The following is a 72089-nucleotide window of genomic DNA, read 5'->3' as shown; positions in this document are numbered from 1 at the left end:
GCGTTAACCTCCTTCTTACACAGCAAGACTGTTAGTGACCTTACCTTCATGCTTGTTATTGCACTTATGGCAATTTTACTGTCCGTAAAGATGTTCACACTCAATGTCCTCGCGTTAGTACCACACCACCTCACGTATTATGGTCAGACAGTCTAAAACAAATCTCAGTCCCTGGGTTCTCAAAGTAGAGTCCCAGGCCTATTCTTTCCCTTAGCTTCGATCGATCCGTGTAACATGATCTTCCAGATGGCAATACTAGGGTTCCGTCAGTCCAGCAGCAGTGGCTCGCACTCGTCCTCTAGTTTCGACTCAGGTATCCGATCGGAAACCTCTTCCCTTCCTTCCAGGTTTCCTATCGTCGCCTCGATTATACCGCGACGGTATGAGCTGCTCCCATCCTCAATCCATTCTCCCATCGCCTTAAGTCTCATAGCCGCAGAGTGGCTGCCTCACACTTAATCTGTATATCAAAGGGTCGGATGTCTAGAATAGTCTCCAGTGCCTACGGCCCGTCTACATAGTGCCCAACATCTGTGAGTCTTCTCAGTACGCTCCTGAATATGACACTTCCAATTAAGTTTCCTATCCAAGATCACTCCTAAGTATATGACCTTTTCTGGAATCGAAATCGTTTTATTGAGGAAACGTGGCGCATCAAATTAGCTACCTTCGTCTTCCTCATGAACAGGCATATTTCTGTCTTCTCGGCGTTAACATTGAGACCCCTGGATCTAGCCCAGTCACGTGCCATATGTAAGACCTTTTCGGCCCTTCTGCATAGGTGGATCAGATCCTTACCCCTTAGAAGTCTTATAACATCGTCTGCATAGCAGATTTGTTCAAATCCCTCCTCAGTCAGCATCCGTAATAGGTTATTTAAGGTGGTCACCCAAAGGAATGGCGATAAAATGCCCCCTGTGGTGTGCTCACAGGGGGTATCTCTCCCTTATATTTATGTCATGGGACCCGCAATTTATCCACCTGTTCCTTGGCATATGGTTTATCCAGTCTCTAAGGACCTGGTCCACCCATTAATGTTCTAAGGATTGGATCAATGTGTCGGTCCGCACATTATTAAACGCCCCCTCGATATCAATGCAAACCACCAGTGTGTACGTCTTGTCATCGAAGGATTCTTCTATTTTATGCACAACCTCGTGCAGGGCAGTTTCCACTGACACTTCCCTTGACATAGGCATGCTGTTTGTATTTAAGTAGTTCGCTGGATGTCCTACTTTTTATCATGGTATCCACAATGCGTTCCATGGTTTTGAGTAGAAAGGATATAAGGTTTAGGCCTGTAGGCCTTTGGTGTCAGAGTATAGGCAAGTCCTAGGCACGCTGTGAAAATAGTTGCCAGGTGAGGCGCCACATAGTCGGCCTCCTTTTGTAGAAACGCCGGAAATATTAAATAGTTTGAACTTAAATGGTTTGAAGCTCCTCAAGGATTCCTTGACCATAAGCAACGTTTTGATAAACCTTCGATAAACCTCATTATTCCAAGATTCTGGTGTCTCCGTGAGTCCCGTCGTATCCTGTGGAAAATGCGTTTTCATCAGAAGCCTCAACATGTCCTCCGTTATTTCTGCTCTCACTCCCATGTCGTCTTCTAACGTTTCAGTTTTGACATGGGTTTTTGAGAGAAACTTTTTCATCTTGGTGGCGTCATTAGCGCTATCGACCAGGCCACAGAAAAGCTTCCAGGAGGCATGCTTTGCCGTAATCTTATTGTATTCTTTGAGCCGTGTGTAGGGCACATCCCAATATTCTTCCGCTTTTTTACGACGTGCTCTGTTAACAAGTCTGCGGACCTCTTTCCCAATGTTGCGAATCTCCCCGTTCACCTAGGGCTTTTCTTGGGTAGATTTCCTTTCTCAAAGAGGACAACTATCTTCGAAAGACTCCAATAGTACAGTCGTTATCTTGTTGACAATGTCGTCAATCTCTTCTATGCTTGGACAAACAAAATTATCTTGCTCAAGTCTTCTTCTGAGATGCCTTCCGAATTTTTTCCAGTTGGTTTTCAACTTATTCCGGAAGCTTGTCGGATTCGACGCTGGCCGTGCTATTCTAAACCTAATGTAGCGATGTTCTGAGAAGGAATGCTTCACGGAGACCCTCCAATCCTGAATCTCTTCGATTAGATTTTCCGGCCATATTGTCATATCTAAAACCTCCTCCCTCATCGTATTAACAAAGGAAGCGGTGTTACCAATATTATTAGTTGTAATTAGGTCGTTAATATTCAAGAATTCTTCAATGGCTTGGTCCCGCTTATTAATGTTGTACTTCCCCATGAAATATGGTGAGAGTTTGCATCGTATCCTATTATTATCTCATTTCCTGTCCGTTTTGCTTTCCCCAACAACCGTCAAAGTCAAAGAAATAAAGTCTGTTAGCAGCGTATGCCGGGCAATGAGGAAATGTTCCAACGTCTCATCATCTTCCCCCATGCTCTACACGCTGTCACTTGACGCACCGATTTGATATATTGAGCTTCTGCTTACTTCATTCCAGTAATAACCTCATCTTCTCGTGATCCGATATTTGTTAGTAAAAACAAAGAAATGTTTACTGTAACAACTGAAAGTAGGTTAAAAAAGAGACAGCAGTAATGTTTTGCTAAAACAGCAAATATTTTCTGCTGTCTTCATATTGTATGTAGCTTAATGTAAACATAAAATGTCAAAATTACTTCAAAAATTGGCAGGTTAGGTTAGGTTTAGTTTAAGTGGCAGTCTGCAGACCAACTAACTTAGACGTTTTCGTCCATTGTGATACCACAGGAACAGGAGAAGGAAGATGCCTTGTAGTTCCTACCGTTGAACCATCCAGATCGCTTTAAAAAACCCAACTACTTACAAACGTTCATATCCGCTGCATCAGACAAGCTCTTAAAGAAATAACAACCAAAAGTGGAACTCCTCCTAACTGCCAGTTCGGGATACACACTCAGCAGGTGTACTATAGACTCTTCTTCCTCGACGTCCTCACTGCTTCTTAGTTGTTACTGGCAACCTTCAGTCTGTCAGCATATTTTCCGTTCAGTGACCTGTCATGACGGACACAATGACTGAGACGTCTTTTCTAGCCAGCGACAGCAAAGTGGTAGAGCTCTTCAAGTCTAGATTGGGTCACATAAATCTTAAACCAATTATTGAAACACGAGTCCATCAGTGGTGCGATATGTGTCCAATCTTGTCTGAGAAACTGACAATTTATTTTCTTCAAAACTCATTCAAAAAACAATCTCACCTTTGTGGAGGGCGGACCCTCCCCCTTATGCCAAAAACATCACCCAAAATCAAAAGTGCACAAATAGGGACAGTATGGGTATCAAATGAAAGGTATTGGGGAGTAGAATACGAATATGGTAATAAAATTTGAGACTAAGTTCCCATCGGGCCGTCCTAAACCTAAAACTCACCCAAACAGACATATTAGACGTTCTTGTCAATATGGGGCTCAAATGAAAGGTATTGGGGAGTAGATTACACATCTAGCATATAAAACGCCCAAAATGGGATTAGGACCCCTTATGACTTGTTCCGTAGAATTAAAAACAGCTGCAACGATTTTTTTTAATTTTCACAGATCTTGTAGGTTTTTCTGGTAGGAAGCATAGGCTATATAATTTGTAGATATCGGATGGAAGCGACTCAAATGAAAGGTGTTTGAGAGTAGAAATCGAATTTGATACCCAATTTTGTTGCCAAGTGTTTGGGGGTACCCCCTTAAGCACCCCCTAAACTGAACTTCATTTCCGACTACGGCAATATGGAGCTCAAATCAACGTTATTTGGGAGTAAAGATCGAATTTGATATCTATTTTTAGGGCAAAGCGCCGGTGGCCGCCCAGTCTAAAAACACCCTCCAAACGGTTCATATTTATCTACTATAGCAATATGGGGCTCAAATCGAAGGTTTTTTGGAGTGGAAGGCGAATTGTATACCCATATTTGAGTCGAAATGTCTGAGGTGCCAAATGGTTCATATTTATCGACCATGGCAATATGGGGCTCAAATTAAAGCGATTTTGGAGTGGAAGACGAATTTTATATCCATATTTGAGTCGAAATGTCTGAGGTGCCATTCCTCACCTAAAAAGCTCTTCTTATTCCCCTAATTTTCATTCGTTCGAAATTTTTTTGGTTTCTATTGTTGGGGTCGGGTTCCTCGGGTGCCGTCCAAAACGCTCCAAATAATAAAGATCAATAACCTCGATCAATATAGAGCTTAAACGAAAGGTGCTTTAGAGAAAAAAAAGAATTTGATATTCATGTGTTTGGGAAGCCACAATATCTCTCTATTACATAAAAGCTATCTGGAGTGGAAATTGATTGATTTTCGGGAAATTGATACTCATTTTTGGGACAGAGACCCTGGGGTCCACTCCACCCTCAAACAGAATTTTTTTTACCGTTAATGCCAATATGGGGCTCATATAAAATGTATTTGAGAGTAGAGGACGAAGCTTATATTTACTTTAAGGGCCAAGTGTCTGGGTGGCCACACCATCCCCGAAATACCCCCTAAACCGGAAATATTTGCCTATACGGTAATATAGGACTCAAAACGAAGGCATTTGGGAGTAGAGCAAACTTCTCACACATCAATGAGTGCTTTCCGATTCAAGTTTAAACTCAATGATAGGGGATTTTTTTTTTATAGCAGAGTGCGAACGACGTGACGCCAGCATTAAATTTCGTCCGATGCTCTCGCCAGGATTCGAACGCAGGCGTTCATCATCATATGTGGACATAGACTACAATGACACGAATTCGATATCCCTACCCTAAAAAAGTATTAGAGAGTTAAAGAAGGCGCAGCGGAGCGGCCCGGTTCAGCTAGTTTACCTATACAATACAAGGCTAACAAAATATTTTAAACTTACTCATTCTTAGTTTCCCCTTCCATGAATCATGTATTTATAATTCCCTTTATTAAAGGTTATTGAACTTTGAGTTCAAGCAGCGCATTTACCCTAAGTCCTACACATACATATGTCTATCTGAAGTATTGCCATTTCTTTTTTCTGTATTATTTTTAAAGCAATATCCTTTTATCTGTGATTGATCATTTGTGTATCAAACAGCACCATCTAAGTAAGTTAAAAGGCAAACCCCCCTTAGACAGTTTGCCATTATGATATTACCGATGGTGTTTTAACGCCACTAGTAATGAAAACAAGAGAATGACTATGTTTTAAGAATCGAAGCAACCACAGACAGACAGACAACAGCAATCAATACCACTTTACAAACTTGCCGACCCTGCGTCATCAGATACCAAAATGAGTGGCTAAGGCGATTAGAAGAGATTTGTTTTCATGCATCAAGTATGGTATACCTTTACCATTGGCTATGTAATGTTTATGGGTCTCACTTGCATTTTGTGCTCACCGATACAGCGCATGATAACATATATATATCCTCTTTGCTTGAATCCTTTCGAGGGTTCGCATGATTGATTAAACCGCCAATGTGCAAGATTTAAATGCCACCAACTGATTAGACGATATCGGCATATGGGCAAATATGCCCACAAATCAACACACATGACTGTATGTATTGCAGATTGCAATGTTTGCAATAATTAAAAAAAAAAAATCTAATTGATCATATCTGGAAAACTTGAAATTTTCCGAAAGGAGACTATGGCTTGAAATAAATAAATTTCCCTTTTCGTGTTTTCAATCTGATAGGGAAATTCTCATAAGTAAGTTGAAATCCTAAATGTGTCATACAGACTTTTATGTGCTGCACTACGATTCAACGAGGTTGGTTTGATAATTTTCAATTTAAATAAAAAAAAACTGTGCAAGTAAGATGAGAGTTATACATGTCACTTACAAATGCAAATTTGCTTATGGAGGGGAAACCTTATTCATTATTCTTTGTTTGCCTAAAAAGAGATAGTGCGCAAAGAACTCGACAGATGCGATCAATCGTGTATACCCTCCACCATTCGTCCCGGCTGAACTTAGCACGCTTTTACTTGTTCCTTCTCATTTTCGTTTGAAAAATAGGTGATGGGAAATTAACGATAGTATCGATACTATCGATATATATTATTAAAACTATCGAAAATACCGAATGTTGCGATTATCGATAGTTTGCCAGCTCTACTACTGACTACGAAAGAAACGACTATAATGATCATCCCATGAGTAAGAAATGAATGAACAAATTTTACGCAACCTCTAGAATGGCACGAGAGTTCCAGCGTGCATTGCAGATGTTTGGGATCTGGTTAAACTTTGCAAATGGAAATTCACTTCTCTCAGTGAAGTTACGGAAGACACGAATGGGGGGGAAGAGAAGTTTAATGTCGATTCTCCAACAGCCTGTTTCCTTAATCTGAGTTTTATATTTCTGAAGGCTGATTTTAATTTATCATAATTGCCAATCGATTGCTGCACAAAGAAGTACTCGGTATTTGATGATCTAGTCGATTCATTGAGCTCATCGTCCATGACAATGCTACCCAGAACATGGTTCTGGCACTTGATGAACTTGGATGTGGGATGACCTTTCCCTTTGAACATATGCTGCAGTCGGCATGTCTTTTTGCCCCTATTCACGCTTGTAATATCGGCAACAATCATCAGAATTGATCCGCTCAGGTTGAAATCATCTAACATATTCTGAAGTCCTTCTGCGTTTGAGCTTTCCCATCTTTTAACTTGAGCGCAGTCAACTTAATTTCTTTAAATTTATTCTTGTAGACCACGGCCTGATATTCAACGCTCTTAAGAGGTTTGTCGTCAAAGTGCAAGCTCCACTTCTTCAGATAAAGGGGGCTTACCAAGTACTCCTTCACCCAGGAAGCTTTGTGGATTCCTGACTGACATGATGTTGGGATTGGGATTTCCCATAACCCAACAGGCGCTTTGCAAAGCCTGTTGGGTTATGCTTCCTTATTCTCGTTGATGTTGCATTGTAATCCTCACAAGGACTGTTGTCGAATGAGTCCGTCCTACTTTCCGAACAATCAAGTATCGCTGAGTTGGTAAATGTGGAAATAGTCGCTTCCATTGCCCTCTTTCGCTTGGATGATATTGGCACCAGTTGGTTTGCCGCTGGAACAGCCAACGCGACCTTTGCTCTCAACTTAGGTTAGATTAATTTTAAGTGGCAGTCTGCCATCAGACACACTTAGGCGTTTTCGTCCATTGTGATACCATAGGAACAGAAGAAGGAAGATGCCCTCTATTTCATACCGTTGAACCGTCCAAGTTATTGGGCTTTAAAAACCCCAATAAGCTAAATCAGACAGGTTCTCAAAGAAATGAGAACCTAAAGTAAAACTCCTTTTGATTCCTAGTGCGGGACACCCACACATCGAAGGTGTTCTATAGTCTCTTCTTCTTCGAAGTCCTCACAGCTTCTGCAAAAGTCGTTACTGGCAACCTTCAGTCTTTCAGCATATTTTCCGATTAGACAGTTATCTGTCATGACGGACATAATGATCGGGACGTTTGTTCTAGCTAGTGACAACAAAGCGGCAGACCTCTTGAAGTCTAGACTAGGCCACATAGTTTTGCAATGCTCAAAGCCCACCCTTTGCGATCATCTATCATTCGTTGTCCTTCGGGCCTGGTCCTGAAAACGTACATGTCGCTAGAGGCATACCCACAGATTCCTGTATCCCTGGAATGTGTAGGGTAGTTCCAAGTCTCTCAAGCTTGTCCGCTTTCTCCCAACTTGTAACTTATAGAAGTTCTCATCTTTTTTGCACAAATGATAATGGATAAGAATTGCTACGCTATTGGAGCTATACCAAATTATAAACCGATTGGGTCCATTATTGGTTTGGCTGTTGGCGACTAAACTGGAAGTCGTTGTACAAATTTTAAGCAAAATCGGAAAAGAATTGCGCCCTCTTTAAGCTAAAGAAGTATATTCGGCAGATCGGTTTATATGCAAAATTTCAGCCAAATCGGATAATAATTGCGCCCTCTAGAGGCTCAAAAAATCAAGATCCAAGATCGGTTTATATGGGAGCTATATCAGATTATGAACCGATTTGGACCATGACCATTTGGACTTTATGAACAATTTCAGCCAAATTGGATAATAATTGCGCCGTCTAGTGGCTCAAGAATTCAAGATCCGAGATCGGTTTATATGGCATATATATCAAAACATGGATTACAATCCCAACTGACATACACTAATGAGAAGTATGTGTGCAAAATTTCAAAGGCCTAGCTTTAGTCCTTCGAAAGTTAGCGTGCTTTTGACAGACAGACGAATGAACCGACGGACAACGCTAGATCGAGTTAGAATATATATACCTTATGGGATCTTAGATGAATATTTCGAGGTGTTACAAACGGAATGACAAAATTAGTATTCCCCTATACTATAGTGGAGGGTATAAAAATTGTATGTCGGCAGATCGCTTATTCAGCGAGTCCTGTGCAGGCAACGAATCTTTCAGAAGTTTTGTTAGTTGTACACAAATAGCTTGATCACGTATATATGTGGGAAGTTCAATGTTTGATGCGTAGGGACTTAACTCTATGGCAAATAGATCGATCCTCTCTCTACGTTCTTTGATGGTAGACTTAATTTGAAGCATCCAATTACGTTTACTTAATGATCCATCAACAATTGTTCGTTGCAACTTCATGATTGTGTTTGAAACTGGCCTAGTTTCTTTGTCCAGGTTTCCTTGTTTTTCTCCGTGTTTACAGAACTCTTCTTGAATGACATGTTGTATTATTCAACAACTTGAATGGAAAACGTCTTCCCGTTATTCAGTCTTAACTTGTTTAATGATTCGTTCATGAGCACCTATATATTCAACGTATTTTTCAATATTTTACTTACAGGTATTTATGATTGAACGCATCTCATTTTACGGTGGCTATTTACCTGTGTTAGCTCATGTACGTTGGAAATCTTTCAAAACTTCAAAATGAATTACCACTCATAAATGTGGTTTCTGTAACAAAATCATCCCCCAGTAGTAGCCAACGGAAAAATACTCATCATAAAATATGAACTTTCCTTTTACTGCCTAAATTGAATGTAAACGGAGTGGCTATAATTAAGAAAAAAAAACACAAAATGCAATTCAGCATTAATTTATTAGTTTTCTACCACAATCATACAAATCATAAAAAAGTCGCCAACGGTTTTTCCATAGATGATCACAAATTTGGTGTCTTCACTTAATTGTTAATAAAAATGAAGCATGTAAATCGATTTTTAATAATATCTCATATTGTTCATAGGTTATGTGGCATTTCGTGAAAATTATAAGACTTAACACATTTTTCAGTTTTCGATTTGTGTTATTTTAAAAAAAAAGAAATTAAAATTTTTTCATAATTTTTTTAAATGGTTTGTGGGTGACCTTTTATAATATTTAAATTGTATAAACCTTATTTTAGTCATAAAAGTAGGCAAAAGTTCATTCATTCGTGCAACAAGAAATAATTTTTAAGAAAAAGAGTCTGAAGGATCGAATTACGGTCAGTCATTTGGAAACAGATTTCACTCTCTGTCCCCTTTTTAGATTGACATCTGTAAAAAGAGTTTCGTTGATCCAAGACTGTGCCGCTGACAGCAGTGCCTCACACTAAACCTAAAGTGTGGTCTTAGGTATCCGACCGACCCGAAACCTATTCCATTCCTACCAGGTTTTCTTTCGGCACCTCGAATATACCATGATGGTGTGACTTTCTCCAATCCTCTGTCCGTTCTCCCATCGCTCTAAGTCTCATACCCGCAGTAGCTGCCTCACAGTTAACCTATATTTTCATGGGTCTGATATCTAGAATAGTTTCCATTGCCCTAGAGGGTGTGACACTCATCGCCCCGCCTTTGACTAGACGACATGTCCTCAGAACCTTTTGTATTTTCCTTATGTTTCACTTTGTCTCCATCGAAGTCCACCAAACTACTGAGGCGTAAGTAAGTATTGGTCTAACTACACTTCTATGGAACCAATGGACTATCCTTGGATTAAGAACCCATTTCGAGCCGCTAATAAAATGAAATTCTTTCTTTCCGTTTTGTGATAAATTTTAAGAGAAATACAGATTCATTTGGAAAATCAATTGTCAAAACGACGAATGATCGCCTCTTCTGGCAACACTGACTGGTCCTAATTCCTTTTTTTAACAGACAAAAACTTTGTCTGCAAATTTGAGGACATTTATTGACAAATCTATTGATATATGCCGTAAACGCAAGTCAAGTTGTAGCTTGTTTTTGGCCGTTGTATATCAATAACCCCTACAAGCATACCTGGAAACATGGCATCCACTTTGAATAAATAAAATAACGATATAGCAGTTTTGATGGATATATAAAAATAATAGTATTGCCAAATTGTTTCTAACACCCTCGCATATTTCTGCAGAAGACACAATAAAAATAGATTATAGCAGCTGTGGCAATTACTTTGCCAAATTGATTGCAAATTACGAGAAGCACGCACGTGAGCCAAAACAAAATGAAAGAGTGATAAATAACCTGACCAATGTAGAAGTACTGAAGAGATGTTTTCCGTTGATCCATTGAGCCCACAAAAATGCCAAAATTAGCTGCATCATAGGAATGAAGCTAAATCACATATTGTACATATCTTATATATTTTGGGAATTGCAGAACAGCGGAAGACGTCGCGACGTCCGCTTGTGATACCTAGTGCTTCTGCCCAGAGTATCACATTTACGCATAGAGTTTGTACCTACACATGCCGTTCATTATATTTTTTACACCGTAAATAATTGTCATTGTACGTATACCACCTATACGCCACACACTACACGTGTATGGTTGTTTGTTTTACAAGGTGCTGCAGATCCCTGGGGGAAGTACCACATACTAATCAAATTGAAAAAACTAGTAAAAATCCAAGAAGTAAAAAATATCATTAAAGTAGAGGCAAAAGTCAGACTTGCAGTGGGATGGACCGATAGCCATTACTAGATCGATGTAAACAATCAAGGATTTATTTTTTTTTGTAGGGTCGCAGATCAATATTTCGAGGTGTTAGGAATGGAATGATAAGACCCTGGCGACTGCGTGGGTCACCTCCCATTACATAAGGATGCGTACCCCATAGTAGAGAGTTAGGGTAATACTGGCTACATAAATTTCACAGCCAGTTAAACACTAGAGTAAGATCAACAAACACATTTTGTCTAAAGCAACATAGGTATTATACAAAAATGAAAGGACAATCAAATATATAGTCTTCTCTGGCAACTTCTACACTCATGGAAATTTGTTAGTAAAAACAGCAAAAACGTTTGCTGTAACAGCAGAAAGTCTGCTGTAAATGGGACATCAGTAATTATAACCTCCACCATAGGATGGGGGGTATACTTATTTCGTCATTCAGTTTGTAAATCCTCGAAATATGCGTCTGAGACCCCATAAAGTATATATATTCTTGATTGTCATGACATTTTAAGACGATCTAACCATATCCGTCCGTCTGCTTGTCGAAAGCACGCTAACTTTCGAAGGAGTAAAGCTATTCGCTTGAAATTTAGCACACATACTTTTTGTTAGTGAAGGTCGGTTGGGATTGTAAATGGGCCATATCGGTCCATTTTTTGGATATGCAAATGCAAATTATGCCCATGAACATTCCACTGGGGCAAACCTCTCACATATCAATGAGTGCAGCCCAAGTCAAGTTTTAAGCTCAATGATAAGGGGCCTCCTTTTTATAGCCGAATCCAAACGACGTGCCACAGTGCGATGCCTCTTTGGAGAGAAGTTTTACATATTATAGTACCTCACAAATGTTGCCAGCATTATGGAAAACCACCGCTGAAATTTTTTTCTGATGGTCTCACCGTGATTCGAACCCAGTCGTTCAGCGTCATAGGCGGACATGCTAACCTCTGCGCTACGGTGGTCTCCATATTTTGATATATTTGCAATATAAACCGATCTGGGATCTTAACTTCTTGAGTCACTAGAGGACGCAATTCTCATCCCATTTGGCTGAAGTATTTTGTTATGATTTCCAACAACTGTGCCAATTATGGTTCAAATTGGTCCATAACCTGATATGGCTGTTATATATACAGATCTCGGATATTGACTTCTTGAGCCTCTAGAGGGCGCAATTCTTATCCGATTTGGCTGAAATTTTGCATGAAGTGTTTCGTTATGACTTCCAACAACTGTGCCAAGTATGGCTTAAATCGAGCCATTAACTGATATAGCTGTCATATAAACCGATCTGGGATATTGACTCTTTGAGCCTCAAGTGGGAGTAGTTATTATCCGATTTGGCTGAAATTTTGTACAATAGCTTCTTCCATGACCTCCAACATACGCGTCAAATACGGTCTGAATCGGTAATTTTTCTGGGTGTACAACAAACTACAGACGAATGATAGTAGTTTTTTTTTTAATGAATAGGATCGGTGAAGGATATACTATTGTACAATTTGTTATACACATCACAGAAAAGCGAAGCGGATTATTTAAATCGTTATTAGATCTCACTTAAGTTAACCTAAGAAGTATGTAATTACAAGTATTTCGGAGAGGAATATTAAAATTTAATTCACCAGTTATGTGAGGTTGAAAAGATGGTGCAGATAATAATCCGCCCCATGGCACTATGGACATACACCAGTTAAGAATTGGGAATTAATCTGACCACGGAATAATTTCACCATAAATACGGCTTTAAGCATTAAGCGTCTCCTTTCGAGTGTTGGTAAATCAATAAGTCTCAAGCGTTTTTCGTAGGAGGGAAGAACTTCAACAGAATTCCATTGTAAGCCCCTATGCGTAAAAAGAAGAAATTGCACCTGGACTGATTCAATCCTATCTTAATAGCACTTATAGAATGTGTTCCAACCCACACAACCGTATTCCAATGCAGTCCGGACTAAGCTTGTAAACAAACACATGGTCACATAAGGATCATCAAACTCCTTGGACCACCGTTTTATAAAACTCAACAAAGAATTTGCCTTATTGATGCACGAGTCAATGTGCAATTCAAAATAACACCATGATCGGTAAAGGAATCTACGTTATCCAATTTATAAGAACCTATATAATAGTCACCTAGAACAGGTCTAGCCCAGAAAATAGATAACTTCTTGGACTTCTTAAGATTAGGCGCCAAGCCTTTAATACTGCACCAGTCCACCAAAGAGTGTAGATCGCTCTCCAAGCACAGTGACCGATCAGGAGGCTCAAAATTACAAAACAGATTCACATTATATGCGAGCATTAAAATCCTTGAAGACTGAATAACTGATGGAAGATCATTCAAATAAAGAACGAACAGCAATGGCTCCTCTGTTTAACATCAGAATACGCAGCTATCTCCTTGGTAGGAACATTGTTAAAGTTAACGCTTCTGTGTACGGTCTTGTAAATAAGAAGCTAACCAATTCAAAAGAACTAATGGGAAAACCATCATGTGAAGTTGAAACAGTAATAAATCATGCACCACAATATCGAAATCCTTACTTAAATCAGTGTAAGTTACATCTGTTTGAAATCTGCTTACAAAACCATCATATGCATGACACATCAGTTCCAAAAGATGGGTCAAAGTCGTCCTCCCCTTAACGAAGCCGTATTGGTGGGTTGCAATAATTGGTGTGACAAAATGGGATATCCTCTCCTTCGAGAAACCAGCCGCTCAAACAGCTTTGATATTACACTTAATTTCTCAATGCCCCTATAATTTTCAATAATACATCTGCTACCATTTTTATGTAAAGGAATTATATAACTTGACCTCCAGGATTGAGGAAAATATCTTGAAGATAGTGAATCATTGAGTATGGCCCTATATGACCTATATAAGTGGTAGTCACAAGATTTAAGAATATTCGCCGGTACACTATCCGGCTTTTGTGTATTGGAACTCTTCAATGACTTTAAGCCATTCAGCACCTAATCCTCAGTAAGAATAATACATTGAAAATAATTCAACCTTTAAATGTTATAAAAATAGTTGGAACTGGAGGACAATTTGGAATAAATCTGAAACCATATCGTATATCTCCGAATCGTCAGACGGTTCCCTACAATCAAGCTTCATGCAACTAAAGAATTCCCGAACCTTCCTCTTAGTATTCACAAACTTATAAAAGCTACTGGGATTACTGTAAAAACAATTCCTCATCTTGACTAGATAATCAGAATAACATCTCATATTCTCAGTGTTGTACGGAGTCTTCGATGAAGTATTACATTTCCTAAATTACATAAAAGTATACTTTTAGCATTACGCAAGCGTCTCAGATACGGTAGACCATGCCGGTTCCCTTTCAGAGTTAGGCCACACAGTGGGAACAGATATTTTAAAAGCATCATTCAACACATTATAAAAGCCAAACTAATGCCGAATAAAGCCGATCTCAGCAGATGAAAGTCGACATTGCAAAAATTTAAATCAGGAAACCGTGTATATCTATTTAACAACCTATGGAGCAGGATTTGTTGTGGGGTTCAGTCATATCGAAAAAAATTGAGAAGTCAAATCGAAAGATCACTTCATATGGGAGTTATATAAAAATTTCAACAGATATGGTTGCATTTCGAGCCCGGAAGTATCGAATTGAGTCCAACCTTTATGAAGTAAGTGTAACAAACTTATGTTATTCTCGTAATGGATTTAATAAAAAACTCATGTCCAAACTGAAAATTTAGTAGACGACAAGCGTGTGAGAGCAGAGACAACTGATAAAAACTAATTTTTCACAGGATACGACGAAACTTACGAGACCCCGAAATCATGGAATAATGAGGTTTATCGAAGGCTTGCCAATACAAATTTTGTTGGAAAAGATAGCTTGAGAGCTGAGCTTCCAACCATTTAAAGCTCCAGAACCTGATACAATATTTTCGGCGTTACTGAAGGTTTTTCCAACAGGAACTTGACTGCATTGAATTTAAATTGTGAACGCACTCTTACTAACCACCAAACTGTCACTGTTAATTTATTCAGTAAACTCAACATTTTCATCGTGGTAAAAACACGAATGAAACAAAAATTTCATAAAAATTTACTGTCGAAACTCGAAGTCGGTGACCGGTACATTAAGAGCAAAATCATCTTCGGTGATGAAACTCCTATTGGCTTAATGGTGCTTCACAAATCAATACATCATTCACAAAAATTACAGTTTCGTGCAGTTTGCATGCCGGCGGCGTCTTTAGGCCATACTTCTTCGTCAAAGATGCCAATAGTCACGTTATCGCGAATGGACAAAGCTACCGCACCTTGACCATGAGATAATTTTTGGCCTGAATTGGAAGATGTGGGCCTGGACGACTTGTGGCAAGCCACACAGTTCACTTCACAATCGATTTATAGAAGAGTTAGTTTGATGAGTGTTAACTCAAATGGTCCAGTCGATTGGCAGCCTCGTATTTGATGCCAACAAGCCGACAACATTAGTAAAGCTCAAAGCTAAAATTAAAGGGGAAATAGCGACCGTTTCGGCTGAAATGTGTGGGCAGGTAATCGAAAATTTAGTCCATCGAATTGACTGATGCAAACATGCCCGAGATAGCCAATGAACAAAGTCGAGTTCCATAAAAGTTTTGATTGTATTTGAAGTCGATAATAATAAAGTTATTGAAATTATTGAAATGCTTTGCATTTTATTTTAAAAAAAAAGTAGTATAGTCCGAATTGGGACCGAATTCCATACAAAAGCGGATGATTTTGCCGACGAATCGGTCTTACAACTGATCAAACAAAATCGGAATTCCAAGGCAACAGTTTACGGCATCACATCCAATTCCAAAAAACCATAAACACCTCTTGTGTACATTTCACTCATGTGGTAACGAAATGGAACAAAGTCAGTTCATATTGTCAACCTCGCTAGGGATGACATCGAGGTGGCATTTAACAGTGTGTGGACAGACACACTGATACAATACTTAGACCAGTACCGGGTGCACTGGATCGTTAAAGATTGGATAAACCATATGCCAAGGAACAGGTGGAAAAATGTTGGGTCCCGTGGCATAGAAATAAGGGACAAAGTGGCACAGGGCACGCCACAGGGGTCATTTTATTGTCACTATTAATGGTGGCCACCATATATAAGCTATTATGGATGCTGACTGAGGAGGGTTTTGAACCCGTCTGCTAAGCAGACGATATTATAATGCTTCCAAGGAGTAAGAATCCGAACCAGCTATGCAAAAAGGCCGAAAGGGTCTTGGAGATGGCATACGACTGGGTCTGAATCAGGGGTCTCAAACTGTTCACGAGGAAATCGAAGGTGTGCCAATTTGATGCACCATGTTACTTCAACAGAACGACTTCGATATCCGATAATGGGAAATACTTAGGAGTGATCTTCGACAGAATACTGAATTGGAAGTGTCACATTCAGGAGCGTACCGAGAAGGCTCACTGATGTTAGACAATATTAACACGGGCCGAAGGCTAGAAATGGGACCTTAGTCCAAGTATAGTCCCATGGCTCTACAGGAGCATGATTTGACCAATACTTATTCACGCCTCAGTAGTTTGGTGGACAGCAATGGAGAAAAAGTGCAAACGTAAGGATAACAAAACAGGTTCAAAGAACATGTTGTCTCGGCAGTGCGATGTTCTCTACACAAACCTGGGCACTGAAGACTATTCTAGATATCCGACCCATTGACATACAGATTAAGTGTGAGGCAGCCACTGCGGCTATGAGACTTAAAGCAATGGGAGAATGAGAATAGTTGCAGGTCATGAGGTGGTTTTCGTTCGGAGATCTGAGATGACACTTTAGGTCGAGTGCAAAAAACTGCTGTCAGAGGCACAGTCTTGTATTGACGGAACTCTGTTATTGCCATCTGGGAGATCATGATAGATAGATGGATCAAATCTAGAGGAAGAGTGGGCCTGGGGGTCTATATTGAGGACCCAGGACTGAGATCTGTTTAAGACTGCCTGAACAGTAATACGATCCTCCAGTCAGAGATCTGGGCGATCACGGAATGCGTGAGTTGGTGTGGTACTAACGCGAGGACGTCGAGTGTGAACATCTTTACGGACAGTAAACTGGCCTTCAGGGCAATAACAATCAGGACGGTAAGGTCACGAACAGTCTTGGAGTGGAGGATAGCATAATCCACATCGTTTGGTTGCCGGGTCATAGCGGAGTGAGGAGGAATGAAAGAGCAGACTATTTGGCAGTGAATGCCAGAGGACTGGCGTTAACTTGGTTAACCTTAAGCGTTTCGTGTCGACGCAGTCTGAGTTAAGGGCGTGGGCGACGAATGCGCATGTAACACTGTGGATCATTGAAACGGTCGGTAGAACGGCGAAAATCCTATGGGGATCCGGTGTGAAGACGGAACTATTACTGAAAAGAATTACAAAGGAGGTCAGTATAGCTTTCGGATACAGCTACGAGCTCACTTATGAAAAAAGCGGGGAAGATAATGAGACGTTCGAGCATTTCCTAGATCATTGCCCAGCATAGGTGGGAACACAATACCAGATATGAACCAACTTCGGAGCGTAGTATGGAAAACAATTAAGTATTTTGTAAGTAGTACGAAATTCCTAACTTAGATTTTGTTTTTCGAGGTTACTATGTATGCCCATAGTGGCATGGGATGAATTAATATCCTCAACCTCTTTTCAACCTAACCTAATTAATACATAGCATCTTGGATTTAATGACCTCCTAATATTTTATTTAGCCAAGTACTAATGACTGTTTGAATAATGCTGGGGAATACTTCCCAGAAGCACACCAGCGAATACAGTTACAGAACATGAGGAATTCTTTGATAGAAAACAAGCATTTTGCGGTGATAAGTGACAATACAAACATGGAAAACTAATTTATTTTTTGCAGGAGTTCACCTTGCCGTTGTCTCAGATTCCATGCGTTGTCTGACTGTGCACATGCCAGTCCAACTACCCCACAATAAACGGACTGTGTCTACGCCGGCGTCTGCCGCTCGATGGACGTGGACTATGCCTAGCAGGCACCATCGGCAAGCGATAGGTAATAGAACAGGAAGTGCTATTAAAGCAAATACTGGAACATCTTTGGGACAACAGCATATGAATTCCTAATGAAAGTGCTTCACCTTTTCGCCATTGCCATCCCCGCCAACGGACAAACAAACCAGCAAAAGTCAGCCTTAAAAAACCGCCCAAACTCAAAACCAGTGAAGCAAGCCACAGCAGCCGGGCCGGCCTCATCATCGCTTACTTAAAGCATCTCGTTTTCCCAGAACAAACTAAACAAAACAGAGCAGATAGAGCGCAAGATAGAGGACCGAAACCGGAGTAAGTAAAAATACTTGCCAGGTGGTTTTAACCTGTTGATCCAAATGTTTCTGGAAATTAGCATGCAATGTTTAAGCTGGCGGACGGCATTCTACCTATCGGAGCAGCAAGCACAACAAATTGTGGAATTTGCAATTGATTTTTTGGAAATTCATATTCCAGCCATGATTTATCAGTTTGTTTTTCCACTGAAAAGTGCCATCATTTTGGGCTAATTTTTTTCTTTTCTTTAGCTATTGCTGTACGTCTGGCGGTGGCTTAGTGCTGAGGAGCATTATCCTCCATGCATTCCCGCGAATGAAAGGCCTAAAGATCATCACATTTGCCTGTTTTTCACACCTCGAAGGCCATGAGACTTTTTCTTGGCAATGCGTTTGTAGTTCAATGTTGTTGCCAGCTAAAGATGATACATGACTGTTTTTGTTGTTGTGTAGCTTTATAAATCTCTCTTTTTTTTCTTGTTATTGCTTGGATCGTTTGGAGCCATCATAAACAATATTGGCGTAACATCTATCAGAACATCTAATGGGTAGGTTTAAAGATCACATCTCCCATAACCCAACAAACAATTTGGTTAAGGAACCATTGAAATAAAGAAGTCAACAATATCAAAATTAAATGCAAAAGAAACATTAAGGACAGAAGTTGCACAACAAAACGCTACAGCGCACAAAATGCAGCATAATGGAAAATATGTTACACTTCAGATGCCACTCCCTTCTGAACTCCTTAGTAGGTTCTATCGAATACCCTGTTACGGAATTAAAGTTTAGCTAAACAATAAGTATGGCTTGTGTTGCAGAAAACTCTTCAATGCGGCAAAGCTCTTTGAATGGGCCAATTACAACACCAGAATGCCACTCATGCTATTCAGGTCAGTTTAATGCATGAACATGTATTAATTAATTTCATGAAATGATATCTCTGTCAATTCCTTGAAAATAAATTGTTGTTGCAGTGTGTTGTGTTCTATCTTTAGTCTGCTTGATTCTGTGGGTCCAAAGGGATCTGGGTCTGGCTGGGCAGCTAAACAGGTGACGTGTGACATACATCCTGCACGTTGGCATCAATCCTTGCTCTGTAGGAATTGAGGCGGCTACATCTGCAAATTTTGGCCATGAACATTCCACTAGAGTGCAGTCCGATTCAAGTTTAAGCTCAATGATAAGGGGCCTCCTCTTTATAGCCGAGTCCGAACGGCGTGCCGCAGTGCGATACCTCTTTGGAGAGAAGTTTTACATGGCATAGTACCTTCCAAATGTTGCCAGCATTAGGAGGGGAAAACCACCGCTGAAAATTTTTTCTGATGGTCTCGACAGGATACGAACCCAGGCTTTCAGCATCATATGCGGACATACTAACCCCTGCACTACGGTGGCCGGCTAAATCTACCGGATCGTAATCGACCCAGAACTACTATAGTTTGCCGAGGTAGGTCAATTTCTTCAGGTGCAATGGGGCGGTCAATCTGTTAGGACTACATTCACCCGGAGCTATTTACCGCAGCTGCTACCAAGTCTGCATTAATGTTGTCTAGGCCTGCTTGATACACCGCTTGATCTAAAAGTTCTCTCATGTAGCGCTGGACCTCACGCTCTAGTTTATGCAGATCTACCTTAAGGCTCCTGGACAGTCTTTGCAATAACACCCCAGAAGGTTTTGCCTTAATAATATGCAGCAATGTCTTCGCACGGGTGGAATCTTCGTATTCTGATGGAGTTGGTCCACGTGGAAACTAAGGAGGCAGCCCGTCATCGTCGAAGGAATATGTGTATGCCTGCGCCTGGCGCTGGTGACACCAACATGGAGTGCATAGGAATAGATCAGTCAGATCCGGTGCTGCCGACATAGATTATGTGCTCGAGACCCATTAGAGGGGGTATATTCAGAAGTCAGAGAATGTATGGACAATGTCTAGTGAGGAAATGCTAGAACTACTCGTTGATACACATTTGGTCAATCGAAGGTCATTTTCATTTCGAAAGCAGGAAAACCCTTGAATAATGTAAAATCGACGTCAATCACGAATGAGTTGGAGTTTCTAGGCATCAACTCTGCCGTAAGAAAGTTTATTAATAACTTACTTACTAAAAGATGCATTACGGCAAGATTGGGATCTGTGGATCTAAAAAGATGGGTCAGCAGAGGAACGTCTCAAGGAGGCGTAATGTCTCCTCTACTTTCGTATATAGCCATTAACAATTATTATTATTATATTATATTTTTGTCTCTGGAAGAAAAGGCGTAAAAGTGGTCGCGTATGCTGATGATGTGGCTATTGCGGTTAGGGGAACGTTTCCCAGCACTCTTAGAGATATTCTTCAGGAAGCTCTACGTGCAAGAGCCAAGTGAGCTACCGAAAGTCGTCTAGGCGTAAATCCGTGCAAGACAGAAGTAGTTCTTTTCAACAGGAGGATCAAGTTACCCATGGTTGCACCCAAAATACCTGCTTGTTTTGCTGGATAGGAAATTAGACTTCAAAACAAACATTTTGGAAATGACAAGAAATTCAACTCTTGCCATATACACCTGCAAGAGAGCCATTGACATTGGGGTTTTAAACCGAGTATCATCCACTTAGTATATACTGAAGACCTACAATGCTATATGGTGTTGTGGTCTGGTGGACGGCGCTTCAAAAGTCCACCTACTGTTCAATACTCATCCGGATGCAAAGGATGACTTGTTTGTGAGTCACATACGCACTGAGGACGACACTATCTGACGCACTGAATTTAAAGCTATACCTACTGCCTGTGGGCATCGTGGGTAGATTAATTGTTGCGGCCACTGTCGTAAGGTAGAGGGAGCTTTCTCATTGGTCATGAGGGGGCTACCAACACTATGTTATCCTTGATACATTACACATTGCCTGAGCCGCTTTTTTAATAAAAAAGTACTGTACCACTATTCTTGATAGAACCGATTGGAACTGCGATATCCCTGGTAATAGAAGTTACCAGGATTTCTAAAGGACCAGGTGGGCTTCTAGCTTTGCTGTCGCTGGCTAGAACTGATGTCTCAGCCATTGTGTCCGTCATGACAGGTCACTGTCTGATCGGAAAATATGCTGACGGACCGAAGGTTACAAAGTCGAGGAAGAAGAGACTATAGAACAACTGCTGTTTGTGTGTCCCGCTCTGGCAGTCAGAAGGAGCTTCACTTTAGCTTCTCATTTCTTTGAGAACTTGTCTTATTTAGCGGCTATGAACATTCGCAAGTTGTTGGGCTTTTTAAAGCGATCTGAGTTGATCAACGGTAGGAATTAAAAGGCATCCTCCTTCTCCTGTTCCTGTGGTGTCATAGTGAACGAAAACATCTATATGAGTCTGATGGCAGACTCCAACGTCCCTGTCCAGTCCTGCGCTGCACCTCCTTCAATCAGATGAAGAGCCCCCGCAATGACTTTACATGGGGTTATAGTGACAAATATAGTAAAGCCAATTACGACCATATATAGGGCGCAATTTTAAACCATTATGGCTAACATTTTGTACAATTATTTCTATTAACCACCATAGGATGAAGAGTATACTTATTTCGTCATTCCGTTTGTAACACCTAGAATTATGCATTTAAGACCCCATAAATTATATATATTCTTGATCGTCATACATTTTAAGTCGATCTAGGCATGTCCGTCCGTCTGTAGAAAGCACGGTAACTTTCGAAGGAGTACAGTTAGACGCTTGAAATTTTGCATAAATATATCCTATTAGTGTAGGTCGTTTGGGATTGTAAATGGGCATATAAACCGATCTTGGGTCTTGACTTCTTGAGCATCTAAAGGGCGCAATTCTTATCCGATAACCTGATATAGCTGCCATATAAACCGATCTTGGATCTCGACTTCTTGTGCCACTAGAGGGGGCAATTCTTATCCGATTTTACTGAAATTTTCTACAACGGCTTTCCCCATGACCTTCAACATACATGTCCAATATGGTCTTAATCGCTCTATAGCCTGATACAGCTCCCATATAAACTGATCTCCCGATTATGCTAAGAGATACCGCTCAAAGAACTCGACAAATACGATCCATGGTGGAGGGTATATAAGATTCGGCCCGGCCGAACTTAGCACACTCTAACTTGTTTTTAAATATCTCCATTTTTATTGCGACTTGTTAAATTTTGGTGGGTTTTTTCGCTGGTCTTTTCCTGCAATCCCACATAATCATAATTGTGAATAAAATGTTCAAGCTCCCATCTCTCTATCAACATGGTAGGTTTATCGATGGCGTTGGTGCAACCTCACCTTTTAAGTGATTATTTTCAAGGAATTAATATGTTTACCTTTTGGCCCTGTTCGAAAACACAAGCGTGCAATGAATTTCCAATCGCTGCAACCACTTAGATTTTTGTGAAAAATATGTTCATGCACTTTTTTACAACTGCACAGCTCGACTTAATACATAAGCCGCCTTCCTAAAAGCTATCGGGCAGTATAAATACTCAAAAACTTTGTTGCTTTCAGTAAATCTCTGCCTTCTTTGGCAATGCTGCGCCCATAAATAATAAAGAAATTCACAGCTTGCAAATGACTTGCTGGTCGGATTTTTTTAACTTGTAGAGGAACACGTTAATTTCATTAAACTTCTTCTCCAAAGTTCTAATACAAATATGGCCCTTTTTTGACAAGGTGTTATAAAGTTGTTACAATATTTTAAGACTTGTTCCTTCACTAACTATTGTCCGCACCACACCGGCTATTGTATATTGGCGGAAAATGAATATCTTGTGTTTTAGATTTATGTCCTCGTTTAACAGATATTGTGGTTGCGCCAGTTGTTCATCTTAAAATGCGTATCACGATTTTCTGATCATGCAACACTTTTCATTTCTTTTATTTTGTGGACAATGCATGTTTTGCATTTGCGTGGAGAGTGGTATGATAAGAACACAGAATATGCTAAAGTCAATCAAAAACTCTTCAAATTTCTTAATTTTATATAGACAAGCTGGTAAGATAAGAGTTGTCATGCTCACCTAAGTATATAAAGTATATATATATTCTTAGTCATCTTCCAAAAATAAGTTTCGGCGCGACAAAATTTAATGAGCTTGATTGTTTTGATAGCAATTAATCTCTTATTTAGAATAACGAAGGTATATTGCGTTTTGCAATTGGGTCTTAAATTTGTTATAACAATGAAAAGTCAATTAATAAAATAGTTGGCTAGGTCTATGTGCAACTCTACATACATTGAGTACAAACAAGTACAAAGGCGTTAAGTTCGACCGAGCCGAACTTTGGATACCCATCACCTCGAGTATATATGTAAACCAACTTTTTTCATAATCCGGTGAAAAATGCTAAATTTATGCCCCCTTAGCAGCTTAATCGAAATATGGTGCGATTTGGACCATATTCCACACGGATATTGAGAGGTCTAATAAGTTCAAGTCATCCAAATCTAGACCGATCTGAAGCATATACGACACGGATGTCGAAAAGCCTAGCATAAGTCACTTATTCAAATTTCAGCCAAATCGGATTATAACTGTGCTTTTTATGGGGCCAAGACTTTAAATCGAGAGATCGGTCTAAATTGCAGCTATATATCTCAAGGGTCCTAACACAACTCACTGTCCCAAATTTTGGCGACGTAGGACAATTAATGCGCCTTTTAGGGGTCCAAAACCTTAAATCTAGAGATCGGTCTATACGGCAGCTATATCCAAATCTAGACCGATCTCAGCCAAATTGGAAAAAGATGTCAAGGGTCCTAACACAACTCACTGTCCCAAATTTCAGCAAAATCGGGCAATAAATGCGCCTTTTATGGTCCCAAGACCTTAAATCGAGAGATCGGTCTATATGGCAGCTATACCGATCTAATCTGAACCGATCTGGGCCAAATTGAAGAAGGATGTCGACTGGCCTTACACAACTCACTTTCCCAAATTTCAGCTAAATCGGATAATAAATGGGGCTTTTATGGGCCATAGACCCTAAATCGGCGGATCGGTCTAAATAGGGGCTATATCAAGATATGGTCATATATAGCCCATTTTCGAACTTAACCTGCTTATGGAAAAAAGAATCTGTGCAAGGTTTCAGCTCAATATCTCTAAAGACTGTAGCGAACAGACGAACGGTCTGATCAAGAATATATATATTGGGTTGCCCAAAAAGTAATTGCGGATTTTTTTAAAGAAAGTAAATGCATTTTTAATAAAACTTAGAATGAACTTTAATCAAATATACTTTTTTTACACTTTTTTTCTAAAGCAAGCTAAAAGTAACAGCTGATAACTAAAAGAAGAAAGAATGCAATCACAGAGTGACAAGCTGTGAAAAAATTTATCAACGCCGACTATATGAAAAATCCGCAAATACTTTTTGGGCGACCCAATATTTTATTGGGTCGGAAATCGATATTTCGATGTGTTGCAAATGGAATGACAAAATGAATATACCCCCATCCTTTAATGATGGGTATAAAAAAGCATTCGTGGCTTTCCAAGTGACCCACAGTATTAAAAATAACGCCAGCTGCAACGTTAAATTTGACTCTCTGCGGCAATGTTCTTTGCATACTAGTCCTCGTAGTTATTTAAATTTGTTAATTCGTCCAACAGACTTATCACGCATGTGAGTAAAGCTTCCTGATTCTTATCCATTATTATCATATGCCGAAAAGATATTAAAATCTATTTCTAAAAATAAAAAAGTAATAAAAGATAGATCTTGCAATACATCCGAAATTGGCCAAGTAGGTAACTACTACACGCAAAAAAAATAACCTTTTGGAAAGTTCCTACGACAAACAAAACACTCTTATTATGAAGTTTTATATTAATTGTAATTGTGTAACATTTCGTTCCGGGATCGATCTAGGGTCGTTCCTGGCCAAGGACTGTTCCACCCCGCAAATCAGAGGCTACAACAACAGCGAGCGTCACCCATAAATTAAGTATTTTTGAACGAATGTAACTTTGTTTATTGTAAACCCATGACTAACTTCGTCTACAGTAAAGAAATCATTCTTTCATTAAAAACAAAATCTGTTTAATGGCAAAGTGTTTCGATAGCCACATATGATTATGGGTTTACCAGACCAAAACTTATATTCCTGTGTCTCTCTTACTAGACGGAGAGAGAGAGGGTGGATATTTGAGAGTATATATATAAAATCTCATGCACATACAATTGCTCGTTCTTTGATTGAGCGATCATTACTCTTTTAAGAGAGAATATGTTGAGCAGCTCGGCCGAGTGCGATGGTAAACTCTGAAAGCCAAAATTTTTAAAAGTTCGCCTTAGGAAGAACAACTAAAAATGTGTTAAATTGGGCCAGACCAAATCTTGGAAACCCCATGGATTCTGCTAAAATTTTAATCAAATGAATTTAGTTGGAGGGTATCCGTGCATTTAATGTACCCAACTTCTGCCAAATTGGGACCGTAATCACTTTGTAGACCGATTCGGACCTGACTTGGAACGGTTGTCGAAAGTCCAAACAGCACACTCTGTGCAAAATTTCCATCCAAATCGGATAACTATTGCAGATCCCAACATTATACTCCGTCCCAACTTTCAGCCAAATCGGATAACAAATTTAGGCTTTCAGCGACTCAAATTATGAGATCGGTTTTTCTGGAAGCTATATCAGGTTATTCGCTGATTTGGACCGTACTTGGCTCGTTTATTGGAAGCCATACCAAACCAAAAGTGCGAAAACAACAACTCCCATGTAATTTTTGTTTTACTTATAGCACAATGAATACCGCGGGTCATAATACAATGTCCGCAAAGATACTTACCTATTTGAAAAAACTCCCGAGCTGTGGTTTGGGCGGGGAGGGAGTCGATTGGAAGCGCATCTGGAGTAGGAAGTCCCCAAGTTTGCTTCTTTCTCCAGTTAGCTGCTCTGGTTTAGGGAGCAGAGAGCTTTCGCCTTCGAGAGCTTATTTTCTAACGCAACGCAACGTCCCTTCCGTGCTCGCTTTGAAATTCCTCCTCACAGACTTGTTCCTGCCGTAATTCCATTCTGTTTAAGGTCAACTTATTTCGGGAGAGTAAAAGTGCTAAACCCAGAAATGGACTTCAACAGACCATTAGAACACCGGAAAATATCGAAAGGTGAGGCAGTCAGTCGCGAATTCTCCCCGGAGTACGGCTCGCAAACACGCAGCTGTTATGGGAATTTCTGATACCACTGTTCTTCATCATGACATTAAATTTTATCCCTGTAAATTGGCAGTTTTGCAAGAATTAACTGAATACAATTTTGTCGATTTTGTTGCATTTCTCTCAGAGGCGATTTTCAATGGCCGGCACCTTCTCCAGATTTGGGTCCGTGAGATTTCATTCCATCGGGTTATTTAAAATTATTTAAAAATATTCGCGACGCCATTGCCAATATACCGATTGATATGCTGCAAAGAGTGGGCACGAATTTTAACAAGTAAAAGCGTGCTAAGTTCGGCCGGGCCGAATCTTATATATAGTTATACCCAAACGACATGTGCAAAATTCGAATTGAATAACTCTTGTGCCCTTAAGAAGTCTAATCGGGAGATCAGTTTCTATGGCCACTATATCAGAATATGGACTGATTTAGACCATACTTATCACAGTTATAGGAGGTCATAATAAAATGTCTCATGCAAACTTTCAGCCAAATTGGATAAGAATTGCGCCCTCTAGAAACTCAAGAATTCAAGACCCAAAATCGGTTTATATGGCAGCTATATCAAAACATGGAGCAATTTGGCCCACTTACAATCCCAACTGACCTGAACTTATAAGAAGTATTTGTGCAAAATGTAAAGCGTCTAGCTTTACTCCTTCGAAAATTAGCGTGCCTTCGACAGACAGACGGACATGGCTGGATCGACTGGAAATGTCATGACGATCAAGACTATATATGCTTTATGGGGTTCTAGACGAATATTTCGAGGTGTTACAAACAGAATGACGAAATTAGTATACCCCCATCCTATGGTGGAGGGTATAAAAATCGACTTTAACAGTTTATGTGCTATGGGGGTCGCCATTTACCCGATGACATTCTCAAGTCCGCATGAAAAAAAATTGGGATTTTGTATTATCAAATAAGGAAAGAATTAAAACAATAACAGAAGTACTTTTGTTTTCATTGACCTTTCAAACAAGTAAGTTTCTCTGACACACCCTGAACAAAGACATAATGGAGTTGTTCAAAAATAGATGGAAGGCTTAAATTTAATTATGTATCACAACATTGGAATAAAATCCAGGTAAATCAATTTTTGCCGATGAAGCTCCATCAAGGACCAGTGTTTATCGATGTTATGGTGAATTCAACCGAGGTCGTAGTTCACTCCAAGACGAATTTTTTCCAACCATTTATGCTGTGCGCAACTGATATTGCAGGATCGTTATGTGACCTATCGTGAGATTGAGACAACTTTAGGCATTGGTGGGACCAGCATACATTGAATACTGCATGAACATTTGACCGTCACAAAAATTTTTTTTTGCGTTTGTTTCCACACAATTTGTCAATCGCTCAAAAAAGGCTCCTGTCGATTGGTCGAAAGAAATGCGCCAAAAATACGAAACAACTGCATTTTTGAGCACTCGAAACATCGATTTGATGAGTCATCCGCCGTAAAGTCCTGACTTGGCCCCGAATGACTTCTTTTTATTCCCGTACGCAAAAAAAATAAAATGAGAGTTCAACGGTTTTCGACACCTGAACAAGCCGTTGATGGATTCAGAATGCATGTTTTGTAGAAATCTCAATCATGGTGGCAAAAGTGCTTCGACAATAGGTTCAAACGCATGCAAAGCTATTTTCGATAATTAATATTTGTTTTTGTGTTCTTTAATCCCGAAATAAAAAAGGTAACCCTCGTATATAAGGAAGCTGTTCGGTTGAAGGAGTACATGGTAAGCACGCTTTTTCGAAGAAGTGGAGCACGCACTTTGGCAGCAAACACATTGAGAGCGTTGAATATCAGACCATGGTCCTCAAGAGTGAATTCAAAGAAATTAAGTCGACTGTGGAGATCAATTGTGACTATTATTGCCGATAAAACAAGCGTGAATACCGGCAAAAAGACAGGCGTTTTAGTCCGACCGCAGCAAATATTCGTTGTCATGGACGATGAGCTCCATGGATTGACTGGATCACCAAACATCGAGTACTTCTTTGTGCAGGAATTGACGAGCAATTACGATGAATATAAAGTAGCCTTCAGAAATGGTAAAACTCATATTAAGGAAACAGGGAGCTGGAGAGATGACATGAACTTTCTCTTCCACCTCGCTCGTGTCTTCCGTCCCTCCTCTGAGAGAAGTGAATTTCTTTTTGTAAAGTTAAACCAGATCCAAATCTTCAATGCACGCTGGAACTCTCCTGCCAATCTAGCTCTTCTTGCGTTTTTTCCGATGACTGAAACCCGGAACAGGTTGCGTTAAATCTGTTCATTCATTTCCTACACATGTTCTGATCATTTGTTCAGTAGTAAATTTTTTCGCCCAGAAGATTCGGAAGAACTATCTGTAGCTTTGAATGACTACCCACGAGCTCTTAAATGCTTGAAGACACACTGGAAAAAAGACGAATCTCCAATCAACATTGTCCGGAGCCACCAGTGTTGTTAGTGTGAGATAAAAGTTCTGCAATACGTATATTACTCCTGCCCCAACATGGACAACCTCTCACTAAGATTCATACTCTTCAATGTACTCTCCGAAATACAAATACAAATTCCACTTCCTTGAGTGTTTTATGATGTTACTTATGTGTGGCTTAAGTGACTTCAAAAAGTTGGGCCAAATGCTACAATAAAAATTTTAAAATCACTTTGTGCGTGAGGTTTTTTTTTTATGAAATCACCTTAAATAAAACTCATCATCTTAAATAAAAACTCATCATCTTAAATAAAAACTCATCAAAATATGATACAGGGATACGACAATCAGTTGAACATATAAATGATTACTTTCTGATTATTTTGACAAGTTTTTGACCAGTACGGCTTGAGGTTTTACGCATCCTTCCTTTAGAATGAGCTGCCAAGCTGCCACCACTGAATCAGTTGAATAAATCGAATTTATATTTTATCATTTTTTGAAACATACTATTTTCGCGTTTGGTTAGAACACTTTTCAACCATATTAGGTGTGATGGCTTCAGGGGCCGGGCATTGGTATGTTGTATTTGAATCATATTTATTGCGAAAACGCCTCTATGACACTTTTACCACATTAACTACCCGCGACAACCTTGTCTATTAGCTGTAATTTTTCCCAATGCATGTGTTACATCGAATAATTTCGATTTTATCAGCTATTATATAAGCGTTCGGTTTCAATTGCTATAGTTTTGGCCACTAATGTACATTAGTTCGGAAAACCAATATCATCTTCTTTTTCATTTGAAATATAATTTGTCAATCACTCATCCCCTCTGCTAAAATTTGGATGCCACGATATGTGTCGTATGTTCACAAGGATTAACATGAATTTCGGTTAATGCCTCAGTGTCGATGTAAATTTGAAAAACAAATAATTTGGAGTAACACCTCAAATATGAAGGAACCGTAGAGTATGTTCCCAGATGATCCCTGCAACGACAACATATCACTAATCAAATAAGGCCAATAGTGTGTCACCATGAAAATCATTACGGCACATGCTCCCTCCAAAGGAATTCTAATAATAGGTGTGTTCCATAAAGGTTCAACGGTCTGTGTGTGACTGGGTGTTAGATGTCACTTGTTTGACAAGCATTAACAACAAAAACAATAGGAAATAATGTTTACAACAACTGTGCCTTCACCCATTTCGTATCTTCGCCTGAGCCTGAGCTAGGCTGCATCCTCTTTAGCAACTCAATGGAACTTCCACGTATCGGTGATCATTGTTCCTGCTTCGCTACTTGCATAACCACGTCAAAGATCCCTAACTCACTAGCAATTGCAGAAGAAAAATTAAGATGAACGACGACATGATTAGACTCTCATTCATAATCATCATCAACACCCTGGCTAGGGCTTCAAAAATGAATGCAATCGAGGATGTAATCCCATTCACACCGTAATCCTACTCCGTGTAAATATAAACAACTCGACTCGGCTTTGTGAGGCTGACGAGTGGCGACCACGGATGCCATGGAAGGTAGACAGAGGAGGTAAGTACGCTGTAATGAATGGCAATCGAGCATTTTCGAAAATCTTCACATAAATTTCAATGTAAAATTCTAAGTAATCGACAGGGCATGAATTTTTGTTTGCAATGCTTCAGATGTAAAAGCCGCATGCGCGCGACTTGTTTTGACACCTAACATCCGTCTGTTGTCGGCAGCATTCAGCAATCGTTCTCATAGTTACGTGGCCATCATTTGACTAGTCAATCGACAAGAATTTATTGGTTAAAATGGGGCACACGTACATATACATAAATATGTAAGAGTCCCTTTAACACCAAAAATTTGGACTATACTGTAGATACAAGAAACTTATACTTCGCCATGAGAGGAGTTGTCCTGTAAGAGCAATTGAAGAAGCAACGATGATCTTCTTATTCACACATGAAAGAGCCATCACATAAAAGGTTACAGATGGTTGCCTTTCTTGTGAGCATCGCCGAATGAATTATTACCTCTCGATTGTCTCGCATTAGTGGGAACGGGGCTGAGGATTAGACATTTCATAAATATAAAGTAATTGAAGCAGACTGTGATTTGTGTGCTCGCATTAAATGAATTTATCAAAGTGAGAAACGTTGGATTTAATTGGACTTCCAGTTTTGAACATACCTCGTTCAAATAGGACTATATTTTTGGAAGTGTAAAGAAAACTCATGGTGATCTATTCTCCCCCCAACATAGCAAAAACAAGTAAAAGCGTGCTAAGTTCGGCCGGGCCGAATCTTATATACCCTCCACAATGGATCGCATTTGTCGAGTTCTTTTCCCGGCATCTCTTCTTAGGCAAAAAAGGATATAAGAAAAGAGTTGCTCTGCTATTAAAGCGATATCAAGATATGGTCCGGTTCGGACCACAATTAAACTATATGTTGGAGACCTGTGTAAAATTTTAGCCAATTCGTATAAGAATTGCGCCCATTGGGGCTCACGAAGTAAAATAGAGAGAACGATTTATATGGGATCTGTATCGGACGAATAAACACGTTTGTTGATGGTCATGAGAGGATCCATCGTACAATTTCAGGCATATCGGATAATAATTGCGACCTCTAGGGGTCAAGAAGTCAAGACCCCGATCGGTTTATATGGCAGCTATATCAGGTTATGAACCGATTTGAACCTTATTTGACACAGTTGTTGAAAGTAAAAATAAAATACGTCATGCAAAATTTTAGCCAAATCGGATAGGAATTGCGCCCTCTAGAAGCTCAAGAAGTCAAATCCCCAGATCTGTTTATATGACAGCTATATCAGGTTATTGACCGATTTGAACCATACTTGGCAAAGTTGTTGGATATCATAACGAAATACTTCGTGCAAAAATTCATTCAAATCGGATAAGAATTGTGCCCTCTAGAGGCTCAAGAAATCAAGACCCAAGATCTGTTTATATGGCAGCTATATCAGGTTATAAACCGATTTGAACCATACTTGGCACAGTTGTTGGATATCATAACAAAACACGTCGTGCGAAATTCCATTTCAATCGGATAAGAATTGCGCCCTCTAGAGGCTCAAGAAGTCAAGACCCAAGATCGGTTTATATGGCAGCTATATCAGGTTATGGACCGATTTGGACCATACTTGGCACAGTTATTGGATATTATAAAAAAACACATCGTACAAAATTTCATTCCAATCGGATAAGAATTGCGCACTCTAGAGGCTCAAGAAGTCAAGACCCAAGATCGGTTTATATGGCAGCTATATGAAAACATGGACCGATATGGCCCATTTACAATACCAACCGACCTACACTAATAAGAAGTATTTGTGCAAAATTTCAAGCGGCTAGCTTTACTCCTTCGGAAGTTAGCGTGCTTTCGACAGACAGACGGACGGACGGACAGACGGACGGACATGGCTTGATCAACATAAAATGTCGCGACGATCAAGAATATATATACTTTATGGGGTCTCAGACGAATATTTCGAGTAGTTACAAACAGAATGACGAAATTAGTATACCCCCATCTTATGGTGGAGGGTATAAAAATTGTGGCAGTGTTTTACCAGTTAGATATGGGCATTGACGTAGCTAGATAATTTCCCTGGGGGGGCTAAAACCAGACAAAAAGCCAAGTAAGGAAACCCCACCCTTTGAGTACAAATTGAAGTGTAAATCGGGAGATATTCATTTTCATAAAGGGTGATTTTTTAGCTATTATCTTTTTGTGTGTTCTGTTAAGAAACTCATTTTTGGCTCAATGGGTATATAAAGAAGCAGAGTCGATTTTAGAGTAAAGATCAGCCAGGAGCATTGCAAGAGCTACCAATGCATCTAGAAAAAGTTACAGTTTGGTGCGGTTTATGGGCTGGTGGCATCATTGGAACGTACTTCTTCAAACTGTGAATGGTGAGAGCTACCGGGAGATGATATCCAACCTTTTTTTTCGCCCTAAATGCAGAACATGACTTGCATGACATGTAGTTTCAACAAGACTGTGTCACATGCCACACAGCACGCGTAACAATGGACTTATTAAGAGGCGAGTTCGGGTAACATTTTATTTTATGTTCGGGACCGGTCAATTGACCGCCTAGATCGTTTAATTTAACGCCTTTAGACAATTTTTTATGGGGCTAAGGTTAATGTCTATACAGACAAGACCGCTTCAATTGACGTATTGGGAGATAACATTGAAGCATTTATTTGTGAGATACCGGCCGAAACGTTGGAAAGATTATGCCAAAATTGAACTAAGCGGATGGACCATTTGAAGCGCAGTCATGGTCAACATTTGCATGAAATAATCTTCAAACATTAAATTATATGGACCGTACTATCGATACAAATATAGATATCATGCACTTTTCCGAATTTTATGTGTTTTTGCTTTTGGAAAACTTTCTTTAGCTCTAAAAAAAATCACCCTTTATTTTTTTACCAACAAAATTGGTGAAGCACGGAACTTAGAAAGCAGCAGTTAGTGAAGCATCTAAGGAGAAATCGTCCACAATGCAAGTGCCCAGAGTCCTGAGGAAGAGTGGTTCCACAGCTTTCTCACCTGCCCCTCGATGCGTACGAAAGCTCATCATAACAAGTGCTAACGAATCTTGTGAGGATGAAATCCTGGTGGAGTCAGAAGACGAGACTAACACTACAGTGGTGGAAGTTCTGAATCTCGACCATGATCCGATTTCTACAGATAAATCTCGACCATTGTAAGGCCGCTTCGGCGGTACTAAAGGTCCTCCTGATGGCAGGGCAATATGATATGGTTCTTATCCAGGAACCATGGGTGTGTGGAGGAATGGTTCGTGGACTAAGAATTCCGGGATTTAATCTTCTCAAGTGTACGGGAAATGGGAGACACAGAGCCTGTATTCTTGCAGAGGGTAGTCTAAATGTTTTTCTTCTTCCGCCGCTAAGCACTGAAGATTTAGTAGTAGCCAACCTTAAAATAAACAAGTCTCATTACAGGCTAGCTCCCCTATATATGGCACACGATTCAGAGATGCCGCCTTCAAACCTTAAGTCGCTGGTTGAAGCTGCCTCTGTAGGGAAGAAAAGCCTCATTGTAGGAAGTAATGCTAATGCACATCACCAGATATGGAGAAGTTCAGATGTCAACGAACGGGGTGAGCTGCTTATTGAATATATTGTAAGTTTCAATCTGGCGATTTGTAATAAAGGGGATAAACCGACCTTTACTATCAGAAACTGGCAGGAGGTACTAAATATTACCTTTGTGTCGGAAGATATAAGTAGAAGAATATACGACTGGGAAGTGATGGATGACCACAGCTACTCTGATCATCGTTATATTAGTTTCAGCCATGGAGAAAATACTGAAGTAATGCTCCCTCGTCTAAACAGAAGAAACGCGGATTGGGATACATTTCGGCACAAATTCTGCACGTCTATTCCTTCTAGACTAGAAAAGGAAGTGGAAACTACGGAGGATATAGACATAGTTGTGAAGCGGATCAAAAAGGCCCTGAATGACTCGCTTGTGCCAGCATGCCCTAGTGTCAAGCCAAGAGTCAAACAGCGACCGCCATGGTGGATCCCAGAGTTGGTTGGTCTAAGGAAGGACTGCAGAAAACACTGCAACAGAGCAAAGGCCACGAGAGCACCACACGATTGGGAGATCTATAAGGCTGAGCTAAGAAAATATAAGGGCGAGCTTAGAAAGGTTTAGAACAAATCCTGCGGCTCCGTGGAGGATACATCGGAGGCCTCTAGGCTTAGGAAGATTCTGTCCTCGAAACCTATTACGGTGGGATATATCAAGAAGTCAGAGAAAGTATGGACAATGTCTAGTGAGGAAACACTAGAATTACTCGTTGACACACATTTCCCGGGAAATTCTCCAACGGACATCGGGGCCCCAGAAGAGTTTGCCACTGATATGCATTCGTCGGAGGCCTTAGGAAAATTGTGTCTGAGCCGAAAATCCTTTGGGCGATAAATATAAATATAAATAAGAATATTTAAAATAAATATATTTTTTTTTTATACCCACCACCGAAGGATGGGGTTGTATGCATTTTGTCATTCCGCTTGCAACAAATCGAAATATCAATTTCCAACCCTATAAAGTATATAATTCTTGATGGGCGTAAAAATATAAGACCATCTAGCCATGTCCGTCCGTCTGTCTGTTGAAATCACGCTACAGACTTTAAAAACAGAGATATTGAACCGAAACTTTGCTCAGATTCTTTTTTTTCCATAAGCAGGTTAAGTTCAAAGATAGGCTACATCGGACTATATCTTGATATTGCCCCCATATCGGCCGATTTAGGGTCTTAGGCCCATAAAAGCGACATTTATTATCCGATTTTGCTGAAAATTGGGACAGTGAGTTGTGTTAAGCTAGTCGGCATCCTTCTTCAATTTGGCCCAGTTCGGTTTGGATTTGGATATAGCTGCCATATACAATAGACCGATCACTTGATTTAAGGTTTTGGGACCATAAAAGGCGCATTTATTGTCTGATATCGCCAAAACTTGGAACAGTGAGTTGTGCTAGGCCCCTCGATATATTGCTGTAATATGGCACAGATCGGTCCAGATTTGGATATAGCTGTCATATAAACCGATCTTTCGATTTAAAATCTTGACCCCATAAAAGGCACATTTATAATCCGATTTCGTTGAAATTTGACACAGTGACTTATGTTAGGCTTTACGACATACGTGTCGTATATGGTTCAGATCGGTCTATATTTGGAACAATGACTTGTACTTAATAGACCACTCAATATCCGTGTCGAATGTGGTCCAAATCGTACCATATTTAGATAAAGCTGCTATGGGGGCATAAATTATGCATTTTCACCGGATTATAATGAAAGGTGGTTTGCATTTATACCCGAGGTGGTGGGTATCCAAAGTTCGGCCCGGCCGAACTTAACGTATACTTGAATTATAATTTGCCAGCTCGTCCCACTTATGCCTCATGGCGCGGGTCTCTAATTTTGTATGAAATTAAATAAATTTGAAATAATCTGAATAAAAAACAAGTAAAAAGGCATTAAATTCGGCCGGGCCGAACTTTGGATACCCACCACCACGGGTATATATGGAAACCCCATTTTGTCATAATCCGGTGAAAATTGGATAACTTAAGCAACCAAATTCGATACGGACATTAAGTGATCTAAAATATATATGTCACTATTAAATTTTGCAGAACAAAATATTGGTCTTTTTGGCTGATATATCCAATTATAAACCGATCTGAACCATTAAGGTCGGATGTTGGGAGGTCTTAACTTACTCTCTGTTTCAAATTTCAGCGAAATCGGGTAATAACTAAAGCTTTTATGGGCTTCAGTCCCCTTATCGGGAGATCGATTTATATGGCAGCTATATCTAAACATAATCCGATCTGAAGCATATTTAGGTCGGGTATGAGGAGGCTAAAAATGACTCACTGTTTCAAAAATTAGCGAAATCGTTTAAGAAATAAAGCTTTTATGGGCTTCAGACCCTTTACCGGCAGATCGGTCTATATAACAGCTATATCTAATTATAGTCCCATATTTGGGTCCGATGTTGGGAGGCTTAAAACTGCGCACTGTTCTTAATTTCAGCGAAATGGGATAAAAAATAAAGCTTTTATGGCCTTCAGGCCCTTTATCGGATGATCGGTGGCTATATCTAAATATGTTAGCTTTATCTAAATAGACGGACAGACACACGGACATCGTTAAATCATCTTAGAATTCTACGACGATATATATATATTTACTTTGTATGGTCGGAAATTGATATTTCGATTTGTTGCAAACGGAATGACTATGCCCCCTATCCTACGGTGGTGGGTAAAACAAAAAAAAATTGACGGACATTTATTGCATAATGTACAGACATGCCCTTCAATTAAGTTCATTTGTTGAAAGTTTTGGCAGCATCCACTTTGATGGATTGTCAAGATTCCGCCCGGTCGAACTAAGCACATTTTACTTGTCAAATTTGAAGTTATGGACAAAGTCTTGGGAAGTTCTGCTAATTCGCATTGGCTATGCCCAAACAAATCCTACCACATGCTCTTCGAATGAATTTCCCCGAATTTGTTTAAAACATGCTGGGCGCGTTTGCTGTGCAATTAAAACTTACTACTTAATATGATTACAAGACATTGAACCCATTTCTTGTCAGCATACACATTCACCCCATAATCATTATGTACAAATGCCATTTTAGGTTTCAATCATTTGGTGACTGGTATCATTAATTTGTTGTTGGCCCACGATCCCTACTTGGGAGACACAAGCACCTTCATGTTCATGTCAATTGGGGTGATCATGAACTTGAACTTCGTTTACGTATTGAGCTGGGCGGGAAGAAAAATCCAAATCCTCTTAAGACTGCAACAGCATATGCAGAGACCCAAACTCATGTCAATGGTGATGGCTGTAATTCGATACCTATTGCAACCACTTAGGCGATCGGTGAGTTAGCGATCTTAATGTTAGCAACCATTAACCCCCTCATAGGCGGCTTGGAAAGATTGGTCCTAATTTGGATATGATTTGTGGCGCACACAGGCAAGCACTACTGTTTCTCATTTCCTTTTTAAACCTTTCAGCTTCACCCATGCATCCGTCCATCATTCAACCATCCAAGGGATGTGGGGTAAGTAGATTTTCATTAGTTGATCGATTTAAGATATAACCTCTTTGCCATACAAAGAGCAACAAAAATTTCACTTTCCATTAACTCATGCTAAGATTGCAGCCTTTCTAACCCATTAATTATGGGAACAATCTTTCATTCGTGAATATGTGCCGCCTTGTGATGTCATGTCAATCTCAATTGAACACAATGTCAGATTTGATGTTCTGTCTCCTGGCTTTGAAACTTGATACCATTTACTGCTACAAAAGTAAGGCTCCATTCAAATTGAATATAAATTGGCTTTTAATATTTTCAAGCGGATAATTAGTTTTTTGTGTAATTATAAAGTTCTACAAAAACAAAACGATGAAATATACTTTGAAGTGATGGCGATAAAAATCAATCATAAAAACATCCCCTGGAGTTGTAAGGCACAGTACGTTCTCGAAAGAATTTTTCATATGCAATGTCTCCTTTCTTATGTCCGGGACAAAGTATATTGAGGTTCCAATCATTTGGTGTGCATTAATTAGCCTCATCCTCCTGTCTTAATTGGCACAACCGTAACCCATCGGCTCCCCTTCAAGGATTGGTTCAGTGGTATCCTCGCCACTATCTGATATCAACAGCTGCGACAAATGTTCTTTACATATCCTAAGCACACTATCTGTATCAGCTACCAGATTTCCTGCTTTGTATCTACAGGAGGATGTGTTAGCAACAATTCTGTGGGTTTTTTGTTTCATTCTTTGGTGGGATTCACGAACTTTATTCTGAATTCTAAACGTCTAGATTCACTCACACTCACGTATTGCCGTTTTTATCTTCTTTCTGTGGTATAAAGTTTTCTTCCCCATCATTTAATTTCGACACCCTTTCTTCTTCTGGCGTGTGGTACTTATACCTGTTAAGCTTTTAAGGAGTGATTATCTGTGGAGACTATTAAAGTTGAATTTTTTATCAGTTAAGATTTTCGAGGTGGCGGCACTGGTACATAATTGTGTCCAAACATCATTTGTGAAAATAAAAATTGTTCAGTTTGCTCTGCAACTAGCAGAGAAACTCACAAACGAGCAACTTTTGCAAATCGTCAAAATGTATTATATTAACCTCTCCGGCTATACAAGAAAAATCCTGGACGACGGGGCGATTCGCAACTTTGAAAAAGAGGACCGTAGACTTTATAACAGACATCCCAAAAAACTGCCGTTTACACAAGTCTCACGGAATACTATAAAATGTGCCTACTGTTAGCTTTTCTGCGAACAGTTCTGAAGATTTAATGACGACGTCAAGATGAAAAAGTTTCTGCCAAAAACCCATGTCCAAACTGAAACTTTAGTTGACATTGGGGTAAAAGGAGCGATATCGGAGGATATGTTTAGGGTCTTGATGAAAGTTACTCTCCACAGGATACGATCGGACTCACGGAGATACTGGAACAATGAAGTTGATTGATGGCTTACCATTACAGAATTTAGAGAAAAGGAAGCCTGGTGCCCATCAAGCCGCTAATTTCACAGCGTGCCTAGGATTTGCATTAAATAGAAGAATCCTTCATTTTATTGCCACTCCTATCGGTGACCATCATAAATAACCTATCTGTTATAACCTATTAGTTATAATTCTTGTAAGACGTATGGATCCTAATCAGCTATACAGAAAGGCCGAAAGGGTCTTGGAGATAGCATAGAAAGGACTAGACCTAATGGTTAGAATGTTAACCCACACACACTCGGGAGTGTTCCGAGCAGGCTTACAGATTTTGTACAGATGAAAGAGCAGACAGAGGACTGCCGTCAATAAATTTAGTGTACAAATGCCGGTTATGGGAATATAGGATTTGGATTAAATAGAAGAATCCTTCGATTCCACGACGTACACATTGGCAGTATGCATTAACATCGAGAAGTCTTCGTATAACATGAGGAACGACATTCTAATTTAATCCTTAGACCAGTACCGGTTTGACCGGGTGCTTAGAGACTGGATAAACCATATGATCAAGAGCAAGTGGGTCCCATGCCATAATTAAAAGAGAAAAGAGGCACACGACACGCCACAGAGGGCATTTTATCGCGCTCCTATGGGTGACCACCATAAATAACCTGGATCCTAAACAGCTATGCTGATAAGCCGAAAGGTTCTTGGACATGGCATAGAAAGGACTCGACCTAATGGTTAGAATGTTAGCCCACACACACTCTGGAGCGTACAGAGCAGGCTTACAAATTTTATACACTATGTAGTCGAGCTGTAGGCGCGAAATGCTTCCTGAATGCAACGACAGTCCACTAGTTCTACAGGAGAGTGATTTGAACAATACTTACGTGTCCCTCACTAGTTTGGTGGACTACGAAGGAGAAAAATTGCAACATAAGGATAATACAACATATTTAAAGAATATGCTGTTTTGGTGGAGGCGGTGCGATGAGAACCACGCTTCCGAGGACATCGAGTTTGAACAACTTTACAGCCAGTCAACAGCAGGACTAACAATTAAGGCGGAAAGATCATGAACAGTCTTGAAGACTAACAGATACCGACACCGGGGAACAAAACCAGACTGGAATCGACTTAGGGACGTGGAATGGAGTACAATTATGGATTTTGTTAATGGCACGGAATTCCTGACATAGAGTATTTACCTTTTATACCCACCACCGAAGGATGGGGGTATATTCATGTTGTCATTCCGTTTGCAACATATCGAAATAATCATTTCCGACCCTATAAAGTATATATATTCTTGATCAGCGTAAAAATATTAAACGATCTATCCATGTCCGTCCGTCTGTCTGTTGAAATCACGCTACAGTATTTAAAAATAGAGATATTGAGCTGAAAATTGGATACACTTTGTTTTTTGTTCATAAGCAGGTTAAGTTAGAAGATCGGCTATATCTAACTATTTTTTTTTTTTTTTTTTGGTCTTAGGCCCAAAAAAGCCACATTTATCATCCGATTTTGCTGAAATTTAGAACAGTGAGTTGTGTTAGACCCTTCGACATCTTCCTTCAATTTGGCCTAGATCGGTCCAGATTTGGATATACCAGTCATATAGACCGATCCGCCGATTTAGGGTCTTAGGCCCATAAAATGCGCATTTATTGTAAGATTTTGCCAAAATTTGGGACAGTGAGTTTTGTTAGGTATGACGCATGCCGTACAAGAGTAAAAATACAGTTGGTGAGATTAATAAGCTGGTGGCTTCATCGGACCAATTTTTTTTTTTTTTTTTTCAAAGTCGACAGTGTAAGAAACGTTACAATCAACGACAATGATGCAAATTCGGACAATTTAAAACGGGGCCGTGAGCAACAATTACACAATTTTTTTTTAAATACAATTGAACCTCGTTTTTCCGCCACTAATAACGGTTTACATTTGTTAACTGACATGCTGTGCTTTTGATTTTGAACCTCTTTTAACCGTGTTATTACTCTATTATCCGTGCTTCAATAATGGTCCTTCTATTAATCGTGTTTTCCTCTATTATCCTTGCATCACACAAATGATTTGTATACCCTACACCACTACTGTGGTACAGGATTTGTTACACCCAGAAAGAAAAGAGATAGACCCATTGATAAGTATACCGATCGACTCAGAATCACTTTCTGATACAATTTACAATTTGTGTACAAACAATAGGTTGCAATTTTCAACCGATAGTTTTCAAATGTATATTCGAAAAAATCGGTTCAGATTTGAATATAGCTTCTATACACGCGGGACATAGTATGCTGAGGTTCCAATCTTCCGATATGCGCAGACGAGCAGACGCCTCCGGTTTTAAACAGTTCATCCGGCAACCCATCGGCTCCCGCTGCTTTATTATTTTTCAGCCGGCCTACTGCTACGTGGACCTCGTTTTGACTTGGCAGTTAACATTCTATGCCATCATCAGGGATGGGTTTAGCGGTATACACATGACCACCATCCACAGATACCAACAGCTAGAAAAAGTGTTCTTTACATATCCTCAGCACCCTATCTGTCATAGTTACCAATATTCCTTCTTTGTTTCTGCAGGAGGATGTGTCTGTACCAAAGCTATCGGTTTGATGTTTAATTCTATGGTACAATTTTCGGTCTTCATTTGGGCTCCTGATTATCTCGATTCGATCACACTCACGTATTTCCATTTTCTTCCTGCGGAAGAGACGTTTCTCCTCTCTCCTTTTTTGCTGATATCTCTCATCGCCTGGCGCCGTGCCATTGGCTGTAATGTTGCCCTGTATGCCACATTCTTGGCTTCAGTAGCTTTTTGGCACTCCTGGTCGTACCATGGGTTCCTTGGGGGAGGCTTTTGGCACCCAAATACGGTTATTAGGGCTTTTTTCATGGAGTAGGCAATGGTTAGCCATTACGCTGCTATACTATTGGGATAGGGAATGCCACCTCTTGTTTTCACAGCTATCGGGACACGTAGAGCTTTCTTCAAGCAATTGGGTCAGACGGCTTTCCGAGCGTACTGAAAAGGCTTACAGATATTAGGCACTATGTAGATTGGCCGTAGGCTGCAAATGGGGCCTGAATCCTAGGATAATCTACTGGCTCTACATTCTTACGCCACAGTAGTTTGGTGGACTGCTATGGAGAAAAAGTCCAACATAAGGACCATACAGCAGGTTCAGAGAACATGTTGGCTTGGCATAGGCGGAGCGATGAGGACCACGCCCTCTAGGGTACTGGAGACTATTCTAGATATCCGACCCATTGACATACAGATTAAGTGTGAGGCGGCCACTGCAGCTATGAGACTTAAGGCAATGAGAGAATGGATTGAGGATGGGAGCAGCTCATACCATTGCGGTATAATCAAGGCGAGGGAAGAGGAAGGGAAGAGGTTTCCGATCGGATACCTGAGATGAACCTTGAAGTCAAGTGCGAGGCCATAGCCGCAGTCTTGGATTGACGGAACCCTTGTATTGCCACCTGGAAGATCATGTTACACGGATCAAAGCTAGAGGACAGAGTTGGCCTGTGGGGTTTACATTGAGAACCCAGGGACTGAGATCTGTTTTAGACTGCCTGACCAAAATACGGTGCTGCAGGCGGAGATCCGGGCGATCACGGAATGCGTGAAGTGGTGTAGTGCAAACGTGAGGACGTCGAGTGTGAACATCTTTACCGACAGTAAAATTACCATAAGGGCAATTACAACCTGGAGGGTAAGGTCACGAACAGTCTTGCAGTGTAAGAAGGAGATTAACGCCTTCTCTAAGGATGACGAGACTATTACTGAAAGGAAGCAAGAAGGAGGTCAGTATAGCTATTGGTATCATAACGGGACACATAGAATTAAGAGCTCACTTATGTAAAATCGGTGCGGCAAGTGATAGCATGTGTAGGGCATGCAAGATGATGAGATGTTGGAGCATTTCTTATGAAAACAATTAAGGATTTTGTAAGTAGCACGGAATTTCTAATTTAAAATTTTCTTTTTAGAGGTTACTTTATAGTTTTGAGAGCGCACAACAAGCCGATTACTGGCTTAGGTGTATGTCCATAGTGGCATGGGGCGGATAATATATGCACCCTCTTTTCAACCTAACCTAACCTAACCTACAGCTTTCCGATGTCCAGCTTCCGTGCGGTGTCAGATCGAACATTTCTCGCTACACAAAGACAAGTGCGAACCTTTGCTGCATCATGGAAGTGGTCCAAACCAATGTTCGCCCCTCGGATTGATCATACATCTAACAAGGTAACAATCCTTCCATCTATCACAACATGATTTATTTGGTTTGATGTGGCCATGTGAATCCTTCGATGTTGAATTCTATTAACAACCATTTCCTTTGCCACCGCGAAGTCTATTAGCCTCAATGCATTATTCGAAGTTTCTTCGTGTAGGCTTAATTTTCCGACTGACTTGCCGAAGATATTTTCCTTCCCTACTTTCGCCTTAAAATCTCCCAGAACTATTTTAATATCATAGGCGGAATAGCGGTCATATTCTTTTTTTAGGCGCCCGTAGAAAATATTCTAGGTATTTTCGTCCTTGGCTTCCGTCGGGGCAAGGGCGTAAATAAGGCTGGCCTCGCATGAGTAAACCTAGAGACAAGGTGTTTCAGTCTCCGACTAAACACAAATCGACATCCAAATTCATGACAGCTATAGTAATGGGCGGCAACTCTCAGTGTCGTTGTGGAGCCCTTTCCGAGTCATCGCAGGTGCAAGTACGCAAGTCATGATCCTTAAAACGTTTTCGTGGGTCGTCAACATAGGGGGATCCCTTTTTAATCTTCTTCGTTTCTATACCCTCCACAATAGGATGGTGGTATACTAATTTCGTCATTCTGATTGTAACCCCTTGAAATATGCTTCTGAGACCCCATTAAGTATATATATTCTTGATCGTCATGACATTTTAAGTCGATCTAGCCATGTCCGTCCGTCTATCCCTCTGTCCGTCCGCCCGTCTGTTTGTCGAAAGCACGTTAGCTTTCGAAGGAGTAAAGCTTGCCCCTTGAAATTTTGCACAAATACTTCTTATTAGTGTAGGTCGGTTGTGATTGTAAATGGGCCAAATCGGTCCATGTTTTGATATAGCAGCCATATAAACAGATCTTGGGTCTTGACTTCTTGAGCCAATAAAGCGCGCAATTCTCATTCGATTTGGCTGAAATTTTGCATGAGGTGTTTTTGTGTGACTTCCAACAACTGTGCTAGGTATGGCGCAAATAGGTACATAACCTGATATAGCTGCCATATAAACCGGTCTGGGATCTTGACTTCTTGAGCCTCTAGAGGACGTAATTATCATCCGATTTGACAGAAATTTTGTACAACGGCTTCTCTCATGACCGTGAACATACGTGTCTTTTATGGTGTGAATCGGTCAATAGCTTGATACAGCTCCCATATAAACCGATCTCTTGATATTGCTTCTTGAGCCCCTACAAGGCGTGATTTCTATCCGAATGAACTGAAATATTACACAATGACTTCTACAATGTTCAGCATTAATTTATGGTCCGAATCGGACTATAACATGATATAGCTCCAATAGCAAAACAGTTCTTAATCAATATTCTTTGTTTGTCTAAAAAATCTTAGCACTTACTTGTTTCAAAGTAATCTCTTAAAGTTTTCCGGGTGGAGGGCTACAATCACCACCAACCCATATTTTTATTGTTCTTCAGGTGAACTTGTGGCACATTTTAGCTCACTAACTAGCTACCCTGGTGACATCGAGGTTAGGTTTGTGTACACATTTGAGATGAAGGAAGACCAAATAAGCCTGGATTTAGCCAAGTTAAAACCAATTAGAACCGTTGCTTTGTTTCCAACATCCCCAAATCATAAAGTGAGTCGATGTATGTTATGAAAAAAGCCAGAAATAAGACAACATCTACAAAACGTTAGTTTCGATAAGAAGTACAAAATACCTAGATAAGTGATAGCACATTCAGTTGTAAATGATCTGATGTCTGAAAAGTTGAAGTAACATTTCTTCCACCTAAATGGACATGCATAATTCAACCTTTGGATCAATAAGCAATCCGAAGCTTCAAATATCGTAAATGAATAGACCAAAAACTTTTGACTTCTGACAGCAGACATTATTGCGCAAAGACTTTGTGGACAACTTTTGACAATGTAACACCAAGAATTTTAATTTTAAATCATAGAAACTCTGACACTGATAGATATCAATAACAAGTAAGAGCGTTCTAAGTTCGGCCGGCCGAATATTATATACTCTCCACCATGGATCGCATTTGTCGAGTTCTATTCGCAGTATCTCTTTTTAGGCAAACAAAGAATATTGAATAAGAATATGCTATTGTCTAATATTTCAGTTCATTCGGATAAGAATTGCGACTTGTAGGGGCTCAGAAGAAAAATCGGGAGATCGGTTTATATTGGAGCTGCATTAAGCTATTGATCGATTCATGCCATATTAGACACGTATGTTGAAGGTCATCATAAAAGCCGTTGTACAAAATTTCTTCCATCGTATGAGAATTGCGTCCTCTAGAGGCTCAAGAAGTCAAGATCCCAAATCGGTTTATATGACAGCTATATCAGGTTATAAACCGATTTACGCCATAATTAGCACAGTTATCGGACGTTATAACAAAACACCTCAAGCAAAATTTCAGCCAAATCGGATGAGATTGCGCTCTCTATTGGCTCAAAAAGCCAAGATCCAAGATCGGTTTATATGACAGCTTTACCAGATTACTAACCGATTTGAATCATACTTAGCAAGTTATTGGAAAAGATAGCAAAACGCCACGTGCAAAATTTGAGTCAAATCGGACGCGAATCGCGCCCTCTAGATGCTCAAGAAGACAAGACCCAAGATCGGTTTATATAGCAGCTGCATCAAAACATGGACCGATTTGGCCCATTTATAATCCCAACTGACCTACACTAATAAGAAGTATTTGTGCAAAATTTCAAGCGGTTAGCTTTACTCCTTTGAAGGTTAGCGTGCTTTCGACAGACAGACGGACGTACAGACGGAAGGACATGCCTAGATCGACTAAAAATGTCATGACGATAAAAAATATATATACTTTATGGGGTCTTAGACGAATATTTCGAGGAGTTACAAACAAAATGTCGAACTTAGTATACCCTCATCCTATGGTGGAGGATATAAAAACTCTATTAACCGGTCGCGAGCGTACCGGGTAATCGAGGTTCAACTGTAAATGCATGATAAATAAATGATCAGAAAAGATTATCATTGTAAGTTTTGTTATTTTCATATTTATACGCGATAACTGAGTGAAACGAAATAATGAATTTTTCTTAACAAAAAGAGCTTCGATTATTCAAATCTTAAACGCAATGAATGCACACCAAAGTCAAACCTGCCAGATACAAGAGATTATCAATTCACTCTATGGGCTTGCATGACTTTGTGGCGCACCAATAAATGGACGGAAGGACAGACAGATGGAACAATTTTAATTGGCGCCAATAAAAAGTTAGTGCAGCTTGGTTTAACTTGTTAAAATTAAATAAAAATGACACATTAGCTTTTAAATGAACGAGAGTAGCTCTACCTAGCCAACAATGTGCGGAGATTTCTATTGGCGTTCCCAAGATTCAAAATCGTAGTCATCAAGTGTTTCGGGAGCACAATTGCTGCACGGCAGTGTGTCAGCGTCAGTTGGAGGACCACTTGCTGCGTAAGTCTGGTCTACGGCGTCGTACGATTGGCGCACTTTCAAGCGATGACAGTTTGCTCTGGTGTAATTTCAAATGTCAAAATGTCATTGTTTGGCGTCGGTGTCGATCTTGTATAAGTCTCTCTAGTTTTGTTTGTTTTTTAATTATTTATGTTACAGTTGTCAGTGCAGTTGTTATCGTTCATGTTTTCCGTGGACGCCATAATGTCAGTGTCTATGTCAGGGTTCCACTGGCCTCTTTGACTCCAGCATAGAGTGCAAAGTGGCATGAAAGGAAAATTTTAACTCAAAATATTATTTTAATGTTACACACAAATATCCAAACATAGCGAATTGTTGAATGGGACTGATTCTTGTTGCCAACTACACCCAATGCTTGAATTATTGGGTTGCCCAAAAAGTAATTGCGGATTTTTTAAAAGAAAGTAAATGCATTTTTAATAAAACTTAGAATGAACTTTAATCAAATATATAATTGCCATTTTGTTCGATAACCTTTTGCCATCTTCCTGGCAAATTTAGTATTCCACGCTCAGAAAACTTCTGGCCTTTATCTGCAAAAAACTGAACCAAGTGCGATTTTATAGCCTCATCATTGCCGAAAGTTTTACCATTTAAGGAGTTCTAAAAAGATCAAAATAAATGGTATTCTGATGGTGCAAGGTCAGGGCTATATGGTGGATGCATCAAAAGTTCCCAGCCAAGCTCACTCAGTTTTTGGCGAGTGACCAAAGATGTGTGCGGTCTAGCGTTGTCCTGGTGGAATATGACACCTTTACGATTGACCAATTCTGGTCGCTTCTCCTTGATGGCTGTATTCAATTTGTCCAATTGTTGACAGTAAACATCCGAATTAATCGTTTGGTTCCTTGGAAGCAGCTCAAAATATACCACACCCTTCCAATCCCACCAAACAGACAGCATAACCTTCTTTTGGTGGATATCAGCCTTTGAATTGGTTGGGGCTGGTTCACCATGCTTGGACCATGATCGTTTTCGACTAACGTTGTTGTAAACAATCCATTTTTCATCTCCAGTTATGATTCGTTTTAAAAACGGATCGAATTCATTGCGTTTAAGGTGCATATCACAAGCGTTGATTCGGTTTGTTAATTGAATTTCTTTCAATACATGTGGTACCCATATTAAAATTGACGCCAAACAAACAAATGTAAACAAAATTTCGCGCACTTTTTTTCTAAAGCAAGCTAAAAGTAACAGCTGATAACTGACAGAAGAAAGAATGCAATTACAGAGTCACAAGCCGTTGAAAAAATTTGTCAACGCCGACTATATTACTACTATATTACCGACAATAACTTTTTGGGCAACCCAATAGTTCGGGTTAGGTTAGGTTGAAAAGAGGGTCAGATATTAATCCGCCCCAAGCCACTATGGACATACACCTAAGCCAGTATCGGCTGGTTGTGCGCTCTAAAACTTACTTTATAATCTTTATTGCTTGAATTAATCTGAACCATATTATAGGGTGTATAGAAGATCTGATAGCAAAAGTCCTCGGATTGCAAACGGGCAACATCTTTTCGTATTTGGATACAGCTCAAGATGTATCCAAATACATAGCCATAAGCCAGAACTGACCGCACAACCGCCGAAAACAACCAATGCATGAGCCTGAGCCACAAAACCCCATTTGCACCCTAAGAGCTTTAGGCGCGAATACCGTAAGACTGGTGCACTAAAACAAAAACATATATAGGACGTATAGAGATGACATATTTGTAGCGAATTAAAGCAGATTTTTTTTTGGTGAAAACAATACCATATGTTATCGACAATGCTAGCATTGACCTTTTTCACACGATATTGCTATCACACCGCTAGGCTACCGCAGCACAGAGGTTAGCATGTCCGCCGAACGTCTGGTTTCAAATCCCAGCGTGAACATCAAAAAAAAATTTCAACGGTGGTTATCCCCTAATATTGCTGGTTACATTTGTAAGGTATGCTGCCATGTCAAAACTTCTCTACCAAGTGGTGGCACTATTCGGCACGCCGTTCGGACTCGGCATAAAAAAGAGGCCCCTTATCGTTGAGCTTAAAACTGTAATCGGACTGCAATCAAGTATTCTCTGTTGCGTAATGGAATGTTCATGGAAATTTTAGTATTGTTTTCACAAAAATCGGGTTTATTTCCTTATTAATACCTACGGTATCGATTTTTGTAGGTATTAGTTTACACCTGCAGAGTGTTTGGCATAAAATCCGTAATTTTCCGCCTATGAATGAACCGTGCTTAACTCACCGCTCATATAGCGCTGAAAACCAAACTTCGACAGTGGTCAATAATTTCCTAATTGCGAGAAAAACCACATCGTTCGCATACACAAAACCTGTTAGTATACCATATGTTAAGTATACCGTCTACAAAGTCGGAGGAGATATTGGTGGTTAAACCACCTTCGCAATTTTCCAGGTATCGAAGGCCGAAATGAGTTGGCGAAGTCCTCCGCGGACATTGGTAACAAGAACCCGTATTCCGTAGGGTTGAAATCTGGAAGAATGTAATAGGGTGTCCCTGGGTGTTCTGGGTGTAATAGGGTGTCCACTCTCCATTTCACCTCTGTAAGTTAGCCATTTATGGACTATCTCGCCATTAACATCTGCAATAACGAAGTAACCTTTATATTAGCAATTTCCTGAATCAGAGTGATACATTTTTTTCGTTTGGATTTCCTTAGCTCCTTCTTGTACGCACATAACCTTACCTTGCATATGACCCATAGTGTGATACATCCTGTACCCATAGCTCGATTAAATTTTCTACCTATCAAATCTTCTGTATCTTGAGATGACTATTCCTTCATCTGTTATCCTTTTCAACTTCTTCTCTCTTCCAACTGGATAATCCGACTCATATCGGCCTAAAACACTCTGAATAGCTATTAAAATAGCAAATTTTGTGGAAACCAATGAAATTTTTAAAATTCTCTGGGGGAGGGGCGATAATATTTCTTGGGGTGCTTAGCCCACCCACCAGAGGCCTATATACGATTTTAATCTACATGCACTACAAAATTTCAGCTGGATTATTAGTCTTATCAATTAAATTTCCCCCTCAATTTGGGTTCCTAACTTTTGGAGCTCTATGGAGTTCCACGCAAACTGTATTTAAATACCTGATTGGAAAATGTCACAATCAGGACGATATCGAGAAGTCTCACAGATATTGGGCGGAAATGGGGCCTGAATCCGAGGATAGTCCACTGGCTTTACAGGAGCGTGATTAGACCAATACTTACTTATGCCTCAGTACTTTCGTGGACTGCGATGGAGAAAAAGTGCAACGTTCGTATAATACAATAGGTTCAGAGAACATGTTGTCTTGGCATAGGCGAAGCGATGAGGATCACACTCACTAGCGTGCTGGAGACTATTCTAGATATTCGACTCATAGACATACCGATTAAGTGTGAGGCAGCCATTGCGGCTATGACACTTGAAGCGATGGGAGAATGGATAGAGGATAGGAGCAGGTCATACTTTCGCACAGACAGAAAATCGAAAAAAAAAAACTAGTAAAAAATATGAAATGATTAGAGCTGAGGTGTTAGGGGTATTGTGTGCAAAATTTCAAGGTCCTAGGTCTTGACATTTTTTTAATAACGACTAACCAATAAAAATACTTTTTTTGGCCAAAAAATTCACATTTTCACATTTTGGCTTCCAAGGTTAGGTTAGGTTGAATGGGTCGCCCACCAAAGGTAAGTTCACTCGGAGAGAAAGGGAAGCAAAAAGAAAATGTGTCACCTCGTGCTAGAGGTTATACACAAATAAAAGAAAAAGACAGGAGGAGTGGAGAAACCCGAGCGGGGGGTGAAAAACCGTCCATCCCTACGCAATCACGGATCTACCTATGCCGAAGCCTGTGACAACCCCCGTCGGAACCATCCTGTTCCCTCAACAAACCTCAGGAGAGATACCAGAGGTACGTTCGCAAGTTTACCCATATCACAGTAGAAACGGCTCTCCTAAAAGGAGAGCCTACTGCTCAATAGTCTCCTCCTCATCCTCATCGAGGCAACTCCTACTCCATAGCGTCTTCGCAGTCCGGCAACCATCTACCGTGTCCCACCTCGTCACCGACGCCGCCCTGGACATTCGATCTACTGTGTTCAGTAGCTCGACAAATGGCACGTAAATAAGACCAATAACTGGTCAGTCCGGCGCAGACGAACCCCTTCTGGCGCATTCGTCCGCCCTCTCATTTCCTGGAATCCCATCGTGACTAGGGGATTGGGCCCGGAGCCTATCCAGGGATTCAAAACAGTCCCCCACGTATCTTGACCTCACCATCCTCGACCCCAGGGCCTCGAGCGCCGCCATACTGTCCACATAAATTCGTTTCGAGCGCCCCTTGACAGAATTTCTCTCGCGGCTACTGCAATGACACAGACTTCTGCCTGAAAGACCGTACACTCGTCCGGCAATCTCGGAGACATACTGATATTAAGTGCATCAGAGTAGACCCCCAATCCAGTCCCTGACTCCATCTTGGAGCCATCTGTGTAGATCGAGGTCTCATCCTTCTCAAGTACACTATCCGCTCTCCATTCTACCCTCTCTGGAAAACGAATCACGAATGCCCTGACTCCAGTCGGCACTGGTGCCAGATAGTCGGAGTTGTTCCTCAGTCTACCCTCCGTATCCATAACACCCAGAATCGAAAAGTGGGCGCAACCATCCATCCTTCAGCATGCCAAGCTCCCTGAGCCTAAGCGCGACCCTGGCAGCGCAGTTCCAAATTTAGGCCCCAATGGGCTCTTGCGGTGCGGATCTCAGCGCCCCTGTGATCCCGACGCTGGCCAGTCTCTGGACCTTCTCGAGCTCCTTCTAAGGCGTCCTCTTCCCTACGGCGTGTCATAGGCCAGTATTGGTCTCACGATGGTCATATACATACAACAAATCATCATGGGAGTCACTTCCCACTTCGTAACGAACATCCTCCTGCAGGAGTAAAAAGCGAATAGTGTTAACGGCTTCTTTTCAGAGTTCCTGTTTCAGGACAGTTTCGAATCGAGGACTATGGCTGGGTACTTCGCCTCCTTCGACAGCCGTAGGGTGACCCCGTCCAAGGACGGGAATCTGAACTCCGGTATCTTATATCTACGCGTAAATAGCATCAGTTCCGTCTCCCCTGGGATGGTACTCAACCCATTTCTGGTAGCCCATCGCGACCACCTCTTCAGTGGCCCTTCCATGGTCTCGCTGATCGTCGACAGAAACTTGCTCGGACTAGCAGCATGACGTCGTCCGCATAAGCGATAGTCCTCGTGCCGTCCCCACCGAAATCCATCAGGATTTCATTAATCATGAGGTTCCACAGTATCGGTGAGAACACACCTCCTTGGGGCGTTCCTCTAGTCACCTGCCTTCTGACCACACAATCTTCCAGGATTACATTAACAATCCTGTCATAAAGCATATTATTTGTCCATTGGGAGATTAAGGAGTGGATCCCCGTGCCGTCCAATGCGGCGACTATTGCCCCAATCTCCACATTATTGAAAGCCCCCTCAATATCCACCAAGAACGTCGCCAAAATGTAATCCTTCTGTCGAAGAGACGTCTCGACCTCGTGAAGGGCCATCTCCACCGATCTGCCTTTGATGTATGCGTGTTGTGTCCCACTGAAGTTCTCCGGCGTTAGTCCCCCTCTCACCTTCAGTTCAATCAGTCTTTCCAGTGTTTTCAGCAATACGATGACAGACTAATAGGCCTATAATCCTTCGTCGTACAGTGGTTTATTCTTCCCGCCTTGGAGATAAAGACCACCTTGACTTCCCTCCAGGCCCTTGGTATGTTTGACCATGTCAGGCTCGCCCTGAAGATCTGCTCAAGCCATGGCAGGGTGACTACAAGGAACTCCTGCAGCAGTGCCGGGATAATTCCGTCAGGACCGGCCGACTTAAATGGCCGGAAAGTGCGGACCGCCCACGATATCTTTTCCTCGTCCACGATGTCCCTGATGACCCCATCCGTTAAGGTCAAATGTGTAAGTATTGCGACGTCCTGATTGCCGACCTCTTCCTGGCCACCTGGGATAGGAGCCTCCATCAGGAGTTCCACCGTTTACTGCTCACTCTCAGTGTAAGTCCCGTCTTCCGTCTTGACTTCAAAATGTATATATATATAACAGATGAGAACACTTTCTGCGGCAAAGTCGTTACAAATTTTGTCACGAATCCTAATCAAGCATAAAAATAACAAGTAAGAGCGTGCTAAGTTCGGCCGAGCCGAATCTTAGATACCCTCCACCATGGATCGCATTTGTCGACTTCTATGCGCGGTATCTCTTTTTAGGTAAACAAAGAATATTGAACAATAACTGTTATGCTATTGGAGCTATATCAAGTTATAGTCCGATTCGAACCATAAATTAATGCTGAACATTGTAGAAGTTATTGTGTAATATTTCAGTTCATTCGGATAAGAATTGCGCCTTGAAGGGGCTCAAGAAGCAAAATCGGGAGATAGGTTTATATGGGAGCTGTATGAAGCTATTGATCGATTCAGTCCATATTAAACAAGTATCTTGGAGGTCATGAAAGAAGCCGTTGTACAAAATTTCTTCCAAATCGGATGAGAATTTCGCCCCTTAGAGGCTTAAGAAGTCAAGATCCCAGATCGGTTTATATGGCAACTATATCAGGTTTTGTACCGATTTACGCCATTTAGCACAGTTATTGGAAGTCATAATAAAACACCTCATGCAAAATTTCAGTCAAACCGGATGAGAATTGTGCCCTCTAGCTGGTCAAGAAGTCGAAACCCAAGATCGATTTATATGGCAGCTATATCAAAACATGGACTGATTTGACCCATTTACAATCCCAACTGACCAACACTAATAAAAAATATTTGTGCAAAATTTCAAGCGGCTAGCCTTACTCCTTCGAAAGTTAACGTGCTTTCGACAGACGGACGCACGGACAGACGGACGGAAAGACAGATGGACGGACGGACGGACATGGCTAGATCGACTTAAAATGACATGATGATCAAGAATATATATACTTTATGGGGTCTCAGACGCATATTTGGAGGTGTTTCAAACAGAATGACGAAATTAGTATACCCCCATCCTATGGTGGAGGGTATAAAATTCGAGCCACAAATGCATTCGTAACATGTATAATACGAAAAATTTCAACAAATTAAAATTTAAACTCTTGTATCTCCAAAACTTATTTTTAGAATTTTTTAACACTATTCAGCAAAAGTATAATTTACAGCAAAAAGTTTTGAAAGTGTGACCACAAATGATGATCATCAGAATGTTTCAAAAATCACTTTCAAGAGCTTTTAAACCCTCAACAGAATGCATTGCAAATATCTTACGCCCTAAATTTTAACACTGATCTGATTTTAGATAGTGAAATCAGTTTGGTAGAGCTAAAAAGTGTTCTTAGAAAGTTGAAGATGAATAAAGCGCCAGGAGAGGATCGAATCCCATATGAACACATTGTATATGCAACAGAAGATTTCCATAAGCAATTAGTAGTTAGATACAACAAAATTCTAAATACTGGAGATATTGATAATGCATTTAATAAGACTATAATATTCCCGATACATAAAAAAGGAAATATGTCAGAACCTTCAAATTACAGAGGAATTGCGTTTATGAACTGCTTGGCAAAAATAATGATGGGTATCCTAAACGAAAGACTATGTAAATGGGTAAATCATCATCAGGTGTTATGTGAATATCAGGCCGGATTCAGAAAAGGTTATTCCACTGTTGATAACATCTATAATCTAGCATCTATTGTGAGCCTTAAAATCAAGGAAAATAAAAAAGTATACGCATTTTTTGTGGACTTCAAAGCGGCTTTTGATAATGTTCACAGAAAATCACTTTTATACAAACTGGCTCAACTTGGTGTATCAAACAAGTTCGTAAAACTGATTCAGAATATATATGACAACACAGAATATGCGGTTTGGACAGGAGAGGAACTTTCGGAATATTTTGGAACTGATTCGGGTGTTAAACAGGGATGCCTATTATCGCCAATGCTATTCTCTCTATATATAAATGATCTACATGAACACTTAGAAGGTGGAATATACATCAAAAATTTGAACATAAGACTTTTGCTATATGCAGACGACATTGTTATCCTAGCAGATGATATACATATACTGCAAACCATGATCTTAAACCTCGAAAACTACTGCAGAATGTGGAACTTACAAGTCAATATGAGCAAGTCTGAAATACTCATATTCAGAAAGGGAGGAAGGCTTAGCGCAAGAGAGAAATGGATGTATAATGGAAATGAGATTAGAATTGTAAACGAGTATAAATATCTAGGCGTCACATTTACACCAAAGCTATCATTTTTAAAGCATGTAGAAAATCGCACAAACCAGTCAAAGATGGCAATAAATACCACATGGACTAACTTTCTGGGAAAAAAAGATGTCAATATTCCCATGAAATGGAAAATCTACCAGGCCGTTTGCAGGGCAATACAAACATATTCTGCTCAAGTATGGGGATTTGCTCACTTTGACGAGGTTGATAAACTACAACGTTATTTTTTGAAGAAAATACTGAAGGTGCCCTGTTTTGCTCCTAACTACGCACTCATGCTCGAGACCGCGGTTGAAAGTTGCCATTTATATACACTAAATCTACATCTACAATACATACACCAAATAATGCACAAATATCAAGAAACTCGTTTACCAAGAAAGCTAACTAATTTATTACTGCAAGAAGAAGGATTTTGGGTATCAGATATTAAAAGAACTGCACAACGATTAAACGTACAATGGCCAAATACCACGAATGAATATGAGTGGAATTTATTCAGCACATGCTTGGTTAATAGTGATCGACATTATATCTTTTATGAAAACTTGAAGTTAAAATATCAAAGCCAATCTAGAATATACAAACATTTAGATTATAGAATGGGAGAAATGTACTTTACTGATTCTTACTCTAGCGATCAAATTTCCTGGGTCTTTAAGGCAAGATGTGGATTGATCAACCTGAATGCCAACAGATTTAATGCAGAAAACGAGGAAAGAAAATGTTCTATGTGCAACCTTAATCGAGATGAAACATTACTGCACTTTCTTGGAGAGTGTCCTGTTTTGAGAGAATTTAGAATTACAATATTCCAATCTGCTGTGCTATCTGAGGAAACCATGATCAACATCTTAGACGGCCGTGAACCTGACAATTGGCGACAGCTAATTTCATACTTAAAAACTTGTTTATCCTACAGGAAATTTCTAGTAAATGAGTACAACTCCGTATAGAAGGCATGAAAAGTTATATATATGACAGACGGCTTATAACAGAGCCATTGTCTATTAATACCTTACTTTCTTTTTTTACCAAACTGTAATTACAGATCAGCAATCTATTGTAATGTAAAGAAATATGTTGGTGAATAAAGAAATTATTATTATTAAATGATGATTTGGCAGCCCGAACAATTTTGCGAAATACCGAGGTGACCAACTTTAAGGGCCTGCTCCACCTGGACTTCTAACCTTAGCTCTAACCATTTCAAATTTCAGATATTTCAAAGAAATATCTCCACCTGCTCTCACACGGCATATTTTTGATTCGTTTTTTTTATTTTCCCCACAGTGCATCGTGGTATAATCGAGTCGAGGATAGGAAACCTGGAATGGAAGAGGTTTCCGATCGGATACCTGAGATGCCTATTGACGTCAATTGCGAAACACTGCTGCCAATGGCACACAGTATTGCCATCTGGAAGATCAAGTTGCACGTATGAATCAAAGCTAGAGGAGAGAGTGGTCCTGGGGCTCTACATTGGGAACCCAGGAACTGAGATTTGCATGACCGTAACACGGCCTGCAAGCAGTGATCTGGGCGTACTTCGAGTGTGAAGATCTTTACGGACAGTTAAAGAACCACTAGGGCAATAACAACCAAGACAGAAAGGCCACGAAAAGTCTTGCCCTGTAGGAAGGAAATCAATGGCTTCTCTAAGTATGGTACGATCCGCGTTGTTTGGTTGCCGTACCATAGCGTAGTAAATGTCCGAGTTAAGAGCGTGGGCGACGAACACTATGGAACAGGGAAGCATTAAATAGTACTACGAAAATCCTTTAGGGAGATCCGGATCATGAGAAAACGAAGCACTTTCTGGAAGGAAGTAAGAAGGAGTTCAGTATAGCTTTTGGTATCACAATGGGACACATAGGACTACGAGCTCACTTATGCTAAATCGGTGCGGCAAGTGATAGCATGTGTGGAAGATGGTGGAGCATTTCTTATGTCATTTCCCGGCATTTCGGTGGGGACACAATACCAGACATGAACCAATTAAGGATTTTTCAAGTAGCATGGAATTTCTAATTTGGTTTTCGAGGTTACTTCTTAGTATTTAGAGCTCACCACACGCCCATTACTGGCTAAGGTGTATGTCCATAGTGGCATGGGGCGGAATAATATCCGCACCCACTTTTCAACCTAACCTAAACACCTCGAGCCCCATTATTTTACTTCCGTTAATCCATGGTCCCTGAATCAACGCCGCGTCCATTTCGTTCCTACTCAAATGCAGAATAATAATTAGCGGCCGCTACACAGTGGTAAATACTAATTAAAAGTAACCTCGAAAACATCTTAGCCAGGAATTCCGTGCATCTCCCAAAATCCCCAATTGTTCTCCTTTCCATGTACCTTAGCCGGTTCAAGTCTGGTATTGTGTCCCCACCTAAGTGCCGGTGTCTTAAAGCGACGAAAGTCTTGGGAAATGCTCTTATCATCTTCCCCAAATGATCCACACATTATATAGCATGCCGCAACTTTTCTGCATAAGTACGCTCTTGTCCTATAATACCGAAAACTATACCGATCTTCCTCTTACTTCCTTTAAATAACAGCCTGGTCTTCTCGCTTTCCGGTTTTTCTCATAGAATTATCGTCGTCCTACCAACCATCTCACTGTTCCAAAGTTTGACATGCGCATTCGTCGCCCAAGAAGTATACTGACAATAGTCCTCTGGCCTACCGTAGCGCAGAGGTTAGCATGTTCGCCTATAATGCTAACCGCTTGAGTGCGAATCCTGGCGAGAACGTCAGAAAAAAACTTCGAGGGTGATTATCCCCTCCTCATGCTGGCGACACTTGTGAGGTATTTTCCATAGGTAACCAGCCTTGTAAACTTGTCCATTAAGTGGTGTCGCTCTGCGGCATACCGTTTGGATTCGTCAATAAAAACGAAGTCCCTTATCATTGAGCTTAAACTTGTACCGGACAGCTGTTCTTTAATGGAATGTCGATTGGCAAATTTGCAATTTGATTCGGATCCCCACCCCTCTTCAGTCAGAATCCATTTTAGATTATTTATGGCACTCACCTATAGTAGAGACGATAAAATACCCTCCTGTGGCGTATCCTGTGCCACTTTCTTCTTTATCTTTATATCATGGGATCCACAATATATCCACCTATTACTTAGGGTTTATCCAGTCTCTAAGGACCGCATGCTCGCCTATGGGTTGTATTGGTGTGTCGGTCCTAACAATGTTAAAGCCCAATCGATGATACCCCCAATGTGTACATCTTGGCACCGAGAGATACATCTATTTTAGGCACAACCTTGTGCAGGGCAGTCAACGCCGATCTTCCTTTGACATAAGCATGCTGTTTGTATTTGAGCATTTTGCTGAATCTTCTACTCTTTTTATACCCTCCACCATAGGATGTGGGTATACTAATTTCGTCATTTTGTTTGTAACACCTCGAAATATGCCTCTGAGACCCCATGAAGTATATATATTCTTGATCGTCATGTCGTTTTAAGTCGATCTAGCCATGTCCGTCCGTCTGTCCATCCGTCCGTCCGTCTGTCTGTCTAGCTAGCCGCTTGAAATTTTGCATTTTTTTGTAAATATAGCTGCCATATAAACCGCTATTGGGTCTTGACTTCTTGAGCCTCTAGAGGGCGCACTTATCGTCCGATTTGACTGGCAACAACTGTGTTAAGTATGATTCAAATCGGTTGATAATCTGGTATAGCTGTCACATAAACCGACAATGAATCTTGACTTCTTGAGCCAATATAGGGCGCAATTCTCATCCGATTTGGCTGAAATGTTGAATGAGGTATTTTGTTATGACTTCCAATAACTGTGTAAAGTATGATGCAAATCGGTAGATAACCTGATATAGCTGTCATATAAACCCATCTGGGATCTTGACTTCTTGAGCCTTTAGAGAGCGCAATTGTCATCCGATTTGGCAGAAATTTTGTACAACAGCTTCTCTCATGACCCTCAACATACGTGTCTAATATGGTCTGAATCGATCAATAGCTTGATACAGCTCCCATACAAACCTATCTCCCAATTTTGCTTCTTGAGCCCCTACAGGGCGCAATTCTTATCAGAATTAACTGAAATATTACAAAATATTACACAATGAACTGAAATATTCTACAATGTTGAGCATTCATTTATGGTCCGAATCGGACTATAACTTTATATAGCTCCAATAGCATAACAGTTCTTATTCAATATTTTTTGTTTGCCTAAAAAGAGATAACGCGCATAGAACTCGACAAATGCGATCCATGGTGGAGGGTATATAAGATAAGAACCTCCTTCTCAATCCTAATTTCAAATATATTACCAATATTGATTGATAAGAGTTCAATTTAAATCGACCTTTCAATTTGACTCCTTGAGCACCTGGAGAACACACTTCTTATCCAATTTAGCTAAATTGTGTCTGTAATATATGAATTTTATATATAGACTTCTCTTCCGACTTACCACCTAAATTTCAAATATATTTCTTATCGAAAGAAATCGTCCTCAGAACTTGCCAACTAAAATCCAAAACGGAAGAGGGTATATTAAACTCTCCCCGCTGAACTTCACCTTATGATATGAGTTGTTTCTAAAATGCATTAAACGATTTCCATGCGATTTCATAAACTGATTTATTTCTATTAATCATTGATTTATTAATGCAAATTTAATGACAACTTGTTTTTATATCACCCTCAACTACACCTTTGTTGATATTAAATGATAAATTTTTTTGACATTTATTATTTTTTCCTCATGCCAATTAATTCTTTTTTTTTTGCATTTGTTATCACTGTTGCATTAGCGGTCGGTCAATCAGTACCTCGTTCACCTGTAGCACTACTGCCACCGTGATCATGTTAAAGTCGCTGTTATCTTAGCTGGACCCTGGGTGTAACCATTTGTTCAGTCGAGTTGTATTGACTTGCTGTAAAGTTACCTGCTTGACCCATTAGCAATTAGTCAACTGCGTAACGTTCCTGGTATTGGCATATTTAATTTCCGCGCATTCTATGCCCCACTTTACCCGCCTTTATAGTTGGCTTAGTTTTATTAAATAATGATAAAGTGTTAATTAATTAGTATTGATTATAAATGGCATGCGCCTCGGATTGTGACGCTAGTACTTAAATACGTATTTGTTTTCTCCTAATGGAGTCGGGTATTAAGTAGGTATTAACCCAACCCCATTTTCTATCAGTGTCAGTCTCCATAAGGCCCCATGCGTTTGTTTACTTCAAAACAAGAAGATTATATTTGGCATATAATAGGGGTCCGTGTAAATTCCTCGGCTTAAGCCACCGCCGCCACGCCGCCATCGTAGCCAGTGCTCTAATAATTGCTAATTTATGATTATCTGTCTACAGGTTGTCAGCGTTTATTGCCATTTCCACCTTCCGAGACATATTAGCGAACAAATCCTGATAAGCTAGTGTGCTATGTAGCCGGGTACTGATCACCACTATGCTAATGCAAAATTAATCACTAAATCAATGAATAATTATCGCATTATGGTAGCAAGCAATTCATTAGTTGGGCGCCATTTAAATACGAAACTATTGCTGGTATCCCGCTGTCTGTCTGTATGTAAATGCAGCTAATTGCACCATGTTGTAGTTACACATTCCGCACTTTAAAACCCTGTCAAGGATTTTTCACCGCATTCCACACTGCGGTTGTTTCCTGCACCCCCATTGCGTTTATTTATTTGCATTAGTAGTAAACAAATAATAAGAGTAATAAATAACAAGTAAATAAAAAATGCGATAAGTAAGGACTGGATGTATCTTGCGCAAATGAACTGCATTGTGATACCACAGGAACAGGAACAGGAACTTCCTACAGTTAAGCCATAAATATCGTTTTTAAAAGTCCAACAACTTGCGAATGTTCACATCCGCTAAATCAGACAACTTCTCAAAGAAACGAGAACCAAAGTTTGAACTCCCTGACTGCCACTGCGGGACACACACACAAAAGATGTTCTATAGTCTCTTTTTCCTCGCAAGTCGACACCTGCAACTTTCTGTCTGTCATCATGTTTACCGATCAGACAGTGGCCTGTCATGACCGGCCGATACGCCTGTTCTAGCCAGCGACAGCAAAGCAGCAGACCCCCTTCAAGTATAGATTGAACCACATAAATTTGGAATGTTCACCAATCCCACCCTGTGACCAATTGTCATTCGTTGCCCTTCGGGCCTAGCAGGGCTGTGAAGTCGGGCAAGTCGGAGTCTAGAAAATTATCTCGACTCATACTCCGGACAAAGATAAAAAATTTTTCAACAAAAACAATTTACTTAAAATTTTTTTTAGAATAAAGAAATAAAATGTAGTTATTTTTATAGAAGACTGTTGTTGTTTTTATTTGAATTATCGATATTTCGTATATAACGAGTAAAAGCGTGCTAATTTCGGCCGGGCCAAATCTTATATACCATCCACTATGGATCGCATTTATTAAGTTCTTTGAATGACTTTTTTAAATAGAAAAACACCACCTCCAAAATTTCAGGTAAATTGAGTAATATTTACGCCCTACAGAGGCTCAAAAATTCAAACTGGGAGATCGATTTATATGGCAGCTATATCAGGTTATATACCGATTTAGACCATACTTGGAACAGTGGTTGGAAGTCATACCAGAACGACATGTGCAAAATTTCAACCACATGGGATAAGAATCGCGGCCTCTAGAAGCCCAAGAAGTCTAATCGGGAGATAGGTTTATATGGCGGCTATATCACGATATGGAGGATTTAGACCATACTACACAGTTGTTGGAAGGTAAAATAAAACACTTCATGCAAAATTTCGGCCAAATCGGATAAGAATTGAGCTCTCTTGAAGCTCAAGAACCAAGATCGATTTATATGACAGCTATATCAGATTATATACCGACTTCGATCATACCTGGAATAGTTGTCGGAAGGGATAACAAAACACCACGTGCAAAATTTCAGCCAAATCGGATAAGAATTGCGCCCCGTAGAAGCTCTAGAAGCTCTGTTGGGAGTCATAACAGAACACCATGTACAAAATTTCAGCCAAATCGGATGAAAATTGAGGCTTCCACGGGCTCAAGAGGTCAAATCGCGTGATCGGTAGGTATGACCTTAACATATGTGCAAAATTTTAATAAAATCGGTTCAGATTTAGATATAGCTTCCATATATATGTATCGCCCGATTTGCACTTAAATGGCCATAGCAGCTACAATTTTCAACCAATCTGAACAAAATTTGGCATATCTGCAAGATTTCATCAAAATCGGATGTAGCACCCATACATTTTTATCGCCGGATTTGCACTTATAAGGCCGTAGTAACAAAAATTTTCAAATGATCCGTTTGAAAGTCGGTTCATCAACATGTTAGCCGATCAGGGCAACATAGGACTCAAATGATCAGTCTTTAACAAAAGGGTATGGATCTGAATTTAATATTACGGAAAATAATCTGCAGGTAGGTCTACATGTAGGTCAAACGGGCATGTAAACTAATAATTGCAAAATAGGTCTCCTTATAACAAATAACACTGATAAAAAAATGTATACCAAACGTGCTTATTTCAATACCATACTATGTTGATGGTGAAGCAACTCCATATGGTATGAAAACGATTATTCGCTTCGTGGAAAAATATTTGTTTAACTATGACTCGTGAGTCGTAAGTGTTTCGTGAAACGTGATTTTCTCGTGAGTGCCTCGTGAGTCGTGATTGTTTTGTGAGTGCTCCGTGGGTCGTGGTTGTCTCGTGATTGTTTCGTGAGCGGTGATTTTCTAGTGAGTATTGCTTGAGCGTGCGTGAGTGAAAAATCACTCAGGAGCACATCTCTAATGGGGAGAAAAGGAGAGAGGAGAAACTTATCTTCCGCAAGAAGAAGAAGGAAATGGATAGACGTGAGTGTGGGCGAATCGAGCTGTTCAGGAGCCGTATAGGAATTTTACCAAAAACTTTTACATCAAACCGATGGCATTGGTACAAACACGTCCTCTGCAGAGACAAAGAAGGAAATTTGGTAACTGATGCAGATAGTGCTCTGAGGATGTGGAAAGAACACTTTCCCAGCTGATGGTATCCGATGATGGTGGCCAAGATTACACAAACAAACTAATACCTGATGATGGTATAGAATGTGTACAACCTAGTCAGAACGAGGTCCACGTAGCAATAACCCGGCTAAAAAACAATAAGGCAGAAGGAGCCGATGAATTGCCGGTTGAACTGTTTAAGATCGGAGGCGACAAGCTGATAAGTCGAATGCATCAGCTCGTCTGGGCAATTTGGCTGGAAGAACGCATATCCTCCCCATTGCATTTAAAATGCTATCAAATGCACTGAGTGAAATATTAAATTGCAGAGTCAACGGAATAGTTTGGCTCTATCAATGCGGTTATCGATATTTACACTACGCCAAATCCTGGAAAAGGCCCGGGAAGGACAAATCAACACCTATCAGCCAGCCCTACAAATGCAAATCTGCAAATGAACATTCCAGGAACAGGGGCAAACATCACAAATATCAATAAGTACTGTCCGATCATATAGCCCGAACCAATAACGAAACTGGGAACTACAACTTTGAAATAGTCAACAACTTCATCTACCTCGTCATCGCCATGAACGAAACAAATGACACCAGTTTTGAAATAAAACGAAGGATAATATTTGCTAACTGATGCTACTTTGGTTTGAGGAAGTAGTTTAGAAACAAAGCCACCTCTTAATAGACGAAAATCTCGTTATAAATCCAAGACAAACATACAACCCGTGCTGTTGTATGGCTCGGAGGCATGGATACTTGCGAAAGCAGATGAGATGACTTGGAGTGTTTGAGAGAAAGATCCTTCGTTAAATATATGGACCAGACTGCGTTAATGGAGAGTATCGGCATTGTAGTAACCACGAGTTGTATGAGCTGTAAGAGGAAATTAGCAAAGTTAAACGTATTAAAATACAACGGTTGTGTTGATGTCAAAATGAATGAAGAGGCTCCAGTGAAGAAGTCTTTTGAAGGCGACCAAAACAAAAAACGCTTAAGGGAAAGACCAAAACTCCCATGGAGTGACCAAGTGGAAAAGATACCACGAAACTGGGTGTCAGAAATTGGTGAAAGAGCGCAGAAGACCGAGGCACTTGGAAATCTATTCTACGTCCGGTTAGAGTAGTAAATGATCTAAAATGGCCAACTAAAGTAAAAGTAAATTTCCAAAACCTGAACCGATTTGGCTCATGAGATTGCATTATTATTACATCCGCCACCATAGAATTAGGGGTGTGCTAACATAGTCATTCTGCTTGTAACAATATATATTCTTGGTCGTCCTGAATTCTATGTTTATCTCTCCATACCTGTCTGCAACATCACGATTTCGGTCGAACTCGTTAAGTTAGGCGATGGAAATTGAATTTAATCGTTTTGAATTGCCAATGGGTCACATCGGTTAAGATTTGGATATAGCCCTCATATAAACCGATCCATTGATATGACTTCTTTATTCCCTACACTGGTAGAAAAATTACGGTACTTTGCCAATACCGCTTGGTACTATTTTACTCGCTTCATTGGCAAAGACTTTTAATACCATTTGGTATCAATTCAAGAATTGACGCCGTCACATTTGTAATCTTGTCACCGCTCCAGAAGTGTTGTTGAGCTTTGTACTTAAAATATTAATGTCATTATGAAATACTTGCTTTTTTTTTGTTTCATTAGGGAGTGAAATATTCAACAACGGTTTGATACTAAAATCAATAAAGGTCTAGTGCTAAAACCAATAACAGATTGGTATTAAAACCAATACCAGTTCGGTAATAAGTCTAATACGGTAGTACCGTTATTTTATGTTTCATCCATACCATGCGATATTGTTTTTGTACCATACGGTGTTGCTTTACTATCAATACCGTCTGGTATTGAAATGAGATCGTTAGGTATTAACTTTTCTCTGGGTGTAGAAAGTACATTTCTTTTACGATTCGGTTGCACAATGACTTCTACTGTGACTTCTAACATTCGTGCCAAGTACGATCAGATTCGGTTCGTAATATGACATAACTCTCATATAACCTATATCTCGATTTGACTTCTTGAGCAACTAGTACGTAAAGCAATTCTTATCTATTTATTGCCCATGTATTTATTAAGATAAATCGTGCAACAATCTTAAAGATGCGATCCACGAGGGAGGGTATATAAGATTCGGCCCGGTCGAACTTTATGCATGCTTTTACTTTTTATTCCCACCACCGAGGGATGGAATATTTATTTGGTCATTCCAATTGCAACACATCGAAATATCCATTTCATCGTATAATTCTAAGACAATCCAGCCATGTCCGTTCGTATGTCCGCCCGTTCGTCTGTCTGTTGAAATCACGCTACACTCTTTAAAAATAGAGATATTGATCTGAAACTTCGCACATATTCTTTTTTTCCATAGGCAGCTTAAGCCCCCATAAAGACCGATCTGCCGATTTAAGGTCTTAGGCCCATAAAAGCCATATTTATTGTACGATTTTGTTGAAATTTGCTACAGTGAGCTGTGTAAGACCCCTCAACATTCTTCTTCAATTTGGCCCAGATTGGTCCAGATTTAGATTTAGCTGCCATATAGACGGATCTCTCGATTTGAGGTCTAGGGTCCATAAAAGGCGCTTTTACTATCCGATTTCGCTAAATTTGGGACGGGGAGTTATGTTAAGCCCTTCGACATCCTTCTTCAATTTGACCCAGATCGGTCCATTCAAAGATATAGCTGCCATATAGACCGATATCTCGATTTAAAGTCTTGGCCCCATAAAATACGCATTTATTGTCCGATTTCGCTTAAATTTGACACAGTGACTTATGTTAGGCTTTTCGACATCCGTGTCTTATATGGTTCCAACCAGTCTATATTTGTATATAGCTGCCAAAAAGACCAATATTTTGTTCTACAAAACTGAATAGTGACTTGTATTTATTAGATCACTCGATGGTGGTTTACATATATATACCCGAGGTGGTGCCGACCGGCCGATCTTAATGCCTGTTTACTTGTTTTTATTTTTAAAGTTAGTCGTTTGATATGTTATTGCATACAGTTATAGATGTCATTCACGCCCTTGACTGTTTAAACAAGCAAACTGTCACATTAGTTATGATCATGAGTGTATCCCCCCATATTGTTAGAAAATTGTGGCATGTACTGAAAGGCTGCACGCATTTCATGTCCCCATCATTGAGACAAATGCGCACAACTTTCCTGACCTAAGGCGGAATGACAACAAACGCACTCTCTTGCACATTAGATGTGACATTCATGATTAGAGGTCCTGTCAAATATCTTGTCGTCAATCAGTCATCGTCTACTCTAGGAGCGGTTAGGCCCCGGTACATAATTCTCTGCCTTTGCGTTTCTATCATTTTTCCATATGCATCTCCATTGACTTGTGGTGGTATGGCCATTCTGGAATTGTGGCATACAGCACTTGGTGCTTAGTTGTGGGGTGGTGTGCTGTGGTGTTAAAGCCACCAAACTCCATGTTGCTTAGGAGAAGTTTTCTTGTAACTCATTTTACAAGTTGCTCCAAATATGCACATTAGGCAAACAGACATTGAGGGATGTCCAGAGATGAACTGAATTCTCTGTTTTGGATGCGGTACAAATTGCAAGATGTCAAATTGGTGTTAGTATTCACCTATGAGTACCTGCATTTATATCCTCATACAACTTCCTAATGATGCCATTCAAGACGATATTTCTGGCCCCTCTGACACTCCATACAAATTCCCAAAGTATCACTAACTTAGCAGGCAGAAGTGCATCTTTGGATTATACGGCAAACAATTTCAGCTGGTTGACAGAGGCCTTGGGTATCCTTAAACAGAACATTTGCTAAACTTATTATTGGCTTGATTCATTTACCAGTCTAGTGGATTCGCTAGCTTATGGATACATAAAACGCTCTTCCTGCCAAAGGCTTTATACTTCAAACTTGGCAGCCGTAAAACCACATCTGAAATTATTAAATATGAACAAAACAAACAAAATAAGTCATTTTAATTTTAAAATTCATTTTCCTAATGTTTAATTTTGAATGTTTCTCAGAGTGCATAAATGTGTTTTTTTTTTTTAATTCGAAGTTCTTGAATGGGCCATATTGGACTATATTTGGATAAAGCTGCGATATAGGCCGATATTCCAATTAAGGGTCTTAAGCCTATAATAGGCGCATTTATTACCCGATTTCGCTGAACTTCAGAACAGTGAGTTTTATTGGCTAGTCGATATCCGAACCAATAATGGTCCAGATCGGAACATTTTTGGATATAGTCATATAGACCGATCTGACAATTTTGAGTCTTAGGCCTACAAACAGGCGCATTTATTACCCGACTTCGCTGAAATTTAGAACAGTTAGTTGTATTAAGACTCCCAACATCCCTCCCGAAAATGGTCCAGACCGGGCTATATGTAGATATAGACACTGATCTTCAGCTTTAGGGTCAAAAGGCCATTAATTGAGCATTTATTTTCCTATTTTGCTGAAATTTTAAACATTGAGGTGCGACTCCCTACATCCAACCCTAATATGGTCCAAATCGGACCATACTTAGCGCCGTTGTTGGAAATGATACCAAAACACCACGAGCAAAATTTCAGTCGAATCGGATAAGAATTGCGCCCTCTAGAGGCTCAAGAAGTCAAGACCCAATATCGGTTTATATGGCAGCTATATCAAAACATGGACCGATTTGGCCCATTTACAATCACAACCGACCTACACTAACAAAAAGTATTTGTGCAAACTTTCAAGCGCCTGCTTTACTCCTTCGAAAGTTAGCGTGCTTTCGACAGACAGACGGACGGACATGGCTAGATCGACTTATATATATTCCTGATCGTCGTGACATTTTATGTCGATCTAGCCATGTCCGTCCGTACGTCTGTCTGTCTGTCGAAAGCACGCTAACTTTCGAAGAAGTAAAGCTATCCGCTTGCAATTTTGCACAAATACCTCTTATTAGTGTAGGTTGAAAGCACACTAACTTTCGAAGAAGTAAAGCTAGCCGCTTGCAATATTGCACAAATACCTCTTATAAGTGTAGGTCGATTGGAATTGTAAATAGGTCATATCGGTCCATGTTTTGATATAGCTGCCATATAAACCGATCTTGGGATTTGACTTCTTGAGCATCTAGAGGGCGCAATTCTTATCCGATTTGAACGAAATTTTTATCCTTAATTGAATTAATTTTTTATCTTTTTTTTTTTGCCTAAGAAGAGATGCCGGGAAAAGAACTCGACAAATGCAATCCCGATGGAGGGTATATAAGATTCGGCCCGGCCGAACTTAGCACGCTCTTGTTTCTTCTAACATCCCCTTCATAATTAAGCAGCAGTCTTTTTTAGCAAACAACAGACTTTTCAGCAGTAAGCCCGCTCTACTCATATTGAAGAATTACTGCTGTAATAGCAAAACTACAACTATTATAGCAGCAATACTTTTTCTATGAGTGTAATAAAAGCAGGGTTACGTTTGACAGGGCCCAATCTTGTATTCCCTCCACCATGGATCACATTTGTCAAGTTCTTTGCACGGTTTCTCTTTAAAGGTAGAAACTTAAGGCCAAAAAGGGAGGCCATAACAACAAGTCCCCATAACATTTTTATGTGTATTCGGGTGGTCGGTTTATGTTGGACCCTGGGACGCAGGCGCCCCACTGGATCCCAGCCCAAACGGCTGAAATTTGATGTGAATGTGGGTCTTGGATTGTAGGCGCACTATAAAACGGGATTTTGTGATGTTCATATGTTACTAAAAAGTACGAAATGGTGACTTTATACCCAGCGCAAACGGATAGGACTAGAATTATTATATTGGGCTGAAATTAAAGAGCGCCTCGAAAAAATAAGATCTGGTGACAAAAATTTTCCCAAATAGTACCGGAAGTTGGAAAAAGGGTAGGTTTAGTACCGCAATTGGTACTCTTTGGTACCTTGTTTGTTAATTGGGCTAGAGCTTTGCATTTTGGAATTAAAACACACTACGGCAACCTTAATTATAATACCATGAGAGTTTTTGGACATTTAGAAAGAAAAAAGTACGAAATATGTGAACTTTGCATAGGGCGAACGGCTTGAGCTAGAGCTTTGAAATTTGGCTTAAGTGATTGTTATTGCCAAATAAAGATGGTAGATAGAAAAAATATGAAAAATAGTAATAGAAACGAAAGAAACGTACGTTTAGTACCGTATTTGGCACCATTTCATATTCTCTTTACGGAGTGAGCTAGAGCTCTGAAATTTAACAAGTAGATTGTGCTAAGAAATATATGTTGGCTGACTAAGTAATTTTTAACAAGTCATACATTTTGATACCAAAAAGTACGAAATAGTATATTTACTTTGAACACTATGTAACGAGCGACTAGTGGATGTTCGGTTACTTAGCAGGAGAAGAAAATAAACTGACTTAAGCAATTATCCACCTAAAATTGTAAAATCTTGATAACACTAAAACCCAAATCTACTTGATTTCAGATGATTTTCAAAACGCGTAGTGTAAGCGGTGATTCAAGTGATTTGTATCTGTCCACAGGGAAGTTTTTAACAGCGTTTTTATAGTGATCGGCATTTTTATTGTATTCAGCATATACAGTGACACAAATAAGTCTACATACCTTTTCGTAAATGGCAGCTTCGTAGACTGGGAGGCACGTATTGAAGATATGATACCCCATACATTTTATCTAACAATTCTTACCAATATTCGATATTTGGCGGATAAATTGTTCGTATATAAATATCGTTTCATAAAACGCATATTTTGAGTGGGGTGTGTAGACTTTTCTGTGCCACTCTATATTGTGGTTAGCAATTAAATTGGTGAAACTATTTTAATAAATTCAACTAATAATATTAATAAAAAATTGCCAAAATATTTTGGTATTGCCAAAATATTTTTAACGGTTTAACATTATAGAATCTGTTTTGGGTAGATTTGGTGGAAGAAACTTTCGAGGTGTGTTCTTTAAAGTTGAATGTAGCTTTGTCTGGTTATTGTTTTTCCATAAATCATTCCATGTTTCATAGATATATGTTCGGACCTGGCGTTTGTAGGCTTTTCATAAAAATCTCCACCCGATATCAATGTTTTCCTCTAGTGGACATTTTGCCAATTGATCTAATTCCTCACTGCCCTTATATGGAGGTGACTTGGCACTTACGTACTATATGTTTCTCAGAAATTTTCGATGTGATAGTCCTAATATCTTGAATAATAGAATTTTTACTAAATGGATCACCAATTTCTTCCAAGGAACATCTACTATCAGACTGGATAAGTACATATATATGGAATATGGTTTTCATAAACAATTGTCTCCAAACATGACTTTATTGCAGACAGTTCGAAAGTATTATATATTGAGGAATAGTGAGGCAATCGCTTTTTAATCATTAGACCGTTTCCTAAAACTGTAAAACCTGCCTTATCATTATAATATCATCAGTATAATATTTCACATAATTATTTGGTATTTATGATCTCCAAATAACGCTTCTCTGTCTCCAGAGCTGACATTTCGGTCTTCCTGCAATAGGCCAGAGAAAAATCAATGTTGGGGTGTAAAAATGTCCATTGCGCTATTCTAAGTCTATCTGTTGCATCAATCCTATAAATGTCGAGCTCATATTTCTCCCGGAATTTCGAAAATTGATCATAATTCCTTAGATAAAGTGGAAAGTTCCGCGGTGCCTTGGATCTATAGAGATCAAGTCTATTTTGATCAACTAATCTTCCATAAAGTGGGGGTGTCGGTGAAACGATAACATTTTAAAGTAAAATTTAATGATTATCTAAGTCTTCTTCTTTGTAAAGGTGGAACAGAAGTAAGGGCCTGCATTGAATCAGCAGGGCTGGTTTTAAATTTATCAATTTGTCATTTTATTCCTCTATGTATGAAATACTAAAAGTATATGTTTCTAGCTAATTGACTAATTTTTACTTACTAAATTTCCATGAATATTCCATTAATACTTTTTTTCTTATAGTTAGGTAATTCATCATAACGGGAGTCAATATAAGACAGATATTTGATATGGTAAAGATATAGCACACCCCTTCTAAAAAAAATTCTAGAAAAAAATGCTGCTAACAAGATTATAAAATGCTTTACGTTAATGTAATAACAAACACAAAGAGTGTAATATTTCAAATTGTGAGAAAATCACACTACAAAGAATGTTCTGTGACAAATTGGAAGCAGACATCTAAATTTCTTATATAATTACATAGGACGGTGAACCCTATGAAAAACGGAAACTTGAAATAAGGCCATCTTAACACAAACTGAATATGAATAGAAAAAAAGATAACAAAGACATCAATTCCAGGAACACCCACGACATTGTAATGAGGTCAATACTCGCACCTTGGTCAATAAAAGAAACAAAACAAATAAAACACCTTAAATCACACATAAATCTGATCAGAAATAGAGATAATCATTTTCAGGATTTATTAGATGGTCGTAATACCCCAATCAACAACCGGTTAAGCTCAACAAACAGCAGTGAATGTGTTGGTGAAGATGGCGATCCCAGAACAAAGTTCACATTTTACTTTTTTCTCCCTTGGGAGACAGACAATGCACCAAAAATACTTCTAGATTGGCCAAATGGGAAAAAGTTTTACAAAAGGTTTTGAAACAAAACATGTCACATATGTGGGATATTGTTCCCGTAACCGGTGTGCGTGCGCAATAGTCAGTCAGAATGCTTAAACGCCATAAACGGCGTTTATACGTCCCGTCTTTTTCTCGCAGCGTCTTTACCATACGCCAAGGTGTCATTTTTGTTCTCGCCTTTGGGGGCAAAAAACCAAACAATGGTGTGGATAATGAATGAATTGGTCTCACTGCTCTTTTCGTGCGCCTCCAAATAAATATGAGGAAGACGATTACGGCTTGGCGGCAATCACAATTGCATCATTGATGCATTGATTTATTTTTATTGAATTCGTCCACATTGATTACTGATTACGATCAGAGAATGTTTACCTCTACCAATAAAAGGGTGCCGGATAACCTAACAACCAGGCAGCCACAAA

This window comes from Stomoxys calcitrans, chromosome 2, assembly GCF_963082655.1.
Source record: "Stomoxys calcitrans chromosome 2, idStoCalc2.1, whole genome shotgun sequence".
Lineage (NCBI taxonomy): Eukaryota > Metazoa > Arthropoda > Insecta > Diptera > Muscidae > Stomoxys > Stomoxys calcitrans.
Note: the sequence above shows the minus strand (reverse complement) of the source record.